The sequence below is a fragment of the Lissotriton vulgaris genome, unplaced genomic scaffold (assembly GCF_964263255.1).
Source record: "Lissotriton vulgaris unplaced genomic scaffold, aLisVul1.2 SCAFFOLD_236, whole genome shotgun sequence".
NCBI lineage: Eukaryota > Metazoa > Chordata > Amphibia > Caudata > Salamandridae > Lissotriton > Lissotriton vulgaris.
The window spans coordinates 1,261,201-1,333,289 of NW_028246389.1; positions in this window are offsets into that span (position 1 = coordinate 1,261,201).

Below are 72,089 nucleotides of genomic sequence, written 5' to 3' on the forward strand. Positions count from 1 at the left end.
ATATAATATCAATATTTGATTTATGGTCTCATTTTAAAAAACATTTCAAATGCAAGCAGTCTAACATTCAGTACTCTGCAATATCAAATAAATACACGAAGCGTGCGATTGCCCCAGTCCATAACTTCGATTAAAACTGTTAATTTAGTTGACCCTTCACCCGCCTAAACAATCTGCTTTGTCACCCCTAGTGAATTCACTTTACCAGGCATTGAGAAAAAGTTTAACCAGCATTACATCAAAAAACAAGTCTAACTAATGCGGTTTTACTCAAAAGGTGCTATTTCCCTTGTTATGCATTTCACCCTCTAAACAGAACTATGATATGTTAACCTTCCTTTTACACAAACTTTCATGTCATCTTTACACGGTTATACAACAAAATAGAGCCCCGTTCTCGTGCTTAACATACCTGCTCATTCTTTCACTTCTTTCAACCCGCGTTACGCGCTGCAAGTAATTACGTCTCACACGTGTGCAAACCTGGGATTTAACCACTTCCTACTCCACCCACTACACTACGTTCCCCACAGTGCATCACAATATATATGCCGAATTAGTATAAGCTTCGGCATATATATTGTGATGCACTGTGGGGAACGTAGTGTAGTTGCACAAAATGGCATGAGTGAGGCTTGGGGAGGAAGTGGGTGGAGTAGGAAGTGGTTAAATCCCAGGTTTGCACACGTGTGAGACGTAATTACTTGCAGCGCGTAACGCGGGTTGAAAGAAGTGAAAGAATGAGCAGGTATGTTAAGCACGAGAACGGGGCTCTATTTTGTTGTATAACCGTGTAAAGATGACATGAAAGTTTGTGTAAAAGGAAGGTTAAGATATCATAGTTCTGTTTAGAGGGTGAAATGCATAACAAGGGAAATAGCACCTTTTGAGTAAAACCGCATTAGTTAGACTTGTTTTTTGATGTAATGCTGGTTAAACTTTTTCTCAATGCCTGGTAAAGTGAATTCACTAGGGGTGACAAAGCAGATTGTTTAGGCGGGTGAAGGGTCAACTAAATTAACAGTTTTAATCGAAGTTATGGACTGGGGCAATCGCACGCTTCGTGTATTTATTTGATATTGCCGAGTACTGAATGTTAGACTGCTTGCATTTGAAATGTTTTTTTAAATGAGACCATAAATCAAATATTGATATTATATGTAATTGTCCGTTTACAGTTACCCCTGACGAAGGGCTGGATTTTAGCCCGAAATGCATTGGGTTTGAAAAGAAATAAAAGAATGCTGCTCTGAATCAATCAGTGTATTAGGATCTTATTTCCAAAAGAAGTCTGGATGGACGCATGGAAGTATGAGAAGTTTCCGAAATGCAGAACGATAAATATGTGGATTTGATGAATATGATGATAACAGCATGACGAACATTAATGAAGAATTTGCATAAAATTGTGAAGAGGTCGAATGGTTTAAAATTGAGTTGGATATGGCATCCTCATAAGCAGTGCACCTGGGAGTGGAGCGTGTCACCACGCGCTCCCCATATGTCTTTACTTAGTATTGGTGCATTTGGGCTTGCACAACCCAGGGACGCACGCAACTGGTTAAAAATGTTTTCAGATTAAATAAAAGGTAAATAATAGGAGAAATGGAGTGCAGACCACCTACACAATGTTCATAAAGACAAGAGAGCACAAAAGCCAGTCCCTAGTGATCTTTGTGCCCTTCTTTTGAATAGACCATTTGCCAGACAAACAATGCCAAGCCTGGATCTGCAGCTCTTCACAAAGACCTAAGAAAGGTTAATGGTTAATCTTACAGAGATGCTTCCCCTATACTTTTGCAACAAGGGGTGGTGAGGGACAGAGTCTCTGAATTAAGCAGAAAGCTCTCACCCAGTCAAGAGATCAGGGCTAGATCCATCACCATTTTTTAGCTCACTGCACCATCCCAGTTTCAGAACCTGGCTGTATGCAAATTAGTCTGTTCCTGTCCCAGTGCATGATGGGAACAGGGCAAACCAAACTACAAAAGCCAATTCTTACACTGGGAAGGAAACAAGCTCCCGGGGACCGGTTTCTGGCATTACAGCCGTCTTCGGCCCGGTTTGCTTGAATCCTGATGGTGCAATGAGCAAGGGTCTCACATCTGAGAATACCCTTCCACGCTTAGGGTGGACAAAAATATTTACAACAAGGGGTGGTGAGGGACAGGGTATACTCAGACATGAGTCCCTTTCTCACTGCTCCATCAGGATTCAAGCAAGCCGGGCCGAAGAAGGCTGAAATGCCAGAAACCGGTCCCCGGTAGCTTGTCTCCTTTCTGGTGAAGAATTGGCTTGGTAGTTTAGTCTGCCCTGTTCCCATGATGCACTGGGCCAGGGACAGACTGATTTGCATATAGCCAGGTTCTGAGCTGGGATGGGGCAGTGAGATAAATAACGGTGATGGATCAAGCCCTGATCTTTGGACTGGGTAAGAGTGGTCTGTTTAACTCAGACACTCTGTTCATCACCACCCCCTTTTCTAAATCATCCCCTATACTTTTGAGTATGAATTAAAGAGTTTTTATGTCCAGCAGTCCTGGATTCAGACAGTGATTAGGATGCAAGCTCTCCCACTCTGATTAGTCAAGCTCCTGCTGAATCTTTCATTATTTGTGCGCACGGCTTCTATCCTAGTGTAATGGCCTTTAACCTGCATCCGAGAGATACTCTGAATTGATATCAAACTTGGTCACTGCTATTGATCCTACAGGGGATGAATTCTCTTGTTCATCTTCTAATCCTCCGTCAGCCATCATAGCCTTTACCTTGCACTTACCTTGTGACCAACAAGAATGCCTTTCTGAGCACAACAAAGGTCTCTCTAGCAGTTGTGGCTGGTGCAGGTAAGAGCGGTGGGGAGGGGTGGATGCGGGCGGGAAGTCGCCAGATGATGGAATAGGGAAAATAAAATAAAGAAATAAAACCACATACCTTGCGCTCGCCGCATAACCGAGTTGGCGATCTGGTGAGCGCAAGGTAAGTGTTTTTTAAAAATGTTATTTTCCCTATTCTATCATCTGTCGACTTCCCCCCTAATCCACCCCACCCATGCCTGGCACTACCGCTCTTACCTCCACCGGCCATAACTCATCTCTAGTTAACATCCTAACAAATAACGCTCCCTCCAAACTCCAAAATACATCGACTCAGGGACCAATGGGAGGGATGGATGGCCCCCTGGAGGAGGAAGACTGGAGGAACACACAGATGACACCCAAGACATTCACCACCTATGTAAGGCTCCATCTAATTCAAATATATTATCTCCATGCCGCCTACCTCACGCCGAAGCACCTTCACTGCGCGGGGCTAAGATCATACACATCGTGCCCCCATTGCAACCAGCAACAAGCTGATTACTCCCACATGGTATGGCTCTGCCCCGTCATTACATGATTTTGGGACTCCAGAGAAAGGGAACTCCTGGAAGGCCTGGGCTGGGACGTCCCGCATAGATCATTGAATGTGCTCCTGGGGGTTGCCAAGGGATTGGACGGGTCCAAAGCGGACAAACTCTTCCTGTACACTGCCATGATGGTGGCCAAGAGAGACATTGTGGTTAACTGGTTGAGCCCAGCGGCACCCACCATGGCACGGTGGCGTAGGGGAGTGGACTGGTGCGCAGCACAAGAGAAACCCATGTATAAAACCAGGGGATGTCCAGTGAAGTATCGCAAAGTCTAGGGAAAATGGATGGGGGTAATAGATGATTAGCATTCCATTTATACATCTGTAGACTCAATGTAAGAACTTACTATTTCCTCCTTTTTCCTCCATGCCTTTCCGAGGAGAGGTCTATGATATGACAATGATGCCATACATTTTCTGCATATGTCTTTGCTTACTGCTGGTCTTAGGTTTATTCCTGTTTTAAAAAAACAATATAAACTGATTATCAAAAAAAAGTTTCACAGTTAATAGCATATAAGGCCAGATGTACCACCATCTGGTCACAAAATACTGGTCACAAACTTCAGCAGCATTTTTTACGAAGAGTAAAGATTTTAGTACATGTATTGGTTAATAAAAAAATCTGAATCTTAGTGGATCGGGGTCTTACATACCTCGTCCCTATTAATGAGGTTGGCTGTACATTTTGACTCATTACGATTGGAGGACATCACAGGGATGGTGGCCTGCTGGGGTCAGCAGACCACCATGCCTGTGATTGCTTTTAATAAAGTAAACTTTTTTTGAAAAATGCAGCCCGTTTTCTTAAATGAAACAGGGCTGCGTTTGAAAGAAAAAAGTTTACTTTTTTTTGATTTTATAAGAGGAAGTAATGGTCTGTACATTCATAATGGGGAAAAGGTCCAATTGTGAATTTGTTACCACATCCTCTGAGGTGTCTGTAAAATATCAATATTGTGTGACCAGATTGTGGTAAAAAACAATAATTCAATAGATACTGATTAAGTATCTGGAAAGGACACCAGCACAACGAACCTTCCACATACCAAATCAGTATCCATAGGGAATCCAATGTTTTGAGTCAGAAAATCTTTTCTGGCTCTTAAAATGGGATTAGTAAATAGGAAAAAGCATTTTCTTGACGCAAAAGCCAAATCATACTGTTTACGTCTGTTCAAATGCTTAGTACATCTGGTCCATAGTCCCCACATTTAAGCAGGAACAGATACCCACATGCAGACGTTGTATCTCTGTACTCATAAAGGCTCCAAAGGCCTTTAATTTGCGGGTCCCTAATTATTTGTCCTAATATGAGCAAAAATAGTTGCAATTAACAAAAACAGTAATGGGGAGGAGATAGGGGCCAGTTGTAAAAGCTGATAACTTCAGAACTGGAGAACCATGTTAATGTTCTGGCCTTGCCTCAACATCCTGTTATTCTGGGCAAATACTTGAGCTCTTTGGGCCCGATTCACAAAAGTATTCTGAGACAAAATTCTAACTTTACGACTTTAGGTATTCACAAGAGGCATTTAGGTGTAATATAGTTAGGAATCCCAACTTCACTACTCCTAAATGCCTTTTGTGAATACAGAAAGTCATAAAGTTAGGATTTTGTCTCTGATTAGGAGTAGTAAAGTTAGGAATCTTCACTTTACTACTCCTAAATGCCTTTTGTCAATACCGAAAGTCGTAAAGTTAGGATTTTGTCTCAGTTTAGGAGTAGTAAAGTAAGGATTCCTAACTTTACTATTCCTAATCTGAGACAAAATCCTGACTTTCAGTATTCACAAAAGGCATTTAGGAGTACTAAAGTTAGGATTCCTAACTTTACTACTCCTAAATGCCCTTTGTGAATACCAAAAGTCGTAAAGCTAGGATTTTGTCTCAGTTTAGGAGTAGTAAAGAATGGAATCCTAAGTTTACTACTCATAAATGCCTTTTGTAAATACCGAAAGTCGTAAAGTTTAGATTTTGTCTTAGATTACTTTTGTGAATCGGGTCCACAGTGCCTACAAGAAAAAGAAAAATGTGTAATGTAATCTGCTTTTCTCGTGAAACACTCTGCTCCACTTAAGCCAAGTTTGGGGCACACAAACTTGCAAAACAAAACAAGCATTGGCATAGCCAATAGGTCTCACTTTTGGGACCTTCTAAATATTTAGTTATGCAGCACAATATGCTTGGTGTAACAACATCAACTGTTGCGTGGCTAAACACTTATAAGGTACCAAAGATGCGACCTGTTGGGTATGCCAATGCTTGTTATATTTTGTTCTTGGGGGAAACCGGGCTAGTGCCAGGAGGGTGAAAGGTGAGAGGCGGGGAGGTGAGGAGTGAATGCCAGGAGGGACACGGGTGACTGTCAGGCCATGGGGGTGAAGGGTGAGTGCCAGAGAGGTGAGGAGTGAGAGCCAGGGAGATGAGACGTAAGAGTCAGGAGGGTCAAGGGTGAGTGCCAGGGAGGGGAAGGATGAGTTCTGAGAAGGGGAAGTATGAGTGCCAGGGGTGAGGGGTAGCTGCCAGGCCAGGGGGGTGAAGGGCTAGTGCCAGGGAGGTGAAGCTTGAGGACCATGTCAGGGGGATGAAGGGTGAATGCCAGGAAGATGAAGGTTGAGTGCCGTGAAGGTGAGCCGAAAGATTCAGGAGGGTCAAGGGTGAGTGCCAGGGAGGGGAAGGGTTAGTGCAATGGGTGAAGGGTAGCTGCCATGCCAGGGGGGTGACGGGCTAGTGCCATGGAGGTGAAGGGTGAGTGCCAGGGGGGCGAGTAGTGAATGCCAGGAGGGACATGGGTGAGTGTCAGGGAGGTGAAGGATATGTGCCAGGGAGGGGAAGTATGAGTACCAGGAGGGTCCAGGGTGAGTGTCAGGGAGACAGAATCCTAACTTAAGTCTGTATTAAGTCTGTCTTCAGTTTCTCTTAAGACAAACATAAGACAAAATCCTAACTTCTGTGAATACCAAAAGTTGTACGTTAATTCTGTGAATGCCAAAAGTATTAAGTGCATTCTGTGAATACCAAAATAGTAGTAAGTTTAGGATTGAGTCTTAAGTTCATTCTGTGAATCGGGCCCAGAGCCATTATAATCCTTGTGTCCCAAAAATATAAGATTTTATAGTTAAAGGTGAGGTGAAAAGTCCCCAGCATGGTGAAGTGTGATCTTTATATAAATGTGTGCATTATAGTATTTTTATGATTAAACGCCTTAGGGTGTGCTACAAGAAAGTTTAGAAAATTAATGAGTAATGCTGCCTACGCAATATACAGCTTCGCGAAGTAGAGGCAGTGCACTGCTGGAGTGCGTGAAACTATGTACGTTTTTAGAATTTAGGAAAAGAGGATATTAAATTGAGGAGCCAGTCTTAGCATTACATTATTGTTCCAGACTACGGTGAAATTGTAAGATGAATTAAGTCCTGAAACAGTCATGTATCGAGGGATATTTTAGTATGAGCATATAGTCAGTCTATAAGGTGCCCATTGTGAATTAAAATAAGATAGGCAGAATGAATGAAGTGTTTTTTTCCTGTATGTAAAGAGTAAAGGCGATAATCACTCAGTAATTTAAAACAGACTCTGTATGAATGATAGCTTCAGCATACGACAATAGTGATAATTAACTCAGTTACTTGATATCTGAAGTAATGTGTAATTCACCACTATTGTGTGGGTCCATTAAGCATTAGTGTCAAAAGGTAAGACAAGATAATGTCAAAAGGCGATTTTAAAAGTTATTATCTAACTATCTGCAACTATACGGGTATACTAAGTGTCGGACATTGGGTCTAAATGGGGCATGACAAAATACGCCTAGGGATGCTGAAACAGATCATTATCATTCAGTATAGGTGTTAGTACTAGGGCAATATTGGCATCGATGAAATAAGAAAGGCTCAGCACGGTAAGTCACACACAAATTGGGATGTAGAATCATTATTGTTGAGAAGTGAGTTACAGCATTAATAGGTACCCTTTTTGTTGTCCGGTAGATTCAAGCAGTAGACATAAAATAAGAATGAGACTGTAATCTTGTACATTGAAATAATCTCAGTTGTTTAGTGAATAAGTAACACTATCATTCTGATCTTGGGAAAGTTGCATGTATTAAGTATCGGTGTATTACAGTACGAATTCATTTTTTAGGTAGCTCGTCTATTTAGTATAAAGTCATCGTTTTTAGGGCTCGCCTGCTAATGCGCTTGCGCATTGCTGGCGAGAGATATTGGGGTTAACCAGAGCTTAACTATCGGGCGATTTCATGCAGTGCCCGTGAAAAGCGTGTGCACATCAAAGCCATCTGCTTCCCTCCCACAGCTTCCCCCAGCGTGTGCTCTGCCCTCAGGCATTTCTCCTCCCCTAATTATACATGGCCGGCCAGCCGTACTTTCACTTTTACGGCCGCCAGGCCGTGTTTTGTTCTTTCACGGATTCCATACACATCCTTCAAGATTACAGCGAACTTTTCCCAGAGCCCTAAACAGAACGAATCGAGACTGCCACTTTTTCACAACTTTGAGGTATGTGCTAATGTTGCTGGCATAGCTGACATAATCACACTTATAGTGCCATTACGACCTTCCTTCGTGTAGTCTTCTATTTCCCTTCAGCTCCGGATTAATTATGCAGACCATGTCAGTGACTACACCAGAATCTATTCTGCTTTCATATACTAAATATATCGGTATATAGAATGATGTTAAATCTACAGATTGAAAAAATGCATAAATATTTCTCTGTGCTAAAGCATTCCGTTACGTTGAAATTGTTCTCTTTCTGCAAAATTCTCACTCTATCTTTCTGGTCTATCTCTGTCTCTGCTCTCCTCCCCCTGTTCGCCTCCCTGTCCTCTGTCCTCTGTCTCTGCATCTCCCGCTCTCTCTCTGCTGCCCTCTGTCTTTGCAATCCTCCATCCCTCTCACTGCCCCTGCTGCTGTTTCCCTTTCTCTGCATCTCGCCTGCTCTCTGGCTGTCTCCAGTGACGTGACCCGGTCTCTCTCTCTCTGCCACACTTAGGCTGCTCTCTGACTGTCTTTAGTGACCTCTCTCTGTCGCTGCTCGCGCCTCTCTCAGCCGCCCTCTGTCTGTTTAGGCTGTTCTCTGACTGTCTCCAGTGGCCTCTGTCTGTCTCTGGTCACCCCTCCTCACCATCACACACCCTCACATCCACTCACCCTCACACACTCACCCACCCTCACATGCTCACCCACCCTCAAACCCCCTCACCCTCACACCACCTCACCCTTGCACCCTCACTCACCCTCACCCCCTCATCCTCACACCCCCTCACTCACCCTAACCCCCTCACCCCCCCTCGCAACCCTCTGACCCTCACTCACCCTCACACCCCTTCACCCTCACCCCCCTCACCCTCACACACTCTTACCCTCACCCCCTCACCCTGACACACCCTGTCAACCTCACGCCCTCACCCTCACACCCCCTCATCCTCACCCCCCCTCACCCCCTCACCCTCACACCCCCTCACTCACCCTCACACACCCTCACTCACCCTCACCCTCACACCCCTCACCCACCCTCACACACCTTCACACCCCCTCACACACCCACTCACCCTCACAAACCCCTACCCTCACCCCCTCACCCTCACACACCCTCAGTCACTCTCACACTCACACTTCCTCACCCTCACCCTCACCCACCCTCACACCCCCTCACCCTCACACCCTCACTCATCCTCACCCCCTCATCCTCACACACCCTCACTCACCCTCACACCCTCACACACCCTGACCCCCACACACCCTCACCCTCACACTCCCTCACCCTCACCCCCCTCACCCCCTTAGCCTCATCCCCTCACCCTCACACACCCTCAGTCACCCTCACACTCACACCCCCTAACCCTCACCCCTCACCCCCTCACACCCCCTCACTCACCCTCACACACCCTCACAAACCCTTACCCTCACACACCCTCACCCTCACACCCACTCACTCACCCTCACCCTCACAACCCCTCACACACCCACTCACCCTCACACCCCCTCACCCTCACACCTCTCACCCTCACACCCCTCACACCCCTCACCCTCACACCCCCTCACCCTCACACCCTCATTCACCCTCACCCCCTCATCCTCACACACCCTCACTCACCCTCACACCCTCACCCCCCTTACAACCCTCTCACCCTCACCCACCCTCACTCTCACACCCCCTCACCCTCACACCCCCTCACCCTCACCCCCCTCACCCACACACACCCTTACCCTCACCCCTCACCCTCAGTCACCCTCACACCCTCACCCTCACACCCCCCACCCTCACACCCCTCACCCTCTCCCCCTCACCCTCACACACCCTCACTCACCCTCACACACCCTCACTCACCCTCACACCCCCTCACTCACCCTCACACCCCCCACTCCCCCTCACCCATTCTCACACACCTTCACATCCCCTCACACACCCACTCACCCTCACACCCCCTCACCCTCACCCCCCGCACCCTCACACCCTCACCCTCACACCCCCCACCCTCACACCCCTCACCCTCTCCCCCTCACCCTCACACACCCTCACTCACCCTCACACACCCTCACTCACCCTCACACCCCCTCACTCACCCTCACACCCCCCACTCCCCCTCACCCATTCTCACACACCTTCACATCCCCTCACACACCCACTCACCCTCACACACCCTCACCCTCACCCCCCGCACCCTCACACCCCCCTCCCTCACACCCTTCACCCTCACACCCTTCACCCTCACACCCCTCACCCTCACACCTCCTCACCCTCACACCCTCACCCACCCTCACTAACCCTCATGACTTTAAAAGTTATTATCTAACTATCTGCAAGTATACAGGTATACTAAGTGTCTGACATTGGGTCTAATTGGGGCATGACAAAATACGCCTAGGGATGCTGAAACAGATCATTATCATTCAGTATAGGTGTTAGTACTAGGGCAATATTGGCATTGATGAAATAAGAAAGGCTCAGCAGGGTAAGTCATACACAAATTGGGAAGTAGAATCATTATTGTTGAGAAGTGAGTTACAGCATTAATAGGTACCCTTTCTGTTGTCCTGGTAGATTCAAGCAGTAGACATAAAATAAGAATGAGACTGTAATCTTGTACATTAAAATAATCTCAGTTGTTTGGTGAATAAGTAACACTATCATTCTGATCTTGGGAAAGTTGCATGTATTAAGTATTGGTGCATTACAGTACTAATTCATTTTTTAGGTAGCTCGTCTATTTAGTATAAAGTAATCGTTTTTAGGGCTCGCCTGCTAATGCGCTTGCGCATTGCTGGCGAGAGATATTGGGGCTTAACCAGAGCTTAACTAGCTGGCTATTTCATGCAGTGGCCTTTAAAAGCACGTGCACATCAAAGCCATCTGCTTCCCTCCCACAGCTTCCCCCAGCATGTGCTCTGCCCTCAGGCATTTCTCCTCCCCTAATTATTCACGGCCGGCCGTACTTTCACTTTTACGGCTGCCAGGCCGTGTCTCGTTCTTTCACGGATTCCATACACATCCTTCAAGATTACAGCGAACGTTTCCCAGAGCCCTAAACAGAATGAATCGAGACTGCCACTTCTTCACAACTTTGAGGTATGTGCTAATGTTGCTGGCATAGCTGACATAATCACACTTATAGTGCCATTGCGCCCTTCCTTCGTGTAGTCTTCTATTTCCCTTCAGCTCCGGATTAATTATGCAGACCATGTCAGTGACTACACCAGAATCTATTCTGCTTTCATATACTAAATATATCGGTATATAGAATGATGTTAAATCTACAGATTGAAAAAATGCATTAATATTTCTCTGTGCTAAAGCATCCTGTTACGTTGAAATTGTTCTCTTTCTGCAAAATTCTCACTCTATCTTTCTGGTCTATCTCTGTCTCTGCTCTCCTCCCCCTGTTCGCCTCCCTGTCGTCTGTCCTCTGTCTCTGCATCTCCCGCTCTCTCTCTGCTGCCCTCTGTCCTTGCAATCCTCCATCCCTCTCCTGCCCCGGCTGCTGTTTCCCTTTCTCTGCATCTTGCCTGCTCTCTGGCTGTCTCAAGTGACGTGACCCGGTCTCTCTCTCTCTGCCACACTAAGGCTGCTCTCTGACTGTCTTCAATGACCTCTCTCTGTCACTGCTCGCCCCTCTCTCAGGCGCCCTCTGTCTGTCTAGGCTGCTCTCTTACTGTCTCCAGTGGCCTCTGTCTGTCTCTGGTCACCCCTCCTTATCATCACACACCCTCACATCCACTTACCCTCACACCCTCACCCTCACCCACCCTCACACCCCCTCACCCTCACTCACCCCCTCACACCCCTATCCTCACACACCCTCACAACCTCACCCTCACCCCCTCACCCCCCCTCACAACCCTCTCACCCTCACTCACCCTCACACCCCTTCACCCTCACCGCCTCACCCTCACACACCCTTACCCTCACCCCCTCACCCTTACACACCCTGTCACCCTCACAACCTCACCCTCACACCCCCTCACCCTCACCCCCCCTCACCCTCACCCCCTCATCTTCACACCCCCTCACTCACCCTTCCACACCCTCACTCACCCTCACCCTCACACCCCTCACACACCTTCACACCCCTCACAAACCCACTCACCCTCACACTTCCTCACCCTCACCCACCCTCACACCCCCTCACCCTCACACCGTCATTCATCCCTACCCCCTCATCCTCACACACCTCACTCACCCTCACACCCTCACCCCTCCACAACCCTCTCACCCTCACTCACCCTCACACACCCTCACCCTCACCCTCACACACCCTCACCCTCACCCTCACACACCCTCAGTCACCCTCACACCCTCACCCTCACACCCCCTAACCCTCACCCCACCCCCTCACACCCCCTCACATACCCTCACTCATCCTCACACACCCACACTCACCCTTACCCTCACACCCCCTCACACACCCTCACCCTCACACCCCCTCACTCACCCTCACCCTCACAACCCCTCACATCCCCTCACACACCCACTCACCCTCACACCCCGTCACCCTCACACCCCTCACCCTCACACCCCTCCCCCTAACACCCCCTCACCCTCACCCACCCTCACACCTCCTCACCATCATATACCCTCACATCTTCTCACCCTCACACACCCTCACTCACCCTCACCCACCCTCACACCCCCTCACCCTCACACCCCCTCACCCTCACACCCCCTCACCCTCACACCCTCACTCACCCTCACCCCTCATCCTCACACACCCTCACTCACCCTCACACCCTCACCCCCCTCACAACCCTCTCACCCTCACCCACCCTCACCCTCACTCCCCTCACCCTCACACACCCTTACCCTCACCCCCTCACCATCAGTCATCCTCACACCCTCACCCTCACACCCCCTCACCCTCACCCCCCTCACCCTCACCAATAGCAAAACATAGCATAACAAAACAAAGCATAGGATAGCAAAACAAAACCTAGCATAACAAAACAAGAAATAGCATAGAAAAACACAACAAAGCATAGCATAGCATAACAAAACACAACAAAACATAGCAAAACAAAACATAACAAAGCATAGCAAAACATAGCATAACAATACACAACAAAACATATCATAAAATAAAACATAGCATAACAAAACAAAGCATTGCATAACAAAACATAGCAAAACACAAAGCATAGTATAACAAAACACAGCATACATAACAAAACATAGCATAACAAAGCATATCAAAACATAACATAACTTAGCATAACAAAACACAACAAAACAAAGCATAGCATAACAAAACACAACATAGCATAGCATAACAAAACAAAGCTTAGCATAGCATAACACAACATAGCATAACATAGCATAGCATAACAAAACATAGCATAACAAAACATAGCATAGCAAAACAAAGCATAGCATAATAAAACACAACAAAACATTGCATAGCATAACCAAACATAGCATGGCATAACAAAGTATAGCATAGCAAAACACAACAAAACATAGCATAACAAAACATAGCATAGCATAACAAAACAAAGCATAGGATAGCGAAACTAAACATAGCATAGCATTAACAACAAAGCATAGGATAGCAAAACAAACCATAGCATAGCATAACATAACATAACATAACAAAATATAGCATAACAATACACAACAACACATAGCATAACAAAACATAGCAAAACACAACAAAACATAGCATAGCTTAACAAAACACAACATAGCATAGCATAACAATACAAAGCTTAGCATAGCATAACAAAACATAACATAACATAGCATAGCATAACAAAACATAGCATAACAAAACATAGCATGGCAAAACAAAGCATAGCATAATAAAACACAACAAAACATTGCATAGCATAAAAAAACATAGCATAGCATAACAAAGCATAGCATAGCAAAACACAATACCACTCAGTGCCACATAATTATATGCTACATAATTACACTGCACTCAATGCAACATACTCTCCAAATACCACTCAGTGCCACATAATTACACACCACATAATTACACTCTACTGAATGCAACACATTCCACACAATACCACTCAGTGCCACATAATTACATGCCACATATTTACACTGCACTGAATACAACATACACTCCAAATACCACTCAGTGCCACATAATTACACTCTACTGAATGCAAGACACACTCCTCACAATACCACTCAGTGCCACATAATTATGTTACATACTTACACTGCCCTCAATGCAACATACACTCCAAACAATATCACTCAGTGCCACATAATTACATGCCACACAATTACACTCTACTGAATACCTCAAACACTCCGCACAATACCACTCAGTGCCACATAATGATATGCTACATAATTACACTGCACTCAAGGCAACATACTCTCCAAATACCACTCAGTGCCACATAATTACACACCACATAATTACACTCTACTGAATGCAACACACTCCACACAATACCACTCAGTGCCACATAATTAAAAGCCACACAATTACACTCTACTGAATACAACATACACTCCTCATAATACCACTCACTGCCACATAATTACATGTAAAATAACTACACTCTACTCAATGCAACATACACTCCAAATACCACTCAGTGCCACATAGTTACACGCCAAATAATGACACTGCACTTAATGCAATATACACTCCACAAAATACCACTCAGTGCCTCATAATTATACGCTACATAATTACACTGCACTCAACGCAACATACACTCCAAATACCACTCAATGCCACATAATTACAGTGCACTCAATGCAACATGCACTCCAAATACCACTCTGTGCCACATAATTACACGCCACATAATTACACTGCACTCAATGAAACATACAATCCAAATACCATTTAGTGCCGCATAATTACACGCCACATAATTACACTGCACTCAATGCAACATACACTCTAAATACCACTCAGTGCCACATAGTTATATGCCACATAATTACACTGCACTCAATGCAACATGCACTCCAAATACCACTCAGTGCCACATAATTGCACACCACATAATTACACTCGACTGAATGCAGCACACTCCACACAATACCACTCAGTGCCACATAATTACAAGCCACACAATTAAACTCTACTGAATACAACATACACTCCTCATAACACCACTCAATGCCACATAATTACACGCAACATAATTACACTCTACTCAATGCAACATACACTCCAAATACCACTCAGTGCCACATAGTTATATGCTACATAATTACACTGCACTCAATGCAACATACACACCAAATAATACCACTCAGTGCCACATAATTACACGCCACACAATTACACTCTACTGAATACAACATACACTCACACAATTCCAGTCAGTGCCACATTATTATATGCTACATAATTACACTGCACTCAACGCAACATGCACTCTAAATACCACTCAGTGCCACATAATTACACTTCACTCAATGCAACATACACTCCAAATTCCACTCAGTGCCACATAATTAAATGCTACATCTTTACACTGCGCTCAACGCAACATACACTCCAAATACCACTCAGTGCCACACAATTACACACCACATAATTACTCTATCTATCGCCCTCACTGTATCTGTCTATCGCCCTTACTCTATCTATCTATCACCCTCGCTCTGTCTATCACCCTCACTCTATCGCCCCCACTCTATCTAGTGCCCTCTATCTATCTGTCGCCCTCACTCTATCTATCGCCCTCACTCTGTCTATCTATCTATCTATCGCCCTCATTCTATGGCCCTCACTCTCTCTATCTGTCTAACGCCCTCACTCTATCGCCATCATTCTATCTATCTATCGCCCTCCCTCTATCTATCTATCGCCCTCACTCTATCTATCGCCCTCACTCTATCTATCTATCGCCCTCACTCTATCTATTGCACTCACTTTATCTATCTATTGCATCACCACAGCATCACTCAGCACCACCACAGCATCACAAAGGGGCACCACAACATCACTATGCTCTACCACACCATCACTGAACGCAACAGCATCACTCGTCGCCACCACAGCATCAATCTGTGCAACCATTCAACAACTGGTTCAAATATGTTCTCTCAATGTTTCAAGCTTTATTACAAATGTCGCAAAAAGATGTTAATATTTCACTTCTGTTCTTGAATTTTCGTCACAATAAAATACACTGAACATAATCTTCACAAAAGTTCTTTACAAAACTTTAAGCTATTGCCATTATAAATTACAATGACTTTTATTTAAGTATTACTTATTTTTAAAAAATAAAAGCCATTGTTATTTGTAATATCAATACATTTAAGTCACGTAAATACAACACATATTGCATTACAAATGCTATAGGTGTCACATTTGCGAAATTTATAGCTATTGGCATTGTAAATGACAAAGCTATTAATTTCGCTATTTTCAAAACCAACACATAAATAAAAAAATTGTCATTTACAATACCAATAGCTCAAACTTTCCTAATGCAAGACCTATTTCATTGCAAATGCTTGTTTTAGTTGCATATGCTTGCAATATTAAAAAAATATTCCAACTGTTGCACCAGCTTTCCAAGACTTATTGGCTTGGCCAGTAATTGTTTCATTTTGGGTCTTGGCTTGATTATTTGTTTAAAAGCTATTGAGGATCTGCATTATCCCAGCTATTGTTGCAAATGAGGATGTTTCTTTGTTTTGTATTGTATTACAGCATTTATCTAGCGATTACTACCGATATGTGAGAGATTGAAGCACTTGCCTACATAGGCAGTGAGTTACGCTGTGTAGGGTGTGTGGTAAGAAGTGTGTTATCTTTGTTCTTTAATCCTGTTTGGGAAGGGTTTCCATGTCGTGCAAGATGATCACAAAGGTGCAGTTATCATGTTATGGGATACAGTGCTTACCAGTGTGGTGGAGGAAGAGGTGTGAGAGAGAGAGGGGTACACTACAAGTTACTTAAATATGATAAGGGCCTGTGAAGTTCTTCTGAAAATGCTCAAAACTGTTGTTCGGGGAGTAGTTGAAGAACCAAAGGTCTGTGCAGCCCAAGCGTTTTCACAAAGACATGGGTTGCAGCAAGAAGTAGCTGTTAAATGTTTTGCAAAACAGGTGATATGACACTAAGTTGAAAGACAACCTCATATGATCGCTTTCCTAAGTCAATAGTGATTACAGTGCTATTGTGTGTTTGCCTGAACTTTCTGGTGTATGTGCTTATAGAATCCAATCTCAGTCTTTGTCAGATGTCTGACCAAGGTCAATATAAACAGTCTAATCAACATCTCTCTGAAGTGATAGATCATAGCCTTTCTGAGGTGTCTCATCCCGGTATCTCTCATCCGTCTAATCAGTGTCTCTGTTAATTGTCTGTCACACTCTGTCTGAGGAGTATGATCACTGTCTGTCTCTGGTATCTGATCCAGGTATCTTATCTGGCTGTGTTATCACCATATAGAGAGTGAGCGGAAAAAACATTCCACAGCCTCCCTATCAATACTGCATACCACAGCTTAATATGAATGACTATTAGACTATTTATCATACAGAGGTTTCAAAGATTATGATAAGAGAAACTCGTCTACACTTTAGTGACATTCTCCATTATTGGTTTCCTTATCCCATTCCGGTAGAGAAATAGCACTCGACTTCAAGGTTAAGGGAGTTCTGAATAAAAATTAACTGGATAGCTGTGGGGACCCAGACTGATACAAGTACCTTATAGGGTTAAACCCAAGAAGGTATCTCTTTATTAACAAAATACCCTGGGTAAGGTTAAAAGAATTGACAGGTGCTGTCCTTGCATTCAGTGGTTGGTAGATCCACTGTCTAGTGCCAACATGTTTTGGCCATACTGAGTGCATGTAAGGGTCAACGACCTTCATCAGAGCTAAATGTTATTCCTACCTAATCAGCATTCACATTCATTCATGCATGGCCCAACATGGGGAACACTCTCATACTTCTATTGGTTAATAGTAGTACTAGGCATTAACCTAACTTGAGATTACATCCATTTCATGGTCATGAAGAGGGGCCACTCTCTGAAGTCACACTTTCCTTAAGAGAAGAGATCAACATGTTAACCTTCTGTTACCCCATTCTGCTGTAAGAATAGGATTCTCGTGTGTCTGATCCAGGTATCTCTCATCTTTCGGATCACTGTCTATCAAAGGAATCTGACCACTGAGTCTGATCACGGTCCGGGGAGTTTGATCAAACTACCTGTGGTGTCTGGTGGTGTGACTAATATTTCTAATCCCCATGGTGTACAATTACAGCCTCCCTCGGATGCCTCATTTTCAGTCCCCTTGCTGCCTGCTAATAGGCCATGTGGGGACAATGGTGGTGTCTGATCGGGTTAGACTGTGCAGTATTAAGTGGGAGCCTCTCCATAGACTCTGTCTGTGCTACTGCTGATGAAAAGCCATTTAGACAGGGGGCAGGGCCTCTGTATTAGGAGAAGCGGCCGTAAACGGAGGTCTGGTGGCCCGGCGTCCACTCCCTGCCACGCTCTGGGGGTGGCATGGTGTCACCGCTCGTGTCCTGGAGTCCCCCTTGCCCGGACTCTGCCACCACCAGACCCCGAGGGGGATTAGCTGTCTAGGCCCTGGCTGGAAAAAGGTTAACGCTCAGCTATGTTTAGTTAAATTCTCCATCATCCCCCGAGTTCCTGCGTGACATTTTGTAAAATAATTATCCTATGGGGAGGGGGGTCCGGGGAGGCTATCAGGAGTCTGTGATTGAATCAGGGCTGTGCTGGAGACGAGCTGCGCGGCTCGCAGCCTGTCTCTGAGCCGGTCATTAATCACTGTCAGGGGGGTTATTGCATTAGAATCTTCAGCCTGCGCCCTCCGCGTGCGCTGCAGGCCCTGGCACGGCTTCCACCTTCCCCTCCGCCATCTTATTATTCTCTCTTCCTAGCTTACCTTCCTTATATACTTCTCGACGTTCTCAGACTCTTTCTCCTTCTCTCTCTCTGCTCCCTCCTTCCTCCTTATACCCTAGCCCTCCCCTCTCCTCCTCTTCTTCCCCTGCTCACCTTTCCTCTATTCTCCTATTCCTCCTCACCCACTCCCCTTCCTCTCTTGCTTCCTCATTCTCTCCCTCTCCTTCTCCCTTCTGTCTCTCTGAAGGGAGCCCTTCCCTCCCCTCTCCTCTTCTCTACTTCTCCTGCTTACCTTTGCTCTTTTTCCTATTCATCCTCACTCACTCCCTCTTCCTCTCTTTGCTTCCTCATTCTCTCCCTCTCCTTCTCCCTTCTGTCTCTCTGTTCCCTCCTTCCTCCTTAAACCCTAGCCCTCCCCTCTCCTCTCCTCTTCTTCTCCTGCTTACCTTTCCTCTTTTTCCTGTCCCTCCTCACCCACTCTCTCTTCCTCTCTTGCTTCCTCATTCTCCCCCTCTCCTTCTCTCTCTCTGTTCCCTCCTTCCTTCTTATAACCTAGCCCTCCCCTCTCCTCTTCTCTTCTTCTCCTGCTCACCTTTCCTCTTTTTCCTGTCCCTCCTCATTCACTCCCTCTTCCTCTCTTGCTTCCTCTTTCTCTCCCTAGCCCTTTCCCTCATCTTCCTCTCCCTTTTCTTCCTCGTCCTCTCATCCTCTTCCTCTTCTGCTTCCTCTCCTTCTCCTGCTTCCTCTGCTTCCTCGCCCTCTCCTGCTCCCCTCCCCTCCCCCTCTCCTCTCCTCTAATCTTCTTCCCCTGCTCACCTTTCCTCCTTTTCCTGTTCCTCCTCACCCACTCCCTCTTCCTCTCTTGCTTCCTAATTCTCTCCCTCTCCTTCTCCCTTCTGTCTCTCTGTTTCCTCCTTCCTCCTTATACCATAGCCGTCCCCTCCCCTCTCCTCTTCTATCCTCTCCTCCTGCTTATCTTTCCTCATTTTCCTCCTGACCCACTCCCTCTTCCTCTCTTGCTTCCTCATTCTCTCCCTCTCCTTCGCCCTTCTGTCTCTCTGTTCCCTCCTTATACCCTAGCCCTCCCCTCCCCTCCCCTCTCCTATCCTCTCCTCCTGCTTATCTTTCCTCCTTTTCCTCCTCACCCACTCCCTCTTCCTCTCTTGCTTCCTAATTCTCTCCCTCTCCTTCTCCCTTTTGTCTCTCTGTTCTCTCCTTCCTCCTTATACCCTAGCCCTCCCCTCCCCTCTTCTCTCCTATCCTCTCCTCCTGCTTATCTTTCCTCATTTTCCTCCTCACCCACTCCCTCTTCCTCTCTTGCTTCCTCATTCTCTCCCTCTCCTTCACCCTTCTGTCTCTCTGTTCCCTCCTTTCTCCTTATACCCTAGCCCTCCCCTCCCCTCTCCTCTTCTATCCTCTCCTCCTGCTTATCTTTCCTCATTTTCCTCCTGACCCACTCCCTCTTCCTCTCTTGCTTCCTCATTCTCTCCCTCTCCTTCGCCCTTCTGTCTCTCTGTTCCCTCCTTCCTCCTTATACCCTAGCCCTCCCCTCCCCTCTCCTCTCCTATCCTCTCCTCCTGCTTATCTTTCCTCCTTTTCCTCCTCACCCACTCCCTCTTCCTCTCTTGCTTCCTAATTCTCTCCCTCTCCTTCTCCATTTTGTCTCTCTGTTCTCTCCTTCCTCCTTATACCCTAGCCCTCCCCTCCCCTCTTCTCTCCTATCCTCTCCTCCTGCTTATCTTTCCTCATTTTCCTCCTCACCCACTCCCTCTTCCTCTCTTGCTTCCTCATTCTCTCCCTCTCCTTCACCCTTCTGTCTCTCTGTTCCCTCCTTTCTCCTTATACCCTAGCCCTCCCCTCCCCTGCTCACCTTTCCTCCTTTTCCTGTCCCTCCTCATCCACTCCCTCTTCCTCTCTCGCTTCCTCATTCTCTCCCTCTCCCTCTCCCTCTTCTTCTTCGTCTTCTCATCCTCTTCCTCTTCTGCTTCCTCTCCTTCTCCTGCTTCCTCGCCCTTTCCTGCTACCCCCCCCTCCCCATCTCCTCTTTTCTATTCCCCTCTCCCAATAAATTAGATGTTTTAACTTGGTACAAAGTGGAAAATGCCGAAAGTGCAGTTATTGAGCCGACCTTTGCATGGAGGTTTTTTTTTTTAACTCAAGTGAGTTTCTGGTTGCAGCTATGGGGAGAATGTTCTCCAAGAGAGCATCACTGTGCTGACCACGTGGAATTGGCAAAGATTCCACAGATTTTCTCCATAGAAGGCCTCATATCACACTGTATGGCTAAATATGTGCTCATTTATATACTGCAGTGATGTTTTACGTCCATTTTCCTAAGAACAGGCATACTCCACAGGCAAGGGGGTAAACAGTGCACTAACATTTTCTACTGGCTCCAAGTAAGAAACAACGAATCTAAAGAGGAGGTAAATTGATTTTAGTGATATGCGAAGTTGTGCATTATTCCTCTCGTGAACTTACATTCATGTTTGCAAATAGAACCCATGAATACCATTAGTTCACAAACTTCTCTGCCTCTGGGTTTTTATTTTAGAATTGGGACTTATACAGCCCTTTTAAGTTGTTTCAGGATGCAAAGATCACCAACATCTATTTATTTTCAAAAGTTTGTTTCAAATTTAACCCTGAAGAAAACAAGAAATAGTAGGTGCACTGGGCTAACTAGAATTTGTGATGAAAAGTTGCCACTTATCGTGGGATTAGGGGTACTTAGAATGTAAACATAAGAAAAGCAGCAAAGCTGCAAACCCCACAGTCAGGCTTATAATCGACCTTAGTGAAATTTCGCATGTGCAATATAAACTTTGCACGCCCATGGTGAATTTGTGCACTTTTGCCTACTCTAATTCCTACGTTTTTGCTAAAATTTGCAAATTTCACGAAGTTTAAAAAGTGGATGAATGAATCCTCAGAAGGTTATGTTTAGTATGGGAAAAGCTCAGCAACACTTTCCCACAAAATCCAGGAAAAAATGCTAATCGATAACATTTTATTGTAGGTAACTCTCTCCTCTTTACAGCTGGGAAAGTGCACAGATTTGCAACTTTGTGAAGTGCAAAAGTAATGCACTTTACCCAAGACTGCTGGTAGAATTACAACTTTACCCACTTCTTACAAAAACAGGCACACTTCACCTCACTCAGGGACTCAATAACTGCTCCCTTAGATAGCAAAACCTTTTATTTAGATTGTTGCAGACTCATGACTGTGCCATGAAGCATCGTATAAAAAGGCAATTACAATCAGTTTTTTTTCTTGTAGCGTAGCGTCAGGGCTCCTTCCAAGGTGCAGCAAAGCATTTTACATAAAACATGTTTGTTGGAGCAAGACCATCTCATACACGAGGTGGTGTACATAAAGATAACGGTGTGGTCCAGTTGACAACAGATTGCAGAAAGCAGTAATGGAGCACAGGGATGGTAAATGTAATGGTGGAGGCATGCTGTTGAGGCAATGCTAGCATATTGATAGGGGAGACATATTTTATTTATAGTGTGTATTGATTACAACATATATGCATAGATTTCTGGTTCTCATTCTATATACTATACATCAGTCCTTTCCTTTAAAGTCTACTGAACCAACCGGTACCTAGTAGACGTTTGGACAGTACCAGACGCTGACCACTGTTTTTCCATATTCTCACACAAATTTACAATCTGAGGCACAGGGAAAAAGCGATTTGCCACTAAAATACGTTTTTTTTGGTTAAGCGCTAAAGCTTAGATTTGGGCCTGTATCCACAGAGTCCAAGATAGCAATTTTTATTTCAGTTATCCCTTGTAAACCCATTGGACAATCCTGTAGGGTGGTGGGGGGATGGGAAATGAATCATCTAGCTTTGGCCACGGCCAAAGGTGCCTTGACTACCCCATTCAGGGCACCATGAGACCACACAAAAATATAGACCAGTGCCTGCATAAAATACTATAAAAACGACAGACTTGTAGGGCCTTATTATGAGTGGGCTAAAGTTTTGCCACCCCTGTGGAAGCACCTAAATGAGCTGGGGTCAGAATTACTAGTTGTACGCAGTTTGCTGCACCCAACATTCGCCAGGTGCGATAAATTCTGGACGATTTATTAAATTTCGAAAGGCCAAACCTGCATGAATATAACATGTGGAAAAAGTATGGTATTTACCAGACCCTGTGGATTTTGGTGCTCCATCTGCATGTTATTCTCCAGGATCTAGGATAGGGACATTTTTGATGCATCTAATAAAGTGAAAATCCTGGGGATAAATAGCACCTACCCCTCCCGCACCCCTGTAATTCGGGCCTTAATTCTATGTGGCAAAAAAAGCCTGTATTAGATGGCTCTTGTGCATTGATTACAAGTCGGCCTGTATAATCTGATCTTTCACAAACTTCTGTTTCCTCAAGAATAGGAATTCTGAGATTTGCAGAAATTACCTTGCCCCTAAAACTTTTCCCTAACGGCAGTTCAGATCTACCCAAATTTACCAGTCGAAATGTGTGTTAAATCCCGATAAATGCAGAATTTGGTACAGAACTATCAAGTTCAAAAGTATTTTTTTTCTATTTCCGAAGTGCTAGAACGTCATTCCTTGGCTCTGAGCAGAATGCGATTTCTGTGACACAGTGTTATTTAAGGAAAAACATAATTTTTAGATTGTTTTTGGATATTCAGATACTTTCGAGTTGGATACAAAGAGAGGGGGAAGCTGTTCTATTAATTTGGAGCAAGAACTGAAAAGAGCAACATCCCATCCTCTGTGCACGGAGTTTAGGAATGGTCAGAGCATTCAGTTGGAAGCATAAACTGCTATTCAAGGGACATGACTGGATTCTCTTCTTCCATGACTCACAAAAGATGCCAAAGATTTTTAGGTCTCGCCTGTCAATGCGCATGCGCAATGAGCTTGCGGGACTATAGGGGTTTCAACAGAGTTTAACTACACTGGCGATTTGATGCAGTGCATGTGCGCTTTTAGCTCAATGCGCAAGCGCAATGAGTTAAAATGTGCGTGCACAGCATCAAATCGCCAGCCATCTGTTGCCCAGCTTGGTGCCGCCAGCAGCTCTTCCCGCTCCGCCCCCTGCTGCATCAAAGGCTTTCATGGCCCGCCGGCCGTGCTTTTAGTTTCACGGCGGCCAGGCCATGTCTCCTTATTTTTAACTTGATAAAATATGCAGTTCTCCCTATACGGATGTAAAATGCATTTTCTTGTTCATGATTGGCAACATTTCCAGGCCCTGTAGTTCGTTTACAATCGCATTGGCGATACTGGGAATTCGAAGGCGTTCCACTTTAGGTAGGCCTTACTACACCTTATGATTTGTTTAACTCGCTTGCTTTGGCGCGATTGTGTATTCCAGTTCTTATACTTTACACTTTACAGACGTTTACTTTTACTAAACTCTGTGTTTAGGCGAATGAAACTTGGAGACCTGGTTTCTTTTTATGCTTTTCACAGGTATTTACCACGCCCTGTAATTTATTTTACACACTGGCAGTGGCCATGCCTGGTGATTTTTCTTTTTCCTCTAAAGAGATTTTCACTAGGCCATGTGTTCTGATTTACACACTCCGTGGGTGATACAGGAGGGATCTGTTTTCGATACACACACACACCCCACACACACCCCCAAACACCCACCCACTCCCCCACGCATACAATCCCCCCACAACCCCACACACACCCACAGCACCCCACACAACCCCCCACACACAACCCTCACCCCCATCCCACACACACACACAACCACACACAACCCCCCACACACACCCACACCTCCCCACACACACACCCACACACACAACCCCCCACACACACAACCCCACACACACAACCCCACACACACAACCCCTTACACACACAATCCCTCACACACACAACCCCTCACACACACACACAACTTCTCACACACACACAACCCCCCACACACACAATCCCACACACACAATCCCCCACACACACAACCCCACACACACACACAACCCTCAACACACACACAGCCCCTAACACACACAACCCCACTCACCCCCACATACCCACCCCACACACACACCCCACCCCCACACACACCCCACACACACCCCACACACCCACACCCCCCACCCCCATATCCCCACACACACCCTCCCACAACATCACTATGCGCTACCACAGCATCACTGAACGCCACAGCATCACTCGCCACCACAACAACTGGCACTTACTGGGTTGCCGTGTCCTACAGCTAAATTCAAACTGTTCTGAACTAGTCTCGTAATTTTCACAATTTTGCAGTAAAACGATCAAAGAGGTACTAACTTAATATCGACATCATTATTGAAGTGCAGTTTATCTTGTCTTTCTCAGTACTTCGTACATCTCTCTGGAGATGTGGCCTAATGACCAGAGCTGCCATCTAAGTCACGTAAATACAAAACATGTTGCATTACAAATGCTATAGGTGTCACATTTGCCAAAGTTATAACTATTGACATTGTAAATGACAAAGCTTTCAATTTAGCTATTTTAAAAACCTACACATAAATAAAATATTTGTCATTTGCAAGACCAATAGCTCCAACTTTTCTAATGGGAGACCTATTGCATTTCCAATGCTTGTTTAATGATATGTCCATGTGTCTTTAAAACAATAGTAAAGCACAAAAACCTCCTTGCCTCTCTTCTTTTTTTCCGGGTGAGATATCCTTTCTCCCCAGATACCTTGGAGATCAGGGCAAAGGGTCAAAGAATTTCACTTTAGGCAGGGCTTTAAGTGGGCTAAAAATAACTGGTGGCCCCTCAAAGGGGCGTAACCATTGCATTTGCGGATATGGCTTAAAAACATGAAAGTTCAAAATCTGTGCTTAGCATTGTGTGCCACCCAACGGGTATTTTGCTGCTTCTATCATTGTATCCAGATATATAATACAGCAAGTAACATTACACCTACAACGGTGATGGATTAAACCCAGATCTTTTGACTGGGTGTGAGTGTTTGATTGATTCAGATGCTCCGTCCATCACCACCCCCTTTTGCACCGCTTTTGGCCACCATAAGTGTGGCAGGGTATGCTCAGATGTGAGTCCCTTGCTCACTTTGCCACTGGATTCAAGCAAGCCGGGCTGAAGACGGCTGGAATGCCAGAAACCGGTCCTCGGAAGCTTGTTTCCAGACCAGGGAAGACATGGCTTGGCAGTTCGGACTGGACTATTCCCATGAGGCACAGGGTCAGACTAATTTGCATATAGCCATGTCTGAACTGGGGTGGCAGAGTGGGCTAAAGAACGGTGATGGATTAAACCCAGATCTTTTGACTGGATGTGAGTGTTTGATTGATTCAGATGCCCCGTCCATCACCACCCCCTTTTGCACATTACACCTACAAGCCAGGACTATTGGCTTTGTCAGTGGTTGTTAGTTGCACAGGAAGAAAAAGCAACAACTATCGCTTCATTGTATATAATATTGAAAATGCTTCAGTTCTAAAATGATGAGACTGTGAAGGAACTATTACGAGCCTCTTTGAAGTTACATCAAAGGCAGTGGAGGGTGGTACTGCTGCTAAGATTTTTTTTTTCACCTTGAGGGTGAGGGCAAAAATGTAGAGCCTGATAGGGACCTTTCTCAGCAACTGCTTTTTAGGTTTTGCCTAGCGAAAAGATGCGCTCTGCGCATCTTTTTCGCGCAGGCGAAAACCTATTGAGATATATACGGGAGACAGGAACGGCCTCCGTCTTTCATTGGCTAGCTCCATAAATGGAGGCTAGCCATTGGAAGATGGGCCTGTCCGTCAGGGGCATTCCCGAGAATTTTTGGCTTTTGGCTACGTCACGCGACGTCAGCCAAAAGCCGGGAACGCCCCCGAATCTGTTCCGGCATTGAGCCGGCACCCGCCTTCCTGTGCCCCGTTCCCGCCCCCCTACCTGGTAATGAAAGACTAAGCAGTCCGGTGAGTTTTGAAGTTCTCCGTGTCCCTCCTCCCGCTGTCCCCCCTCCCGCTCTCCCCCCTCCCGCTCTCCGTGTGGTCCTGCCTAAATACACTTTTGTTGTGCTTTCCTTCGTGCTCGCATGCTGGCACCCGCCTTCCTGTGCACCGTTCCCGCCCCCCTACCTGGTAATGAAAGCCTAAGCAGTCCGGTGAGTTTTGAAGTTCTCCATGTCCCTCCTCCCGCCGTCCCCCCTCCCGCTCTCCCCCCCTCCCGCTCTCCCTCCTCCCGCTCTCCGTGTGGTCCTGCCTAAATACACTTTTGCTGTGCTTTCCTTCGTGCTCGCATGCCGGCACCCGCCTTCTTGTGCCCCGTTCCCGCCCCCCATACCTGGTAATGAAAGCCTAAGCAGTCCTGTGAGTTTTGAAGTTCTCCGTGTCCCTCCTCCCGCCATCCCCCCTCCCGCTCTTCCCCCTCCCGCTCTCCGTGTAGTCCTGCCTAAATACACTTTTGTTGTGCTTTCCTTCGTGCTCGCATGCTGTTCTTCGGAGAGTTAATACGGACTTATCAATGCTTGGCTTAGCTGATTGTGATTCATTTGGAAATATTTGGCTCAGGGGCGTTTAGGGCAGTGTAATTTATGTGTTATGGTTGAGAGTGCTTTATCGGAGTGTGGTTCAGTTGAGTGTGGTTTTGCTGCGTGGGTTAGATGAGTTTACCTTAGACAGGGTGTAGTTTAGCGGCTGCACATCACCAGATCGTAGTTTAGTTGATTACCTCTAGCTGGGAGTGCTTCAGCTGCCAGTGGTTCAGCCTGGCACGGACCTGCCGAGGGTTGTAGACCTCTCTAAACGGGCACAGGCTCTGCTAAACTGCTCAGTGTAGCTTACATGGGAGCGCGTTGGTGTATTTTGGAAGGTGTGGCTAACCAGAGTCGACTAGCCGAATGTGCTTTAGACGAGCGGGCCACATAAATGCGGTTCGGCTATGAGTCGTATGGCAGAGGTTAGTTTAGTTGACGGTGGTTTAACCAGAGGCGCTTGTCAGGGGGTGGGGCGTATTTAACCTGAATGTGGTTTAAAAGAAAGTGGTCCGACTGAGTACTGGAGAACTGAGAGTGACTTGTTATGACATGGTTTCGCCGACTGTGGGGTTGTGTGTGTGAGAGTGCTCCAGTTAGTTCTGGGTTAGCTGAGAGGGCTTTGGCTGAGTTGTTCAACTGAGCTGGGTTTATGGGATAGCGGTCTGTTTAGTGTGCCTCGACATGTAGCCTGAAAGTCGTTTAGCTGAGTACAGGTTGGCTAAAATAATTTGTGTGAGTGTGGTTCAGCTGAGCTTGGCTGAGCTGACATTGGCTTATCCGAAACTCGTTTAGTAAGTGCTGTTTCACTAGCAAGGTTTAGCAGCCCTTGGATTACCTGAGAACGGTTTAGATGAGAATGGTTTGGTTGAAGGAGGTTTAGGTTACTATGATTTACCTGAAAGCGGGTTAGATTCGTATGGGTTAGCTAAACGTGATTTGCTTGAGCACAGGTCAACTCAGGGGGCTTGGCTGAGGACTATCCAAGGGGGCTTTATGGGCAGTAATTTAGATTGGTGCAGTTTGGATTAGACGAGTGCCTGGTCTGCGGCTGAATTGAAAGTATCTCAAATGAGAGGGGTATGGATGACAGGGGTATGGCTGAGAATGTAGCAGCGATTCAAAGGAGATGTTTGTAATTTAATTAAGTGCTGGTTACAGTAGAAGGATAAATGCGATTGTGGTTTAGCTGAGAGTGCTTTACATGAGTGTGACTTGGCCAAGAGTGGCTTCGATGAGTGCGGTTTGGGTTAGATGAGCAGTGGTTCGGAGGAACGGGATTGAGGTGTGACTGAGAGTTGTTTGCATGAGTGCTGTTTAGTTAATGGCGAGTAACTAAGGGTGGTTTACATGACAGAGGTATGGCTGAGAGCGGGTTCAATGAGAGTGCTTTAAACGAGATTATTGAGGTTCAGCTGGGAGTGGTTTACAGGAGAGGTGGCTGTGGTTTGACCAAGGGTGGTTTACAAGAGAGGGCTTTAGGTGATTTTTGTTTAGCTGAGAATTGTTTACATTATTAAAGTTTAGGTATTAGAGTGTGGCTGAGAATGTTTTCATTGAGAGCGATTTAAAGGAGATGGTTATGGTTTAACTGAAGGGGGTTTATAGGAGAGATGGTTTTGTGGTTTAATTGAGGGTGGTATAGCGGAGAGGGGTTTGGGTGCTTGTGGGGTAGTGTGTTGTGCCAGTCTGTGAGGGGTGTGACTGCTACTCTCGGAGGGCTGTTAGCGCTGCTGGTAGTGTGTGGTGCTAGTCTGTGAGGGGTGTGAGTGCTTGTGATAGTGTGACTGCTACTCTCGGAGGGCTGTTAGTGCTGCTGGTAGTGTGTGGTGCTAGTCTGTGAGGGGTGTGAGTGCTTGTGATAGTGTGACTGCTACTCTCGAAGGGTGGTTTGCGCTTCTGGTAGTGTGTGGTGCTAGTCTGTGAGGGGTGTGAGTGCTTGTGATAGTGTGACTGCTACTCTCGGAGGGTTAGCGCTGCTGGTACTGTGTGGTGCTAGTCTGTGAGGGGTGTGAGTGCTTGTGATAGTGTGACTGCTACTCTCGGAGGGTTATTAGCGCTGCTGGTAGTGTGTGGTGCTAGTCTGTGAGGGTTGTGACTGCTACTCTCGGAGGGTTGTTAGCGCTGCTGGTAGTGTGTGGTGCTTGTCTGTGAGTGCTTGTGATATTGTGACTGCTACTCTGTTAGACTTTTAGTAGAGTAGGGTTGCTGGTCTTTGAGAGGTGGGAAAGTGCTATTGGCAGAGTAGAGAGAGTGCAGAGTAGAGAGAGTGCAGAGTAGAGAGAGTGCAGAGTAGAGAGAGTGACTAGGGAGTGCTAGGGACTGCAGAGTGACTAGGGAGTGCTAGGGAGTGCAGAGTGACTGCAAAGTGACTGCTAGATATTAAGCTAATGGCAATGTAAATGACAATGACATTTATTTATCTGTTTTCAAAACCAACACATAAATACAAATTTTGTCATTTACAATGCCAATAGCTCTAACTTTTCCAAAGGCGAAACCATTGCATTGTAAATGCTTGTTAGAACTGCCATTGCTGAGCACCGGCAGGACCCGGCCCACTTAAAGCCCTGACTTTAGGACAGGCTTTGCCAATGTGGAAATGCCTGTACCGGGTGCCTAAGTAAAACAAAAAGTGGGGATTTGACTCTAACTGTGGGAGATGGGGGAAGGATGTGTGTGCATTTGTGTGCTCATGTGTGAGTGTGTGTGCAGGCATGTCTGCCCTCAAAATATAAGAGCCAGGCTTAAGTACCAATCTCACGTTTCTGCCTGCATCTTGCCTTGATGGGGATGGGAGTTTGTCTCCAGTCCTCAAGATAGACATCCAACTGCTACAGTCATCTGTTCCAACATAAATCATGGAGTGAGGGAGGAAGACATCTGAGCTCTGGTCCTTTGAGAGCATCAAATGTGCCACAAAAAGCGACTGTCGTCATTGGGCCTACACTACTTTGTCCTAACAAGAGTAGTCACCATGCCTTGGATCATGCCTAGAACTCCAGCAGTCTACGCGGGATCTGGATGGTGTAAAATTTTGTTAAATGGTGTGTCTTAGCTCTGCGGGGAGTACTGCTCCCATACAAACCTCTTTTACCTCTTAAATCCAACCATCCAGAAAATGAGGGGTTGAACCTAGCTGCCACAGCTCTTCTTTTCTTAAACTCTTACAATAGCTAGACAAGTAACAGCATCGACAGGAAAGACTGGTCCCTATTACTTGAAGTACTCTACATGTGTACATTGTCCTTGTTAGAGCTTGCGTTTTATTACAGGCTTGAACATTTAAAAAAATCTTATATGATACCTCTTGTTACTAACCCGAAACCCCACCCTGAAACATATATGGCGAGTCAGATGCTTCAACTTAATCCCAGAGCTGTGTTGTTAATTTTCTGTTAAGCAGCCTAGATATCACAGTATGGTGACATAGGTTACAATCAGAGGGTTCCTCTGATGTCTGCTTCAAGGTGACAATGCTGGCTATTTGTGTGGCAAGCATTCTACCCTGATATTTAGTTCTCTTGCCACAGCCACCAGAATGACTCCGAACAAAATGTTAAAGCCAACCAGCAGTTGTTACCGGAGAAAACAGTATCACAGACATAGACCAGAAAGTCAACAGACAAATTGCACTGAATAAACAAGTGCAGATACAGAAGACAAACAAGCATTTGCAATGCAATAGTTCTCACATTTATGAGAGTTTAAGCTATAGGCATTGTAAATAACAATGCCTTTTATTTATGTGTTGTTTTTAAAACAGATAAATAAAAGGCCTTGTCATTTACAATACCAATAGCTTCAACTCTTGAAATGCGAGACCTATTGCATTGCAAATGCATGCTATAAATGTTTTTTTTAAGTGTTAGGAGAGAGCGAGTGCTGCAATGACAAAGCTATTTGTGAAAATAGTGCTCAGAGGCTGTAAATAAAGCCTACCAAGCAGCAACACACATAATAGGGGGTATTGCCATTGGAGGTTACAAAATGAGACAAGGCGGTACTAAGGAGGGACTACTAAGCCTTTTGACCAATGAACAGCCACAGTTTACAGTGGCCAATGACACAAGCCAATGAAAAACGTTGGCGGAGCTTCAAGTACCTGCCTCAATACGGTATGCCTCACAGAGCAGTGCATGCGCTGCCTAGGCTCGACCTAAAAAGGCAGGAACTCACACATTGATTCAGTCTTTCACTACAAAGGAATCACGGCCACCCCTCTATCTTGTGAAGTGGGGAAGTGAGTATGGGAAGTCTCCTAACTTGCAGGTGTTGCCTTTTATTGGAGAGCCACAAGGGATCTTTAAGCAGTGTTCAGTAGTGGCCAAATCATCCCGCGAGCAATAGGCAGAAGAGTGTTTTAATCATCTCATAAAGTACTTATCAAAAAGTTTGTAGCTGGTTTGGGGCAAAGTCACGCATGGGCATGTGGTGCCAAATTGGCCACCAGAAATGATTTAATCGAGTTGGTTGTACCAGTTTGTTAAATTGATAGGTGGACTATACGCAAAATAAAAAGTGTATGCTCCCAAAACACTGAAGGACTGAACGTTGACATTTTGAAGTTTCTTGGTCGCTTTTCCTTGAAAAGGTAGAACCAAGGACTATGTCCTCTGCACGGTCCATTCGGCGACTGGTGCAGAGCGGTCGGCTCTCTGAGTGCTTTAGTGACTACACTGCACAAAGATTTTCTGGCCTGACCTAAAAGGGTGCCATGGCGAAGGTACGTCTCAGTCATGCGGCGTAGAAGTCATCAGGCTTTGCCCACAGCACGAGCATTAGTAGAACAGCCAAGTAACAGGTTTAAATAAATCACAATTTGATTATGGCAGTGGCTCCATGAGTATTTTGTCTGAGTGGGCACAAAAAAGGAGGGAAAAGGTGCGGATGTCATAGGGTTCTAAAAAAAATAGGGAGAATGTTTTCTCTTCTATTGTTATTTCTGAAGGTGGCATTTGAGTGAAATGGCTTTTTCTGAGAGCTCTCCAATTATTAGTTGGGTTAGAAAACCCCCTACCAGGGGAGGCTTTATCCTGGTATGAGGATACAATAAGTCAAATGGTGGAATGCCTTAGGATAAAAATCAAACAGGGAAAGTATGAGAAAAAAAGCAGAGTTAGGGCTCCCCCAATTAATAACCCTTGGTTTGATGATGAATGTCGGTATTTAAAGGCTGCTATCAGGAAACACGAAAGAGGCCTTAGGGGTAATAATTATGATATTTCATCATCAGAACTAAAAAACCTAAGATTAAAATATAAGACGACCATTAGAGATAAAAAAAGGTTATTTAAGGAAAAATGTTGGATGAGCTTACTCGAGACTATTGAAGAAAAAAATGTTAAAGGATTCTGGAAGCTGATTAAGGAATGCACGGGTGAGGTGGCGGGATCCATGCTGTGCTCCGTCCCAGAGGCCAAGTGGGTAGCCTATCTAGGGGAAATATATGGTAAGTGGCCGAGCAAAGGGGAAATAATCTCATCAAGCTGGCCAGAAGTGAGGGATGACATACTAGTGCATTTCACCTCAGGAAATATTAGGAATGTAATAGCTGGCTTAAACCTAACCCGAGCGGCCGGACCAGACAATTTACCAGCAATTATCATAAAAACTAACTCAGAATGGTGGGCTGAGTTTTTTTCAAATATGTTTCAGGGGATATTAAAGACTGGTATCATGCCAGAAAGTTGGAAAGGGGCAATCATTAGACCGGTTCATAAAAAAGGTGATGTAAATTCCCCAAAAAATTACCGCCTAATAAATCTCCTCGATATTGGGGAAAAGGTATTCTCCAAGGTAATCCTAGGCCTGCTAAAGGATTGGGCAGAGGATAACCAGTTAGTACCCCCAGAACAGGGTGGGTTCAAAGAAGGGCATTCGACGGTGGACCACTGCTTTGCTCTCTGGGCCATCGCGCGGAAGTCGATAGAACAGAGGGGTAATTTATTCTGCTGTTTTGTGGACTTCCGCGCGGCTTTCGATCTTGTGGGTAGGGAGCAGTTATGGGCAACCTTGGAAGGATATAATCTACACGGAGACCTTTTGGCCATTATAAAAGCCTTACACACAGAAAACTGGGCCCAGATAATCTTGGACGAGGAGGGTGGATTGTCTGGGAAGATCCAGATTGGAAATGGCTTGAGGCAGGGTTGCGTACTCGCCCCACTGCTTTTTTCTCTGTTTTTGGCCGACCTACCAGCAAAACTAAGTGAGGTTACAGGGGCGAGTCCAAAATTGGGAGGAAATCATGTTTCGTGCCTACTATACGCGGACGATTTAGTGATTATGGACCTGACACAGATAGGCCTCCAGAGGAAATTAAACATGTTCAATGAATACTGCCGGAATAAAAAGTTAACAGTGAACATGGATAAAACTAAAATTTTATGCTTCGGTAGGAATAAAACTAGCTTCCTGTGGTACCTGGATACAAAGCCACTCGAAAGGGTGAACGAATACAGATACCTGGGAATCTGGTTTAAGAGTGACCTTAAATGGTATACCCATCTGGAGGCTCTCAAAATGAGGGCATCTGCCTCTGTGAAGGGGCTAAAAAGATTTAATAGTGTGTACGGGGAAAATTCAGATAGGCCTGTCATAAAAGCCTACCTAGCAATGGTCCCCCCCCAATTCCTGTACGGGGCAGAAGTGCTCTATTTAAGTGGGAAAAAAGGGTGGGATAAAGAGGAGGGAAATATTTTAAAAAACCTGTTCTCTTTGCCTAAATCTTCTATGGTACATGCTGCAAGACTGGAGCTGGGAATTACCTCCTGGGCAGTAACTGCCTGTATGGCACTAATCCGCTTTTGGCAGCGCCTAGGGTCTGGAGAGCACTTAAAAATTTCACAGTGGTGTAAAAGTGAAATTGTCGCTAGCGAACTGACCTGGGCGAAAGAAACAAGAGCCGCACTAAGTGAAGCCTATGGTGTGTTGGGTTTGAAACTATGCCCGGAACTGAGTCATCCACATATAGCTAGGAAGGAATTGAGGTCATTGGGAGCCGAGACGTCCCGCACATATGATAGAGAGTATCTCTCGCAGAAAGTTTCGGTGTCATATATGACCCTGGCCTGGGAACTTAACCAACAGTACCCCTATTTAGACAGATTGCCCAGCTACCGCCTAAGACGTGAGGTCCTAAAAGTGCGAATGGGGATAAACCCCTGCTATGGGAACAAGGAAGCCAAAAATTTTATGTTAAATAATAATGGAACCTGTACTTGCGGGTTGGGTACCCACTGCGATATTGTACACATTTTACTAGATTGTATGATGTTTTTAGATTTACGAAAAGAAATTTTATGTCCGATTTTTTAAAAATACAGGATCAGAAATAGGATGCAAGCTGCTAGCCTTATAGCTGAAATGAGGTATCTAGATATTGCTTGTGCTATGGGGAAATTTTTGTGTAAAGTCAAGTTGTTTCTAAAGTGTTCAGAGTAAATACCTTAGGCGGCGCTCATGGGGGGAGGATGAGCCTGTACATGTAAAGGTTAACGTTGTGATTTGGATCCTTTGGAATTGATTTGATGCTGATGGAAATTACCTGACTTAATTACCCCTAGGGGTATTTTTGTATTTAGTACGAAGGAATGTACTATTTTACGGGAAGTACAAATGCCATGTTTTTAATATGATCTTGTTCAAGTTTTAACAGTAATTTTATGTATAGGGTATACTTTTAAGGTTGTAATTAACCAAATAAAGTTTTCTTACTGACTGACTGGCTTTTTCCTGCCCGGGACTCTGCCTGCTGAAAAGCCTTCCAGTTCCCATTGTAGGTGCGGAGATGAGTGCAGTTTTCAGACAAGAACTACACTTTAGCGTTCGAGACTGAAGTGAAAAAGCCAGTAGAATCACTAGATTTATTTTTTTAACCGAGTGTTACATATATAAATTTTAATAGAGATGTGAGTAAATTTCCCCGCCTCTTAATGTGATGGGTCCCTGCTATTTGCAAATATTTCCCCTGTAACCTTTATCTAGTGCCAGGTGGCACCTCATACTCCTAGATGAAGGGCCCAACAAATTCCTACCTCACTTCCCTGACGGCACATTAATTCGGTTATCTCACCATAAACGCCTGGATTATGCGCCCCCTTTCTGCCCTTTTATTTCTCCTGACCACCGCTTTCCCAATAACACCCCTCTCATCCCTCCCCCACCCTTCCTCGCCTCATCCTCCCAACATGGCCACCTCTCGAGTTAAGTCTGGAGCCAATTGCTACAAAATCATTTATCCTCCCGATCAGTCTAAGGCTACAATAAAACGACTGAAGCATAACACTATTGAACGTTTCCCGGACTCCCTTTTTGTTGATCAATTTTACAATGGTTGTCTTGGGAGGCTCAAAAACGATTTCATTTTCTACACTCGCGACACCCCCTCTTGGTCCAACAGCTTTTACAATTCCCTCAACGTCACCTCCTCCTCCTCTATCCCTTATGGGAAACAACTAAAAATCTCCCCCTCTCAGTGCTTCAATGGCTACCTCACTATCTCACTCTATAATAACGGTACTGTCATGATCCAAGGCAAAGACTCCTGCCTCTTGCTTTTTGACCAACTCTTCCCCTCCTTACTCCCCTCCTCTGCAACCGGATTTCCCCCTGTCTCTCCTTCCAGCTCCACCCATTACTCCCTTTCTCCCCCGCCGACCCCACCCCACTCCAATCGGCTGCACTCTCGAGAAGCACAGGTCGGTCCCCTTCCCTCCCCGCCCCAACTTACCTCTTCACCTATTCCTCCCCCCTCACAGTATGTCCCCTCCCACATTACTTCAGCCTTACCACTAGCTAATACGCTCCTCGTCCCATCTGTACTATCGCGATACTCAAATCTCTTCTCCTCCCCCATACTTCTCCCTTTCACCCCCCTTCTTAGTCCACCTCTCCTCCAACCCTCTCCCCCGATTAACGTTCCCTATGCTCCCCTTATCCCTCCTTTCATCCCTCCTCTCCACCCCTGCATCCCCTCGCCATTCATCCCGTTGTCGCCACACTCCCACTGCATCTCTCTCCTCCCTCCTACTCCTCCAGTACTGCTGCACTACCCCCTTTCCCCTCCTAGTAACCCATCCCATCTCCAACCCTCGAGCCCAGCAGGACCACTTCCCTTCCACAACTTCCCTCTCTCTCAACCCCCCTCACTCTGCCAGATGACCGTTCCCTCACTTCCACCTCTCCTAACTGACAGGACCTCCACAACCACTGCACCTCGCTTCCTCCCAAACCTCCGACATTCCCATGACGCCACTCAGGCATCTCCCCTCCTACTTCCCTACCGCCGTGTTCCGCACCTTTCTCCCTCTAAATTTGTCCTTAACTCCTCTCCCGCCTGCAACACCAACATTGACAACTCTCCCTTAACGCCCAATTCACTAGCTCCTCCTGTGAACCCCTCACCCCAACTTACCTCCTGTCCCCCCACCTCTCCCCAACTTACCACCTCTCCCTGCCTTCCACCACCAATACCACCACCCCTTGTCTCAATCGAGCCACCCAACCTTCCATGCTCTGCCTCATTCTCACTGGAAAATTCGCTAGGCTCTCTGATCACCTCCATCTCCCAGCTTACAGCTGCCATTTCACTTCTATGCTCTAAGATCTCCACTCATCCATGCACCTCTACTCCCTCCCAACCTCCCATGAGAAGTACCTCGCTCCTTCACCCCAATACAGCCAAGCCCAACCTCTTGTCTGCTAACGTCTTTAACTCACACAAGCCCTTGAACGCCACCCTGCTTCAACAGACATACCCTAGCAACCCCACTATCTACACTATTCAGACCATCACCTCTGTCAGAACAAAGCATCCACCTAAACCTTCCCGAGCACCCCCACATAAGTACAATATCCCGATCACCCTTCAGAGCCCAAGTGCCCCCGTCACCAAAACAGTCTTGACAGAGCTGCGCTGTATGCTTCACAACTGCAGATCTGCAGTAAAACACAAACTTGAAATCTCCGATACCATCACCCTTCACAAACTTGACATGCTCTTCCTCACAGAGACCTGGTTCAAAGATACCTCTCACTCTATTTTTGACCTCCTATTCCCCACAGGTTACTCCATATTTAGGAATGACAGAACTGACAACACCGGGGGAGGTGTTGCAGTCATCTTTAGAAACGCCCTCCAACTTAAGGCTTCTCCAATCGGTTCCTCCCTCACCTTTGAATGCCTTTCTCTTGAGCTTCAATTGAAACATCGTCCACCGCTCAGATTCCATATCATTTATCGCCCGCCTCGTAGTGGCCCTTCGTTTATAGAAGATCTCACTGACTTCATCAGCGACCAATACACACAAAGTGACAATCAGACCTTCGTGGGTGACTTTAATCTCCACTGGGGCGTACTGCAAGACTCCTCTGCGAACTCTCTGGCCACCTTCCTCTCTACAAACGATCTTATCCAACACTGCATTGAACCAACCCACTCTAAGGGCGCAATCCTGGACCTTGTTATTTCTAAAGCAGGCATGCTTTCTACCTCTACCCCAATCCATGTAGATTGGTCTGACCATCACCACATCCCATTCTCTCTTCAACTCTCACACTCGATAACTCTTGGCCAACCCAAGAGGGCCATCTCCTGGTTCCGTGATGCCAAAAATATTGATGTCGGCCCCCTCTGTGAATCAGCTTTGCTTTCACTTCCAAGGCTAGACCCAAACATAGCTGTTGACGATCTCACCTCCCAATGCCTCACAGTGCTTGCAGCTGAAATTAATGACGTCGCTCCACTCAAAAGCAAAAGGATAAGGCCCACTCCCTCAGCACCTTGGTTCAACAAATCCCTTTATGAGGAAAGGAAGCAGCTAAGATTTCTGGAGAAGCAATGGAGACAAGTGCCCTCCACAGACAATTTAGCCATACTTCGCACAGCAACATCCAAGTACCACAAGCATATCTTCCTTGAGAAAGCGGCGCAGTTCAAAACCCTCCTTGACTCCGCCAAAAATAGACCCAAAAAACTATTCGATCTCATCAAGATTCCGAGCTGCTCTCCCCCATTCTCCGAGGTGGAGGATTCTACTAAAAGAGCAGCGGACTTCGCTATTTTCTTCGATGAAAAAGTGAAATCACTTGTGGATCAGGTCGCTCATCCTACACCTCCAGAGGAGCGCAAATCCTTAGCCATTTGGCAGAGCTTTGACCCCATCTCTGAAGATGCCCTTCTCAAGTGCATACGCGAAACAAAGCCCTCCAACCATTCTCTTGACCCTATCCCTAGTGCCATTGCCTTGGACTTCTATACCCATTCCCTTTCCTATTGGACCACTCTGATCAACCTCTCCCTCTGGCAAGGCTCCCTTCCTGTCTCCTTCAAAACTGGGCAGGTCACCCCTCTGCTTAAAAAGCCCACTGCTGATGCGAAGGACCTCAACAACTTCCGCCCAATCACTAACCTTCCCTTCCTTGCGAAGATCACAGAAAGATGTGTAGCAAAACAACTCTCTCGTCATATCAAGGACAATTATCTTCTTGACAATTGCCAGTCTGGCTTCATCCAAAACTGCAGCACTGAAACAGCCCTACTGCAAGTGGTTGATGACGCACTGAGGATACTCGATTCGGGGGGGTCCTGTCTTCTAATTCTCCTTGACCTCTCCGCAGCCTTTGACACTGTCAATCACAAAACCCTCCTCAATATCCTTCAACAGAGAATGGGCATGGAGGGCACTGTGCTTAAATGGTTTGCATCCTTCCTCTCTGACAGATCCCAAATGATCAAAATAGCGAACAGTCTTTCTTCTCCTGTGGCGGTAGGTCAGGGTGTTCCTCAAGGTTCTATACTTGCACCCACATTGTTCAATCTCTACTTAGAACCACTGGGAAACCTCCTAAGCAAATACGGGATTCACTATCATCTCTATGCAGACGATACTCAACTCTACCTCAAGGTTGCCTCCACTCATGATCTCTCCTTCCTAAGCCCTACTCTGGACTCCATCCAAAACTGGATGTCAACTCATCAACTGATTCTGAATCCCTCCAAAACTGAATTCCTCCTCTTCTCCTCCTCACTCTCTCCTCCCCCGGTCCAATCATGGATGGATCAGATGAATCTACTAAACAATAAACCCAGCATTGTCGACAGCGCCAAATCCCTTGGAGTCATTTTAGACAAAAAACTCAACCTAACTCCCCACATCAATTCTATTGCTAAATCTGCTCGTTACCAACTGCGCCTTCTTTGGGGAATCCGACGCTTCTTCCCGGAGCAGGACCTCATCACCCTGGTGCAATCGCTGGTCCTCTCCAGACTTGACTACTGCAATTCTCTTCTTACTGGCCTCCCCAAATCTGACCTGTCCCCACTTAAGTCTGTTTTCCATTCTGCAGCTCGCTTCATTTATGGGGCCAAAAGAAGCGATCACATCACACCAATGTTATCCACCCTCCGCTGGCTTCCCTTCGAGGCTAGAGCTATCTACAAGACCGCTTGTATCACCCACAAAGCCTTGCACTCCTCCTCTCCTCGCTACCTGGCGAATAAACTGAAACTCTCTGGAGGCTCTAGACCTTCACGCAATGCGGAGAATCTACTACTTGAACCTCCCACTTTCAAGAAGGAGAGAACAATGGCCCAATCCTTTTCAGGCAACGCAGTGAGAATCTGGAACTCCCTTCCGCCTCAGCTCCGGACCACCGCCTCCTCCCAGGCCTTCAAAAGGGACCTCAAAGTTCTCCTCCTCCAGAGACACCTCCAAAAGTAATTCACGTCCTCTTGTTATTTAGAGGAAGGCTTCCCACTACTGATAATTTCCACAACCATGGAAGTGCCTTCCCAGTGTATCCCTGGGGTTGGAGTGTCTGCCTCTTTGGAGTATTTTCCATGTACCTGTGTTTTGTGCCCTTTTGTAACATGCACACACCACTTTGCCCTTGTAACACACGATTTGCGACCTTTCACATGTTTTTACCTTTGATACTGGCACAAGTGCCACCTCTGCCTACATAACACTTGTTCTTGTGCCGGAGTGTCTAGCACCTTTTGCAGTATTATACCCCAAATGATACTTTGTCTTCTCTTGTAACTGCACACTTGTCACTTTTTCCTCCTGTGCACTTTTTACTACCTCATGTATTTTTGGATGCGCACAATTTTTACTACCTCATGTATTTTGTTTGCTCACAATTGTCACTATTACCTTTACTACCTCATGTATTTTTGACTGCTCACAATTTTTACTACCTCATGTATTTTGTTTGCTCACAATTGTCACTATTACCTTTACTACCTCATGTATTTTTGACTGCTCACAATTTTTACTACCTCATGTATTTTGTTTGCTCACAAATGTCACTATTACCTTATGTACTGTAACGTATGCGTTTGAAATCTGTTCTTTTGTAATGTTTCTCATTATGTTTCATTTCTGTTCCTTATGTGAAGCGCTCTGACACCTTCGGGTAAAGTCTGCGCTATATATAAATGCATAAATAAATAAATAAATTAGCGCAAGTAAAGGTGTACGAATAAAAAGTTACATTTAATTGGGACAGGTCCAGGAGTAGTAGCACAGGGAAAGTAGTTCAAACAGTACCGTTTATGTGTGTTGAAGGAAAGCAAGGAACTGGGCTGGTGCCTTGGGCATGACAGTTCTGATCATCTGTCTCTAGTCCTTTAGCTACATTAATGCAAGCCGCCATTTTATTTGCTGCCTCAGACAGGCTTGGTCCTTCAACATTTTGCTGTGCAGTGTACAGGTAATAAAGTAAAGTTGATTTTTATTGGGGATTTACATGTGTTAGCGATTAACTGCAGAGAGGCAAGGGTGTGGGACACAAAAATGCATTTTCGGGCATGTTTTACTTTGTTATCCATGTTTCCCGGATGGGCCATTTTGGTAGAACCTGGAGCTTGCATTAAGATGCATATCTTGATAGTGAGCCGCGAGGTTCTTACCTTCACTGCGAATGATTTTAAGACCCGCAACACCATATCCATCACCCCCTCAGTCAGAGGGGTTAGTCCCTCACTCCCTCGACCCACCTAGCATACCTCACATTCCAGACCGCTCGGCTCAGAAGGAACCAAGAAGCGCGGTGTCTGCCCAGGCAAGCGGGCCCTCCAGATGTCCGGGGGAGGCTTCCGTAGTGCAGCTCGGAGAGCGATCCGTCAGGGCGGAGGGCTGGAAGAGGTTATATCTGGAGGGCGAACCCAGGGGCAAGGGAGGGGTGCGCACCGTGCGCTAGATATGGGGTCACTCTTATCGCAGACGGAGATCTCAGGGGAAGATTAGCGCTGGCAGGAGTTTCCTGCTAACCCTGGGGTAACCCTGACCTGCTGGTGGGGGCAGCATTGATCAATGGGATAGGTTGAGCCGAAAAAAACAGGGACAGGGCAGGAAAGGTCCTTGTGTACCAAATTAAGCCCAATATCAGCTACCACAGGACCAAAACCAATACTAATACTATAAAATAATGCTTTTGGGTTCACAGGTGTTTCAAAGTGTTTAAGTATCTCATTTTCCTTTCAATTTAACCAATACGAACTATTACTAAACTAGACTTTTTTCAAAGCTCTGCTAACGAAACAGCCAAATAATCACACAGAAACGGTAGAAGGAAATCCCAGAGATGTTTGAAAAAAAACATGCAAGCACGCACTACACCGCACTATTAATAGTAAAAGGCAGTGCTTTAAGTGGGATGGAAAAGGTGGTGGATTAAAAGGGTCGTGGACAAGGAATCCTTTCCAAGGCGTGCCCTTTGTAAATAAGAAATTTGAGTTCCTCGCTGTAAGTTTTGTATTATTACGTCTAGACATGTCACACAGCAACCAACCCATATACCTAAAATAAGCCAGATCTATTGGCTTTGCCGATGTTTATTAGCTGCAGTAGATAAATGAATAAAAACAGTGATTTCGTTGTGAATAATTATAATGGAAAATGTTTCAATTTTGAAAATATGAGACTGTGAATTGAACATTACTAAGGACTGTGGAACTGAAGGCCTTTTGAGTATCTGTGCCACTCTTGTTCTCTCCTTCACACAACTTTCTTCTCCAATCTCTCTCTCTCAGTTATACACTTACCCTCTTTTTTCTGGCCACATCTTTCCTAAATCCTCCATCGGCCCATACGCAGTCATCGCTCTGTGCGCTCTACAGCGAGCCAAGGACTGGATGTGCATGTAGTCTGGATACCTTTATGACCCACTGCACTGTGAGAAGCTCCCACTGACTTCTGCCACAAATTCAGAGCTTTCGACTATGCTCAGTCTTAAACACTCACAGACTGAACTTACTCAAAAACCTGGAGGCAGCACTGTTTAAAATATGCTCTATAAAAGAGTGATATGTTGCATTAAAAAAAATACTGAAACGTATCTTGAAAAATACAAATATTCTAAGGGAATGCAAGATGAAGTAAAACATGTGAAATGCATGTGAAATGTAAATAGGGATTGCATCACTGATATGGAATACCTTAAGGGTTTTCATAGTCATTTTTGAGAAATCAATCCCTTTTTTTGCCGTTAAAGTTATGGACAAAAATTTGGAGCCTGACAGGGACTAGTTTTCAAGTCATTTCTTCTAAAATTAATTTAATTGATTAAGGACTCACCCAACTTAAAGCCTTGGTAGAAGTTGTTATTGAAATGCACATAACACAATATAGCATAACATAGCTTAGCAAAGCATAGCATAGCCTAACATAGCATAACATAACATAGCATAGCATACTGGTTTGTATCTTTCGCCCACATGCATCAAGCATTTTTGGAGTCGCAAACGGCGAGATTCCTTAAAATCGGCCGTTTGCGATTCCAAAAGTGCTGTTTGGGATGCATCATGCTATTTTAGAAATCGCAACTTTTTTGCGATTTCTAAAATTGCGATAGCATATAAGAAATCGCAATTTTGCGATTTCTTAAATGCTATGCATCATTTCCAAAAAATGTGAGATTTTTCAAATTGGAAGTGCAAATTACCACGAAGTTCAACCTCGTGGTAATTTGCGAAATTGTTTAAAAATGCACAAAAATGCATTTTTTAAACTGTTAAGTTACAGACACACATGTCCTTAGGACATGTGTGTATGTAACTTCTACTGAAAAGTACATTTCATGGGTGCAGGGGGGGTCATTTAGACACCCCTCTCCACCCTTTAAATGGATTGATGAATTGCGATTTCAAATTGCGAATTCGCAATTCCCATTCATTCCTATGGGCACTTTGGCCCATAGGAATGAATGGGAATTGCGAATTCGCAATTTGAAATTCGCATTTTTTATGCGATTCGGTAAAAATAGCGATTTTTACCGAATTGCATAAACAATGAAAAATTAATCATGCATAGGCTTTTGCGATTTCTAAATTGCGAATCGCTATTTTTCGCAATTTAGAAATCGCAAAAGCCGATATTGATGCATGTGGGCCTTTATGTTTTGGATACTTCGCTGCCACATTCATTTATTGTGTTTCTTGGTATCTCATGTTTCTGTTGGTAGTGTGTGTCTCGTCCTATAATATGTAGAGAGATTCTTAATTATCGTAGTTGAAAAGCATTCGTCTTCGTCCTGAGGCAGTCAGTGGTGAATGGGTAATATCTGGCGCAGGTACTACTGTTTAACACTTGTGTGCAATGTCCTCAGGTATTATTCCAATCCAGCTGGATAAAAAAGTTGCTCCTTTCACTCTTCTAGGGTAGCTAAGCCAAACATCTACCGCCAGGAAATGGTAATAGGATTGTCAATCAGATAGTAAGAAAGAGTAATCACATTAAACAAGTCAATTTTCCGTCAAAGTTATGCGCAGTTCAAACATAGCCCAGATACACCTCAATATGGTAAATGTTCTTGATAGATCTAGCACCGGGTAGGTGTATTAGGGGCTTGTATCTCATAAACTGCTGGTGGTGCTGGCATTTTCAAGTTGCAGGTTATCCATGGGTACCCATTAGCAAGCAGAGAACAATATTTCATGTCTAGGGTTCTTCTGCACTTTTAAGTCAAGATATTTCTCGGAGCCATCAGGAGTAGACAATGGTTCAAATAATTACCTGAATGAAAATTTGCCTAGCCATCGGCGCTAGTAAGTTTCAATTCTATTAAGGACTCGGTGGCGTGGATTATGCCTTCTTCCTTCGCTCTTTATTTTTTACAGCAGCAAGAAAACAAACAACAAACTACATTTCCCATGAACAGTTGGGAAAAAACAACAATCTGCTCATAGTCCTTTGTCGGTCTCCGCACTCTTGCTGGCTCCCATCATGCTCCATAGCCGCTTCCTCTTGCTCTTCCTCTTCCTCTTTCTACGCGCGAAGCATCTAATCCAGTACAATCAAGCATCCGGTTTGGCACCGTCATTACCTGCAAAAGGTTGCGGGGTCAGAACAGAACCACCGCCAGCACTAGACAATTGCATATAGGCAACAGTGCAATACATCCACAGTCCAAACAAGCATAAGCCAATGCATGAAAAGGTTTACTTACAGACAGTACGAGGAAGGGTCCACTTCTTGGAAGTCATTGGGAGGGATAATCCTCGCCTCCGAGTCCTTAATAGAATTGAAACTTACTAGCACCGATGGCTAGGCAAATTTTCATTCTATGGCAGGACCGGAGGCTTCGGATAATGTAGGTTCAAAGCTTGTCGACAACTAAACGTGCCACATCCAGCACCGGTTTGAAATAAAACCGTTTAAAAGTGTAATCTGAGGACCAATCAGCCGCCTGCATCAGATCCTCCAATCGGGCCCCAAAGGCAAAAGCTTTAGAGGCCATAGCACCTCTCGCTGAATGAGCACCAAATTGCTTAGTATCAATCCCCGCCTCCTGCATCACCCAACGCACCCATCGAGCGATAGTTGGGGATGAAACAGCCTTGTACGGTTTACGTAGGGCAATGAGAACTTGTCTTTCGCCCGGAGGGTGGGTATCATCCGTCATATCTTCAAATTCACGGAGGCACTGTACCACACACAGTTTAGGGGAATCCGGGAAAGCCGGGTATGAGATAACTCTCGTGTTGGACTTAGTCCGCCTACTCAGCGTGAAAGGTACCCCATCTGGGGAAAAAACTCTGGCCGAGATGTCCAATGCTCATACGTCCGAGACTCGCCTGCAATAGACCAGGCATTGCAGCATGGCTAATTTAGCCGTTAGTTCCTTCCGAGATAGAAATCTATTCGGCTACCACGACAGAAACAAATTCAAAACCCTGTTCACGTCCCAAAGGCCAGAGTAGCGTAGCTCTGGAGGCAACGAGAGACGAATCCCCTTCAGAAGCCTACACACCAAAGGATGCTCCCCAACTGGGGAACCCTTCACCAGCGCATGACCAGCTGATATCGCAGACCGAAAGGTATTAATGAAACAATACGCTAGTACCTCTTCCGCCAAGCCTGCCAGAAAATTGAGCACATGGACTACATCTGTCCCCACGGGATCCACACCCGTCGCACACACCAACGGCGCCATCGATGCCAGGCCGACCGATACCTCTTGGTTGTGCTCTCAGCCCATGCTCTGGCGAGCAAGTCCTCAGCTTTTCCCAAAAGGCCCGGGAGCGCCAAGCGACTCCGGAGATCCTCCATGCCATCAAGCGCAGTGACCCCTCTAGGACCAAACGGTAGGGAACCTTGTCTGGATTGAGCAGAACATGAGGATAATGGGGGAGTAGGATTGGAGCATCCCAAGAAAGTTCCAGAAGAACCGGAAACCAAACTTGAAACCTCCCCCACGGTGTGATCATCACCACCTCCACCAACTGGCCGCGCAGCAGCGCTGACACCCGCATTATCATTGAGAACGGAGGAAACGCATACCCCTGTTCGCCCGACCAATCCTGCAGGAACGCATCTGTCACCTCCGCGAGCGGATCCGAGCGCCAACTGAAGAACCGTGGAAGCTGGCGGTCTAGGCGTGACGCAAACAGGTCCACCGGAATGGCCCTTACTTCTCCGACAGCAAGGAGAACACCTGAGGGTCTAACTTCCACACGCTGGCATCCAGGAGGTGCCGAGAGTGCCAATCGGCCACCTCGTTCTTCAGACCCGGCAAATACTCTGCCGTGACCAACACTTGATGATTCAGGCAAAAGTGCTAGAACTCCCGCACGAGATCCGTTAGCATCTTTAATCTGGAACCTCCCAGATGGTTGATGTACCGGACCGCCGAAACGTTGTCCATCCAACGGAGGACACAGGACTGCACTCTGTCCTTCGTCCAGCACTGGACTGCAAAGGACCCCGCTAGCAACTCCAAGCAGTTGATGTGTAACGACTGCTCGAGCGTGGACCAGGTTCCACCTGTGGAAAACTCCCGGCACCTGGCCCCCCAGCCGGCCCGACTGCCGTCCAACTCGATAATGATGTCCGGTGCTGAGCCAAAAATCGCACGGCCATTCCAAGCCTCCATGTGCGTCAGCCACCACTGCATCTCGTCCCTCACCTCCTCCGACAACAGAATCAGCTGAGAGTACGTCAGACCCTTCCTGCGGTGGAAATCCTTCAAACGTTGCATGGCCCGTTAATGTAAGGGACCGGGGAAAATGGCCTGGATGGACGATGACAGAAGACTCATCAGCCGGGCCAATTGGCGGCGGGATATCTGCCGCCTCGCCAAAGTTTGGCGCAATTCGTGCCGGATCTTCGCCATTTTCCTAGCCGGAAGGCTCAGAGTCGAAGCCACCGAGTCTATGTTGAACACCAAAAAGGTGGCACACTGGACGGGAACCAAAAGAGATTTTTTTCTCGTTGATGACAAATTCCAGCCCTTGAAGGAGGTCAACCGCCACCTGTAACAGGGAGGAAAGCCGCCTTGGACACTGGTCCATGAACAACATGTCGTCGAGGTAAACAATCATATGCATGCCCTGGGTTCTCAAAGCCTCCACCCCCGGGCAAAGCACCTTTGTGAAGCACCACAGAGCCGAGGAGAGTCCGAAAGGAAGCGTGGTGAATTCGTAAACTCGACCGTCTCACCTGAACTGGAGGAAACGTCGACGTGGAGGAAAAACCAGTACTGGGAGATAAGCGTCTTTTAAGTCGAGCCTGACCATCCAATCGGATGGGCGTAACACATCCCTCAGGAGGTGGATCCCCTCCATCTTCAAATGTCGGTACACCAGCCACTCGTTGAACTCCTTCAAGTTGTTGACTGGACACCGCCTACCGTCGACCTTGTCGACCATAAAGAGATTACTGATGAAACCGTCGGGTGCTCGCAAGCGCAACAAACCGCCCCTTTTAACAGGAGTGCGGAAACCTCATCATGCACCAACTCTGCATCGCACTGCAAGAACACAATAGGGCGGGACGATGTAGCTGACGCGGACGGCCATGAAACTCCAGCTGGAAGCCCTGGACCGTCTGCAGCACCCATGCGACGCTTGTAAGGGAAGCCCATGCCTGATAAAACAGCGCCAAGCGCCCCCCCCAACACGCAAACTCGCTGAAGGCAGCACACTCACCTCTTCCAGCACTTTGTTGCTGGCCTCTCTGGCCTCCACGTCCCGGAACTGTTGTCCCCTCGTGGGATAGAAGTTGTTGTAGCGGCCATTGTCTTGGAACTGACCGTGGCGGGAGCCATGCCCCCTGTCGGAGCTGTTGCCACGACCGAAAGAGCGGCCCCTGCCATGTCCGGTCTTCTCAAAAACCCGGGGGCAAAGACCTTTTTGATATTAGATTGCGCCCTATCTAGGGAAGTGAACGAAGCCACGAATTTTCCTAATTCCTTAATTAACGGGTCTCCACACAGACCTCCTTGCACCACCACGCCAGCCTTGGAGGAGGCGAGGTCACCCAGTTTAGGGTCGATCTTAATGAGCAGTGACCTCCTCCTCTCCATTGAGAGGGCGCAGTTAGCATTTCCGAGAAAAACAATGGCCCGCTGGGCCCAGTTGGGGAGGATCTCCGGGGAAATAAGAACTCCCAAAATTTTGGCCTCCTCGGCCATGTCCAGGATCTTAGTCATGGGCCCCACAGCGTCCAACATCTTGTCCTGGCACGTACGCCAGGACCTATCTATACCCTTCCGAGGGTCCTTCACAAATTTTGCCAGAAACGTGCCCATCTTGGGGTCGATGTCGGGAGTCATGGCCACCTTGCCCTCCAAGAAGGGGCGAGGACACTCCGCTCAGAGCTGACTACGGGCGTCCTTGTCCACTGGCTTGCGCAGGCGGTTCGCCACAAAGTGGGCTGCCTTCTCACATGGGAAACCCATTCCGACGACCAGGGGTGGACGATATCGTTCGGGTCCAGCATGTCCGAAGGACCTGCCGAGGAGGAAGGTTGGGATGGAAGCCACGAGCGGGAGGAGCAAGCCTCCTCGTCCGTGTCAGGTGAATCTTCATCATCCTGTGGATCTGGGGACACCGTCCGAGGGGTCGGAGGGGAGACCTCAGCCGGGGTTACCGGGGCAGGTGAGAGTCCCTCGTGCGCCATAAACGCGCTCTTGACCCTCGCAAAAAGCCTCGGGATCCACCCCCTCTGTGCAGGGGTTCCTTAGGGGAGTGGGGGGAAGGGAAAGGTGTGGGGGCCGGGGCAGGCACCAGCGTGGGAATCAGGGACGCCAATTTGGAGTACGCCTCATCCAGCCTAGCTGTAAGGTGTTGTTCTAAGGGGACCATAGCCTGGTCCACCTCCCTATAGATCGAGTCATCGACCGCCTGGTAAAAGTCCTCATCCCAGGTGGCATAACTCAGAGGATCCTCCTCCGCGTACTGGTCCTGCCCGCCCTGCATTGCGAGTTAAATTAGGCTCTGCAGGAGAAGTGCGACAGCACCAGCACCACAACTGGATCCTCACGGGTACAAAATTACAGCTGGGAGTTAGCCCAGGCAGATATGGGGGCGCAAGGCGCACAAATTCAAGGGGCGAGCCCTGGGGACGCTGCAGCCCACTCAATCACTGGGCACCACCCATCCCACAGCACCAAACCAGTGCCAATTACGACCCCACAGGGTGTTCCTTTAGCAAGCCTACTACAGACCCCAAAGGGCGTTCAACAGTGAAACACTGGAAATTTGCGACCCGACACGGTGTCAAGCTGGGTGGCAGGGGCACCGCAAGCTGTCTGCGCCAAACGCACGCAAAAAACGCTTTCAAATAGTGCTCCTCGCTCACCCCAACACAGAGTGAGCGTGCGCCCCCCAGTGGTGAAAGGACGTCACCGCACCTCGCGGGGCCGAATATCGCGTGAGGAGCGCAAAACGCGTTCCGCGATTGCTAGGGGGAATCTGGAAGTCAAAAACAGGCAGCTCTTAATAAATGCCACAAACGCTGTCCCCACAAGCCCCCAAACTCAGGAGAAAGGAGAAAATACATTTAACTTGCTGCTGAGCAGCGAAGAAAGAGGAAGAGGAAGCGGCTGTGGATCATGATGGGAGCCAGCAAGAGTGCGGAGACAGACAAAGGACTATGAGAAGATTGTTGTTTTTTCCCAACTGTTCATGAGAAATGTAGTTTGGTGTTTGTTTTCTTGCTCCTGTAAAAAATAAAGAGCGAAGGAAGAAGGCATAATCCGAAGCTTCCGGTCCTGCCATAGAATTAAGATGACAAGTCTCACACACAGAACCTTACAGAAAAACCTTAAGCACAATGTAAAAACTCTTGTTTTCCTAGTAGAAAGAATAAGGGGTGTTGTGGGCTCCCACAAATTCAGGTAGATGTATATTGGATCAGGGCAATGCTCACTAATCAGACTCATGGTCATGGAATGTATTCTGCTGCTCCTCATTTCACTTGATAAGGAGATATTGTTAGGTTTCTTGACCACCAGTTGGCAGCAGATTGTCATAGTTTCCGCTCAGGCTCAATTCTAAATCCATCCTTTCTGTAGACTCAGATAGTTTGTAACTGCTCTTATCCTTCAGGTTCAGTCACCTTCTTACCTCCAGCGCAGCAGTGCCCCAGATTAAACAGTGGAAGACATCTTCGAAAGACTGTTTCTGGTTAGAAGTCTCTCTCATATGATGCTGCAGAGCTTATTTAGAAGATCAGAATATAAAAACCAAGCACTGGCTCAGAAGTGCCATTTCCTATCTAGTTAATGGAATATAGGTCGGAAGTTAGAAGCAACTTCAAAGGTTTTCTAAGTTTAAATTTCGTAACTGTAAACAATCTGTGCTGGGTACATCTTCCTAGGTATTTTCCTAATGAATGGAAGAGAGCCAGCTGGTCAAAGAAACCTACACTATAGGACTGATTGGTCAGAGATCACTTGCCTGGTCTATCCTTCTACCATACATTCACAAACACAGGACAAAATAGAAGGCCATAGATAGCCATAAGGGTCTAACATGAGAATTATGAGGCACCCTTCGATGTGAGGCTAATCAGTTTTGGCAAATCTAGCGGGGGAGTTGTTGCAGGATGCATCTCTGGAATTGGTCAGTCCTTTGTTCTCCTGAAGACCTCACATGTGACCAGGATGTTTTTGTGGATGCTATTAACCCTCATAAATTAGATACAGAGCTTCTGGGGGAAAGCTACATTCTAAGTGTCATCTTCCAAAGACAACATGGTTGAGAAACTCCATCTCATGCTACATTTGTCATGTCCTTGTTGAGGACATCATCCACATAGAGTAGTGAGCCGTAGAGGACTGGAAGTGGGTCCACTGCAGCTGGCAATACCATCGAGAGAAGAGTTAGGTAATATGTGAGGACACCAGCATCCTACAGTTTTTTTCCTGCATCACATGCAGCGCTCCACACAGGAGGCAGTCTTATTGCAAAACATGACCACGCATGGAAAAAACTAGATTGGTTTCACTTGAATTCTCACAAGACCTTGGGTGGCCATCTTTGTTTTGGTCGATGTGTCTTAGGATTTAATGCATGGGAGCATACTCAGGATCTACCTCAAAGGAATGGCTTGTGCTTGCTTGTGTAGCAAAGTGAAACCTAACCTCAGGGAAAGGTAAAATATACAACTAAACCACCTATATTGTAACTGTTTTTAAGGAAACCACTATGACACCCATCAGGTTTAGTCCACGCTACATACAACTGCCAATAAATATACACATATGCTACAATGAAAGGGGCACAACCACAGTATTTTCCTTTTGCATGTCATCATATAGCCTATCATATGCACACTGGGCAAAGTGAAGTAAGTCAAATAAGGTGCATGTTATGTGATTGGTAAGCTCGTACTTTAAGGCATAGATTTAAAGCGTTTGCAGCAGCACTATAGAATATGCTGCAACCAGTTGTTCAGTCATCCAATAACCTGGCACGGAGACATTACTTTTCTTCTTCTATGGATAGTGTGCCATTGATCCATAAGTCTCCACTGTAGAGACAACAAAAACACAGAGCATCGTCAATAGCTTTTCTGATCCTTTTGATGAAGGGAAATGAACGAAACAACGCAGCTTCAACCATGGTGCCCGTAACCACGCCTGCCTTAACCATGCATAGGCCTTAACCACGCATATGCAGGGTTAAGGCATACGTGTGGTCTAGATGTGCAGAAGGGGTGGGCCAGGAAGAGGAAGGATTAGAAGAGAACGCGGTTAGGTAAGTGGGGTTGGGTCTAGGTCTTGGGGGGTAGTTGTTAAGGGTTGGGGTAGTTCTCAGGGCTGGGGAGGAGTCAATGGTAGTTTTTCGGGGCTGGGACGTTTTTAGGGCTTGGGATTCGGAGATGTTTTAGGGCTGGGGGGGATTGGGGAAGTTTCAAGAGGGAGAGGGTAGTTTTAGGTCTCAGGTTTGGGAGGAAGGAGCAGTATTTTGGCCAGGGGGTATTTTAGGGCTCAGGGCGGGGGGTTGGGGTAGGTTTTTGCCCAGGGGGTGTTTTAGGGCTCAGGGCGGTGGAGGGGCTGGGGTCAGGGTAGATTTTTGTCCTGGGGGGTTTTAGGGCTTGGGCCGAGGGCAGGAGTGGGACCAGGGGGCAGAGGGCTCGGTTCAGAGTAGATTTTTGGCCTGAGGGCATTTTAGAGCTCAAGGCGGGGGGAATGGGTTGGGGTATCTAGGCAAGTTTTAACCACGCATGTCTTTTCCATACATGCGTTAACAACTCATAGTTCATTGTAAAGGCATGTGTGGTAAAGGCATATGCATGCTTAAGACTTGCGTGGTTAAGACCATGTTGAACCGGCAGGCGTGGTAATGGCATTCGTAGTTCCATCACACAAACTTTGATGAAAAACAAAAGGGCAGGCAAAGTCTTTCTGTGGCAGGATGGAACCACTCTCAATGCCATGTGAGGACTTTGACAATACATATGGTAGTTACTATATCATTTTGTTGAATTTGTAGGGGTTTGAAATGAAAATATTTGTTCTTTTTCAGAGCTGTACCTGGATTTTTCCAAACAATTGCAGCCAAATATGGCTAGAATGATATGTCGATCAGATGGCAGTCACAGCAGCACCGGGCACCTGCCAGCCTGAGACAGTGAGAAATCACATACAGAGAAAGGCATCTTCTAAGAACCCCGAGGTGCCACACATAGGCAAGACTAAGCATACTCAATCAGGAGAATGCGGCACACTAGAATACTCGAGACACCTGTTATTCAAACTCGTAGAATATCTAGCCATAGTCAGTAACACAAATCTTAGCATAGGGTGGAGACAGAAACTGACCAGCCCAGATTTAAGCTGATGCCCAAAGTGGTCTGAATCCGTTCACTGCCTTCCCTGGGAGGGGAGACAGTTCTCCTACGCTGCTCCACATACAAAGGCTTTTATGGCAATTATTCCCACACATTTTCTAAGGCAATGGAAGTCAGGGAAAACCGAAAGAGATAAAACTGAACATTCCATGGAAGTACCACAAACACAGTAGAGAGGGGAAAAGTCTGGAATTTCACCAGAAGAAACAGCGTGTAAAATCATGCACAAGATTATAATGTATATGTCACTTTATGTTTTGATGCACATACTCATCCAACAATTGACTCCTTTATTGCATAAAAAAAGTATTTTAGATGGTGCTGTCAGAAAGTGAGAAGCAAGGGCTTTGTTTTCAGACTTGACACTGATGAAGTGTGGGCACTGCTACATGTGACACAATAAGATCACCCCTCTGGTCATCAGGCATGACAATGAAACACTTCGTACACGTCACACTATAGTCCTCCACTCTTCGTACCAAGAAAATCTTAGGAGAAGTGGTCTGCCAAACATTCCACTATTGAATAAAATGTCACAGGGATACACCGTATTTACCAAAATGTTTTGCATCCCTGCATTTCCCCTAGCGCTCTTGTTTAAAAAGCTGCCTTGCGCCAGCGCAAGCACCCTTACACCATGTTGCAAGGGTGCCTGCGCTGCAGCAATCTTTAAAGGTGATTTGTTTTTTCTATGTCTGCTTCCCTAGCACACAAAGAAAAAGAAAAATTAAAGGAGAAATTTCCTTTCACCTCATATCGCCAGTCTAAGACCAGGTATTGCCTGGTTTTAGTTTTTGGCGCTGCCCCAGCCTTGTAAATATGGGGGAGCGTCAAAAAACAATGGGCGTGCAGTGGAGAGCACAATACAATACACATTGCATGTCCCTTTCACACTAAGTGAAGCGTGAAAAAGGGCCATATTTACATGGGGGCGTTAAGCCACGTTAAGTGGCTTAACGCCGTTTTGTAAATATGGAAAGGGATATTGCCGCAAGAACATTGCTAAAAGTGACTTTCTGGTGGCGATATCCCCTTGTAAATATGCCCCAATGTTCTTACCCATATTGTATAAATAGAATATAGTCACTAATCAATAGAGTAAAATCATTTCGTAGTACTGGCTGATGTGGCGTGACTGTGAACGACCCATGTCGATTGCCCTTTAGAAGCATCGAAATAAAAATTGTATTAGACAGCTCACTAGTGCATATATTGTTAATGCCAGAGTGTTCTGAATGGTAAAACGGCAAAACCCTTAAAGCATCACGGCGAGTGAACCCAGTAATCATGATGGGGCCGGTAGAGGAGTTACCAGGCTGATCAGCATTGCAAGATACAGGCCTTCAGCATGATTGCCCTGGTAATTCTAATGGGATGGCAATCGTGTTTAACGGCCTTGTTGAAACTACAAGATCCGTGAAAACAAAGCAAATCTGCTTCGTTTCTCTCTCGAGATCGTGGCTTCTGATAGCAGCTGATACGTCTGAGCGAAACTCAAGTTAAAACAAGAAATTACCGGTAGTATCGAAACCTGGAATTACTGATGCACAGTGATACCACTTTGCACTCTTTTTGGCACATTTGCACAATATTACTTTTGCCCTGCCTTTACAAAACATTTTGGGGTTCACAACCTAGACACCCATCTACTTCTACCAGGTAGCACTTGCCCCAAAAGAATTAGAGCTTCAGAGCGGGAAGGCTATTTAAAATTAGGTATAGGACATGCTAGGGGTCTGCTTGAACGTGTATAGGCTTATAATGCAATACCAGTGTTCAGACAAAATTTCGCTCAGTATGTATTTATGATTCACAATAGTGTTTTAATAGAAGTATAGTTATATATCATATAATCCATATCACAGATTCATTGAAATGTAAATTAACATTTATATATACAGCTCATTATCATTTGGAACGAAGCCTATTCTTACACTTTCATTTCATAGTTCCTTAGGAACGACAACTCCCTATATATGTAACCAGCAATGGGTATGGTTCACAACTTGATTCCCTTGTGAAGGGTGGCTGATGTAACATTGAGGCGATGGGGAAGAAAAACAGCCAACACGTGCTTTGTCCACGGGACCTTCTCATGCATTCAATTTCGGCCGTAGATTAGCATGTGGTCTGGACGGAAATCAAGTGACAACTTTGTTGAATTCTGGGTGTGTGACTTTACAGATCAGCACTTATCCTACTGATAATATGGGATATTTAAAAGAACTAAGGCTCAGCTCAGCTGCAGCAAGTGCAGGGCCGGGTCGGGGAGGAGGGGGAATTTCGACAGATGACCACAAGGGAAAATTAATCTTTTAATTTCCCCTCGTGGTCGTATGTTGAATCCCCCCCAACCCGGCCTCATCGCTCTTATTTGCACGGGCCACGGCTGGCTTAGGTGTGGTAGTGAGGGTACATCTTCACAATGATGAGGGAGTATCCGCTCCACCAAACTCAAGTCTGATTCATTTGGAGTCAGATGGACAGGGGCGGGGTAGCCCCATTGCTCTCAGAGCAGGAAATATAAAATAATATTAACCTTATTATTAGCATTTCATTTTTCACTAGGGGGCTAGGTTAGGGCAGGACTGGGGTCACAGGAGTAGGAGTGGTGGACCCATCTTGGGCCGGCCAAACAGTCATGCGCACTTTGCATGTTCCCCACTGGGCTGTAATGCCTTCCTGGTGGGGAACATGCACTGTCTCCCAGTCCCCATCTGAGAACAGAACCACGGCGCTCAGACCTGATTGGCTTACAAGAGCCTGTGTGTTTCCAGAACTGAAGAGGAGGAGAAGGCGGCCGTGAGAAGGGGGCGAAGCTGAGAAGAGACGGCAGCCGTGAAAAGGTAAGTGTTTTTTTTTTTTTGCCCCGCCATGCCCGTTCGCTGCTAGCTGATACAGCAGGTGTAACATAAGTATGTCAGCGATGAAGACTACAGGATCTATCATTGATTTGCACCTGTCAACTTTGGTTCCTTTATAAAGCTCGACTGCTTTAAAAAAAAAAATTATAATTATTGACAGGGATGGTGCTCAGCTGTCACTCGCAAGTCACCATGAGTGTGATTGAAGCCAAACAGCCTGACAAGCAGTCATAGTTCGGGCCCTTGAACTACGTACCTCGGACCGCCTGACCTGTTTGAAGCAGGTGGTCCAACGTACGTTTTTTCCCTATCCGGGCTTACAGAAAAAAAGCCTGGTGGCCCTACACAGAAAAGAAAATCAAAATGACCCCTACACCCAGGGCCGGACTGAGAACCACAACCGGCCCTGGCAAAGTGCTCGGCCGGCCACCCCTCCCCACTGGGGGGGTGGGGGGGGGGGGTTGGAGGTGCCGCCGAACTCTATGCCTGGGCCCATTTTCGGCCGTTTTTTAGTAGAGGGACGATTTTGCAGCTATGCTGCAAAAACGGCCCAGTAACAAAAAGGGCCCCGAGGGGCCAAAAAACCGGACCCCACCCGTGCAGCGCACCAGGGGATTGCCCGGTGCCCGCTATGGCCAGTCCGGCCCTGCCTACACCCTGAGGAAAACTCTCACGTGTCAGCGCAATTAGAGGTTTGATTTACAAAACCAAATTCCCTCTATCCTGAGTTTGTTTTTGTAAAACAAAAGAGTTGGGATAACAGCTCCAAAACGATGACTGTATGTTTTATGTTGTATGTAATGTCATTTGGAAACAAGCATTTGCAATGCAATAGGTCTCACATTAGGAACGTTTGAGCTATTGGTCTTGTAAATGAAAAATATTTTATTTATGTGTTGGTTTTGAAAATAGCGAAATTAATAGCTTTGTCATTTACAATGCCAATACTTTTAACTTTTGCAAATGTGACACCTATAACATTTGTAATGCACATGTTTTGTATTTACGTGACTTAGATGTATTGATATTACAAATAACAATGCCTTTTAATTTTTTTAAATGATTAATATTTCAATAAAAGCTATTGTAATTTATAATGGCCATAGGTTAAACTTTTGTAAATAACTTTTGTGAAGATTATGTTCAGTGTATTTTATTGTGACGAAAATCCAAGAACAGAAGTGAAATATTAACATCTTTTTGTGACATTTGTAATAAAGCTTGAAACATTGAGAGAACATATTTGAAGCAGTTGTTGTTGAATGGTTGCACAGATTGATGCTGTGGTGGTGCTGAGTGATGCTGTGGCGTTCAGTGATGCTGTGGTAGTGCATAGTGATGTTGTGGTGCCCCTGAGTGATGCTGTGGTGGTGCTGAGTGCTGCTGTGGTGATGCAATAGAGTAAGTGTGATAGATAGAGTGAGTGCAATAGATAGAGTGAGTGCAATAGATAGAGTGAGGGCGATAGAGAGAGGGAGGGAGGGCAATAGATAGATAGAAGGAGGGCGATAGATAGATAGATAGATAGATAGATAGATAGATAGATAGATAGATAGATAGATAGATAGATAGATAGATAGATAGATAGATAGATAGATAGATAGATAGATAGATAGATAGATAGATAGATAGATAGATAGATAGATAGATAGATAGAGGTCAAGTCAAGTCAAGTTTGAATTTGTATAGTGCACTACTCACCCAGAGAGTCTCAAGGTGCTTGAGGGAGGGGGAGAGCTTTACTTATCAAATATCCAAGTTTTTAGTTGTTTTCTGAAGGAGAAGTGGTTTTGTGTCAGGCAGAGGTGGGTGGGGAGAGAATTCCAGGTCTTGGCCGCTAAGTAGGAGAAGGATTTCCCCCCATGGTGGATCTTTGGATGCGTGGAATTGCGGCGAGGGCTTGATTGGACGATCGAAGTTGGCGGGTGGGGGTGTAAAAGGACAGGCGTGTGTTGAGGTATTCGGGTCCTAGGTCGTAGAGGGCTTTGTGTGCATGGGTGAGAAGGCGGAACGTTATCCTCTTGTTGACGGGAGCCAGTGGAGGTCTTTCAGGTGACCTGAGATGTGAGCTTGGCGGGGAATGTCAAGGATGAGTCTGGCTGAGGCGTTTTGGATGCGTTGGAGTTTTTTCTGTAGTTTGGCTGTGGTTCCGGCGTAAAGGGTGTTTCCGTAGTCTAGTCGTCTTGTGACCAGTGCATGGGTGACTGTTTTTCTTGTTTCGGTGGGGATCCAACGGAAGATTTTCTTGAGCATGCGTAGGATGTTGAAGCATGATGATGAGACGGCGTTGACTTGTCTGGTCATCGTGAGGGAGGAGTCCAGAATGAAGCCAAGGTTACGAGCGTGGTCCGTTGGTATGGGTGCAGTTCCCAGGGCCGGTGGCCACCATGAGTCGTCCCAGGCGGAGGGGGATGATCCTAAGATGAGGACTTTCATTGTGTCCGAGTTCAGTTTTAGACGGCTGTTCTTCATCCACTCGGCTACTTCTTTCATCCCTTCATGTAGCTTGGTTTTGGCGGTTTTTGGGTCTTTGGTGAGGGAGAGGATCAGCTGGGTGTCGTCTGCGTAGGAGATAATGTTGAGGTTGTGTTGGCGCGCAATGGATGCGTGGGGACTCATGTATAAATTGAAGAAGGTGGGACTGAGTGAAGATCCTTGGGGTACGCCGCAGATGACTTCGGCGGCCTCTGATCTGAAAGGGGGGAGGCGGACTCTCTGGGTTCTTCCGGCGAGGAGCGAGATGATCCAGTCCAATGCTTTTCCTTGTATTCCGACGTTGCTGAGGCGTTGTATAAGGGTGCTATGACAGACTGTGTCGAAGGCTGCGGAGAGGTCAAGTAGGATGAGGGCAGCTGTTTCTCCGTTGTCCAGTAGGGTTCGAATGTCGTCTGTTGCTGCGATGAGGGCGGTCTCGGTGCTGTGTTTGGCTCGGAAGCCGGACTGTGAAGAGTCGAGGGATTTGTTGGATCCGAGGAAGGCGGCGAGTTGGCCGTTGACGGCTTTCTCAATGACTTTGGCAGGGAATGGGAGGAGCGAAATGGGGCGGTAGTTCTTAAGTTCAGTGGGGTCTGCTGTAGGTTTCTTCAAGAGGGCGCTGAGTTCAGCATGTTTCCAGCTTTCCGGGAAGGTAGCAGAGTTGAGGGAGCAGTTGATGACGTCTCGGAGATGGGGTGCGATAATGGAGTCTGTTTTGTTGAAAATGTGGTGGGGACATGGGTCGGTTGGTGATCCTGAGTGAATGGTGTTCATCAGGTGGATGGTGTCTTCAGGGGTGATTGGGTTCCAGGCGCAAAGGTTGTTGGATGGGAGTTCAAGTTCAGAGGTGGGTGGGGTGGACTGGTCTCCAAAGCTGTTATGTATGTCAGCGATTTTGTTGTGGAAAAACAAGGCTAGAGAGTCGCAGAGGTCTTGGGAGGGAGTGATGTCGTTGGTGCCGGCGGTGGGGTTGGTAAACTCTTTGACGATGTTGAATAGTTCTTTGCTGTTGTGGGCGTTATTGTCGAGTCGATCCTTGAATGATGATTTCTTGGTGGATCGGATCAGTTGGTGGTGTTTGCGGGTGGCGTTCTTGAAGGTGGCCAGGTTGTCAGTGGTTGGGTTTTTTCGCCAGGCTTTCTCGAGGGTGCGGCAGATCTTCTTGGATTTCTTAAGGTCATCATTAAACTAGGGGGCTTTTTTGCTGCCTTGCTTGATTTGATGGTTTTTCAAAGGTGCTATTTCATCGGCGCTGTGGGTGATCCATTGTGTGAGGTTGGTGGCTGCTTGGTTTTGGTCCGATGATTTTGCGGGGAGGTTTTGGTGAAGCGTGGAATTGGTTGTGGGTGGTTGTGGGGCGTAGTCTTTTTGAAGTTGAAGTGAACGCAACTGTGGTCTGTCCAATTGAGAGCTGTGGTGTGATTAAAGGAGATGTGCTTGCTGGAGATGAAGATTGGGTCGAGCGTGTGCCCGGCATAGTGGGTGGGGGTGTCAACAAGTTGTTTGAGTCGGAGATTGGCGAGGTTGTCCAAGAGGGTGGTGGTGTTGCTGTTGTTGTTCTTTTCCAGGTGGAAGTTGAGGTCTCCCAGTAGAATATAGTCCTCAGAAGAGAGGGCGTGAGGGCTGATGAAGTCAGTGATGTCTTCGCTGAATTGTGTGCGGGGTCCGGTTGGTCTATAGATGAGGGTGCCTCTGAGAGTGGTCTTAGGGTCGGTGTGGATCTGGAAGTGAAGGTGTTTGGGGGTTGTGAGGATGTCATCGGTGCTGGTTGTGATGTGGATGGTGTTCTTGTGAACGATGGCGATTCCTCCTCCTATTTGCTTGATGCAGTCCTTTCGGATGATTTTGTAGCCGTCCGGGATGGCTATGGCGATGTCGGGCGTTGATGAGGTGTTCATCCAGGTTTCTGTAAGAAAGGCGACGTCCGGCGATGTGGTGTCGAGTAGGTTCCAAAGTTCAATGGCGTGTCTGTGGACCAAGCGGGTGTTGAGCAGGATGCATTTCAAGTGGTTAGTGTTGGAGCTCTGTTTGGAGTATATGGATTTGCTGTGGGTCTTAATGCAGTCGAACTTGCAGGAGTGGCAGATGAAAGATCCATGGGTATGTCCTGGAGCGGCTTGGTAGCAGTTGGGGAGTTGGCCGGGGTTAAGTGCAGAGAGGGTGGCGGCGTTGTACGTTATGCGGGCGGAGTGGAGTTTGCGGGGGGTATGGCGCTGGGCGCGGTCCTGGCGCGGACGTGCGTAGATGGGCTTACCTTTGGCGCAACTTCGGCGCGCATGGGGCGCAACGGCTGCGCGTGAACGCTGCGTGCAAAAGCAACTGTCATAAGTGGATAGTGGAGGGGGGGTGGGGCGAGGGAGGAGCAGCTGGGAGGTGGGAGCGGGGTGGAGAGCTGGGCGGCACAACAACAAACAACAAACAACAAAATGGCAGCAAGCCAAAAGCGAAACAGGACAAGATTGGGGCACGACCTTAATTAAGCGCTATGAACTGGGCAGCACAGTCAGGCAACAATTATCAGAGCAGGCAAAGCGAGTGGCACAGTAAATACCAATGGCACAGTAAATAACAAAGCGCGGTCTAATAGTAAAGCGCTACGATAACTTAATATTCAGCAGTGCGAGCAAGTCTGGCAATAAGCGCTACGATGACAAAAAATTCTAGCAGTGTGAGCAATGCATGCAATGCGTGGCAATCAGAGCGCTACGATACCAGGTGGATGAGCAGGGAGCAGCAAGGGGAGCGACCGCTTCTGAGAACTGCTTTACTGTGGCTCAGTGGGAATAAATAAATATCAGATGTATTTGGTTCTTTGAAAGTGAGAAGAGTCAACGGTGTCATGTGTAACATCCTTGTTTTCTCCAGTGCTCCCGTGTGTCCACTGCGCCCTGGGCTCTCTAATTTTCTTTGAGAAAAGAAGCTTACCCATAAGACTACCCTCGTTGCTTTTTGCAAATGTGGAGAAACATTTTTAAACAAAATAGGTAAACTGAACGCTAAAGGAAAGAAAAACTAGAAGGAAAGAAAAACTAGTGGTAAACTTTGTTAGCAGCAGGCAGTTTAACCCTGTGCGCTGCCTTAGGATGAGTCAAACTTTCCACTACAGAAACCTCCGGACTGTTTCCAGGAAGCGGATTAATGACGGGGCTTCTCTTGACATATTCATTGATGTTTGTAAGTTGCTGGAGGGCTGGAACGAAACTGAAAGTACGGTGGGTGCTCACAGATGCTGTGAGCGTGCGCATCGCCTGTATCGGAGTAAGCTGAGGATCACCAGAGAAGAAACGCTGTCTATCCGAGCTGAGGCTCCGAGTCGGAGGCCGAACTGTCCTTGAGCAGCTGCCTGGGTAGAGATGTACACCGAGCACCCCGTGAGCTCTGAGGACAAGCTGCAGGGCATCGTGCTGAAGTATGGCGTAACGGTAAGGAATGCAGGAGTAGCTGTATGGAGGGGGCGTCAGGGGCTTAAAGGTTCTGGTGCAATATCCTCGTGCTGGCGATGGAAGGAAACGTAGTCTGTAGTCGTGGAAGAATATGGTGGGGGTCGGCAGATGGCGCAGCGCTGACTGACACTGGAGGTGGTGCAGGGACAGTTGGGGATTGGAGAGGAGCGACCTGGTGAGATACGCAGGAGGGTATGTGGCAGTAAGAGGAAGTGCTCGCCCAGGCAGGTACGACTCACAGCGAGTACACTGTGCTCTACCGGGGACGCTGCGCTCCTTGCACTGTCTGCCACTGCGTGTGCTCCTCTGCTGCTGCTGTCTGATCTGAGCGCTGAGAATGTGTGTATGATGCGAGCAGGATACACCGGAGATGTGTATGTTCTATAGAAAAAAAGTAGGAGAGCGCGTGCACTTGAAATGTGGTTTCAATTCCAGTAACTTTCCTGTATGTGTATAAGGAAGAAAGCAGGAGATGTTTGATGTAGCTGGTATATGTATGGCTTCTATTGTTTGTTGCAGTGTTGGGCCCATATGTGCAGTTGTTTTGAGGTGTTGGGTAAGGAAGCCGGAAATGCAGGATAAATTACGCTGTAAAATACCAAAATACCCATTACAAGGCAAGTATATGTTTGCAAAATAATGGGTAAGAGACACCAGAGACACAGCAAGTGCGGCATGTGATCAAGCCATGCAGCAAAAGTATGGATCTGTTATTTAAAAAAAAATATCACAGAGCGCGCGCACTTGTGCTGGATAACGTCCCTGTATGGGTATAAGGAAGGAAGCAGGAGGCATGTCAGCAGTGTAAACTGACTGGTGCATATGTTGTGTTTTTGTTCAGCAAGGAAGAGTACGCCGCGGTAAAGCGTCGTATGCTGTTGCTTGCACATGTAAAATGGGCTCAGTTGTTTAACAAAGAAGCAAAAGGCTTGTTGACACTGCGGCAGCGGTAGGCATGACTATTTCCTGTCCTGCAAAGCGTTCAGCAAATTACCATGTAATGTACCAAAACCACTATTACAGGACAAGTTTTGGAAAATAATGGTTAATGGACGCTAGGGACACAGCGAGCAGGGCATGTCATTGGGCTTGTTTTAAAACAAGTCAGGTATTGAAAAACTCACAGCCGCAGCCCGGCTTGGACAGGAAGCCAGGCAACCTGTGTTGGGACGGGGGCGGGCCGCAAAAATACAGGAAGCAGATGGGAGCCTATCCCGCGCTCCTGGAGCCAGCCAGAAGATTTGCGTGTGAGCTAGCGGGGCTCCCGTGCTCGTGGAGAGCCTCGCCTGTTGCCGACACTGATCCGCTGGCTGCCGAGGGAGAGAGGGACACGCGGAAAGAGCCTGGTGAGTGTGTGGGGGGGTGGGGGGGATGTGTGCGTGTGTGTGTGTGTGTGTGCGCGCGTGTGTGCGAGTGTGTCTGTGTATGCGTGTGTCTGTCTGTGTTTGTGTGTGTGTGCGCGTGTGTCTGTCTGTGCGTGTGTCTGTCTGTGTGTGTGTGTGAGCGTGTATGTGTGTTTGTGTGTGTACGCACGCTTGTGTGTCTGTCTGTATGTGTTATCCACTTCCTGGCAATGTGGGACAGGAGATGTGCACGGCGTGTGGGTGAACGTGCGTGCTCACAAGGGAGAATCCCCTGCGCCTGCCCATCCCCTGTCTCACTTTCTCAGGAAGTGGATGACAAACGATGCTTCGCTGGACGCAGTTGCTTCGCACTGCTTACACAAGCTCGACATAAAGACAATAGAATCTGTTGAAATAAAAAAAAAGATTCCTTCAGGAGAGCTGCAGCAGTGGCATCTAGTCTGAATTTTTAGAGGTTTCCTCCAGGCAAATGGAGAGCTCAAGTATGGCAGGCAGTACCCTGCCAGGGCAGTTGAATGTATTAGCTCTATACCTTTGGTGGATGGTAGGCCGCTTGCCAGTCTAAATGAGGCCCAAATTATCGCCCACGAAAATAGAGGTTGCTGTAGAAAATATCTTCAACAAAGTATTTAAAAATGTCAAAGAAAAACTCTGTCACTGGGACTCGAAAATGAAAACGTTTGAACAGAGCTTAATTTGAAATAAAATTTTCGGGGGGGGGGCTGATTCTTCCCGCAATATGCAGAGTGGAGATGCAGGGGCTCTAAAAAGGGGTTAAAACACAAAAAAAGCCTTCCTAGCAAGTAATTGGTCTTTTAAAGACCTGTGAAGTACTCGGGTGTGGCTGTGTGTGTGCTCGAGAAGCTGTCTCAGCCCGGGCTGACCCACACGACAGGGGGGGGGGGGGCCTGAAGTCCTTTGAGCCCAATGGGTGTTGGGTACCTGGCTTGCACCACACATGGCCGCTGCCAGTGCTGCCAATATTAGTACCAACATAACTACTAACCATCACACTCCTATAAGTGTGAAAATTCATATTATTCCACTCCTCCAAAGCTATACGGACCACTTAGGCAGCAGGTAATAGTCATTATCAATCTATATTGAATTAATAAAAAACTGTTGTTGTCTTCATCTCTAAATTAGAAAGAAAGTGCCACCCTGTTACAAGCGCCCATGTTGAGAATTAAGTGCTGGTACTGAGCACCGGAAACCACCAGCTCAAATTAATCACTGCATTTAAAACAATAACAGAAAGATGCACGTTGTTCCTAATTGACAGCTACAGGCTGATCTTAGACTGTATTGCCTTGGAGAACATGCACAAATCTAAATGGTTAGAGTATGTGAAAAAATTTCTAACGGATCTAGGGTTAGAAAAATACTATCATAATCCCCAGACAGCTCAAGAGGTATCCAGAAAGGCTTTTAAAGGCCATTGCCTTAACCATCTTGAAGAATTAAGACTTTCACACGAGGCCATGAAACCGTCAGTTAGGCATTCTATGGTTATACAAACAACATTTGGAATCCAGCCTTACCTAACATATAACATCACTACATATGAGCGCTTTCTTTTGGTCAGGTTAAGGTTAAACTTTTTTCACAGACTGGTCGTTTTTCCAAAGAGAAATAATTGGGCAAATGACTTACCTCCTTGCCCCTGTGATGATACATCACCACAGACAACGATACACGCCATCCGCTTTTGCAAGTTTTATAATGAACGCCGAAGGAAACGGCTTATCCCGCTGCTAAAGTTAATGGGGTTCAGAACCTGCCGTCCCGCTTTTCTTTTCTTACAGCTATTGGAAGAGGAATGGTTGGTAAAGATTATCGCAAACTTTTTGAAATGTATTGTTCACCATAGAATTAATTTGGAATGATCAGATGAATATGAAAGTTAAAAGCAGGACAATTAGGAGAAAGCAGTAGTAAAAAGATCCAAAGTGGGTGTCCAGGTAGCAAATTAAGTTATCGATGCTGAGATAACTGCATTGCGCCTCTAGATAACAACTAATGGCAGATAAATTGGCCAACAGGCTACTAGGTGATACAAGCAGATTAACTGATTGCTTTCCTTAGGTAACATGGATTTCTGATAAGTGTACATTTCACGTAGGTGTAGTGTTGTCCTTGGCTCTCTTGTGACACTGTAGGACATATCCATGTAAACGTCTGCACAGATGGTTATTGTCCATGGAAAAGTCTCCTCTCTGACACCCTCCATCATCTCCAGTGTTTTCTATAATGAGAATTACTTCCGATCAATAAAAATAACCTAAGTTCCGATCAATAAAAACAACCCAAGCTACTAATGTATTTGACCATCAGTGCTGTAATGACCACATCAAATACTATCACAACAGTGATCAGTTATTGCACGATTACCAGTAATGATCGCCCATATGAAAGTCACAATATCGAGTGATAAAATGTTGTCATGTCAAAATGTAATAACTAGAATATTTACTAATATAATATCAATAAACTGTATGTATATAGGTAAGTGCAGGCTGGCTATTCTTGACTTCACCTCTTTGTACATTGAAAATACACATATCTTCAAGTTTGATAAATATAGAGTTAAGAATGCCAAAATAATAAAGTAAAATTTAATCAGGAAAAGACAGAACTCTAATAAGGGGAACTGAGATATGAATTTTTAAGTTTTAAGCAGGAATAGTGCCAACAAGCACTAGACACAAATGGAAAATTATAGTCACGATAGTCCAGGACCTAGGCTCAATTTCAGGCTGACTTCAATGGAGCACCGGTCAGATATGCAAACAGGATTCATCCTGGTAATAGAGTTTACCTTATGACAGCTTTTAGGTTCCAATCCACCACAGCAGTACACTTCTAAAGCCCTCCAGGACCTCTGGGGAGGCACTCACATGATGTCAGGCAGAAGCTATCAGGTGGGTCCAGTCCAGTTTTAGTTGCCAGTGTTCAGATGGGTATTTCTAGGAAAAGTCCTCTTTCAACTTGTTTTCTCCCTGTAGCCGCACGGGAGGTCAGCCAGCCAATACTTGGAGTCAACTTGTTTGTCCTGGGTATAAGAGGGAGCTGACCCAGTCCGTCATGGCTTCTCTTTAGTTACAGACAGGAGGTCCAATCCTCTACTGATCTTCCACATGTCCAGAAAGTGTGGGTGCCTGGGTATGCCACATTTATGCCTGGAACTAGCTAGTAGGTGTGGAGACTCCTGGCCCTTCTCTAACCAGTGGGGTAAAACTTTCCATGCCCTGACCTACCTACTTTTGCAGTAGTTTCTCTTTGCTTTACTGCGAACAGGCACAAAATGCAATATGTCTGGGCAAATGCAAGATGTTGAAGGTGTTCAGCCACTCTAAACTTGGGCTGAGTCTGGGGGAGTGCGTGGGGACTGTACCATTGTAATTCTAGTGTCCTCACACATTAATCACTAAAATCCAGTCTGAGGCAGGTATTGTATCCACAACAAACCCAGAGACAGAAGTCTAGTAGGACAAAAGTAGGGTAATTCAGCAACCAGACAGGCAATCCACAAGGATTGGCTTGGCATCGTGTTTGCTCCCTTTCTAGTGCACCTCAAGGATTAGGAATTTAGCCCTGTAGAATTTTCTGTGTACTTTATAGTAGCGACAAAACACGTGTTGGCTAGGCTAAGACACTGTACCAAGGAACGCACAACAAGGAAAATAAATCCTGGAACCACACAGAGCAGTGGATGAACAGTGTTTCTTTATTTCCTACACTCATAACTGTACTAACTTAAATCTATGTACCACTAGCGTGTGCAGGGGACCTTGGAGTTCTACAAAGGCATCATAATGAGAAATTTTGTTCCACCTGCCCCAGTATTTCTATCACATGCCAGAAATGCCCAACATATCACCAAAGATGCCTACATTATGTCAAGTGTGCCCACTATTATGTCAGTGCTACATTTGTCCTATGGCTGCCGAGCGTAATGCTAAGAACCATCACATTATGTCAGTCATGGACATCATTATTCCAAGGATGACCACAATTATTTCATAGACAGTCACAACTAGGCTCCGCATGCTCACAATATGGCTGCAATTTATGAAATGTAGGCCCAAAGTATGTCAAGATTTGCCATCATTATACCAGGACCAATATTATGACAGGGATAGCCACAGTTGTGTCAGAGATGGGGGATCATAAACACTGAGTGTTCCCTGACACAAGGAATGGCAGAGACAACGTATTTCAAGAAAGAACACAATGCGCATATGGCATATATGCCCAGAGTATCTTCTACCTGTCTTCATTGTACATCCAGCCTCTGGTCTCTTTTGCTAGAGGTCTGCTAAAGCAGTTTTATCACATACTTTCACTCTGTGTCTCACTTTAGTGACTCCACTCTGGCTATTAGTAGCACTTTTTCCCTGACCCAAGTACTATTATCAATTGAATGGGGTTTGAAAGGTGACCAATCTCTATGAGGCTTCGCTAAATTGACACTGTAGACAGGTGGTAATGTTGCACGCTCCACTAGGTGTCACAGTGTTTGATTGGTTGTAAGTGTGTGGACCTTACATTGGTTTGGTTGGCAGCCACTACAAGAATATGGAGATGTGTACTGCTGTCATCTTCAAAATGGCTAATCCCTCTGAATTAAGTACTGTGCATGGCTGCACTTCGGAGAGCTACTTCAATGGCACTGGACAGCTACCGGTACCTACCGAGCTACCTGGTGGAGGACCCCTCGCTATGGCATTAGTATTAAAATACACATTTATCAGTGAATGAGGTCCACATAGTAAGTGATGGTAGGTCTGATTGAAATGTGCAATCTGAAGGCAACCTTCTCAGCTTCAAACTGACAGCATCTGCACGAGCCCCGCCCACCTTGCGAATTGTGACCACCTGATAAGGCTGGGTCAAAGCTCACGGATGCACACAATGGGAAGATATGCACTTTTAATGAGTTTGAGGAGACACCCTTACAGTTGTAGGTTCAATTCAAAGCAAACTGGAAGTCTCTGCTTTGATATAGAAGGCCATGTTGTCAGTTGTGGGTTTTGATTCTCTCCAGTGCCTTGCAGTATCATTTGAAAGTTTGTAGGTTGCTTTTGTTTTACTTCAGGTGTGTGAGCTGCAGCATTTGAGGAGGTGTACCCTGTTCACAGCCTGGGTTATCCCATTCTTTGGAGCACTCAGGGGCATATTACCAAGCCCGCGATAAATGCGTTAGCGACTTTTTAAAGTCGCTAACACATTTTTTTTATCGCACTATTCCCAATACATCTCTAACCTGAGTTAGAGATGTATTCTTGACGTCATCTATTGCCCCGCGCTGGGGGCAATAGATAACGCTAATGGGATGCAGGGTGGGCGTTCCCACGTCCAACCACATCTAAAATGTGGTTGGAGGTGTTAACACCCTATTATCAAGGCAGGCGTTGGGAGAAGGAGACCTGTGATAAACTTGTTTATTGCAGTTCTCCCAACGCCTGCTTTGATCAGGTGTTAGGCATTGATAACATGGGGGTGTGGATCATAAAGATGAATCCATCCTACCATATAATCAAGGCACACATTAGCGCGTGAAAACAACGCTTGTTTTCATGCGTTAATGTTCCCTATTGCCGACTATCGCCGGATTTAATTTCGCCCACGTGTTGCGCATTGATAATTACGCGCTATCACGGCGATTAAATTCGGCGATAGCCGGCGATATGGAAATGTGCGATGTGCTTTTATTAACGCACATCTTGTTAATATGCCCCTCAGTTTTTTCACAGTTGTGCATTTTAGAGTATATTGATCTGGAAGGCTTAGGTGATTGTTCTCATAAGTCTATTATTGAAATCCTTAAGACAGAAAGGGGCTTCTGCCGGACTATTGCTGTGAGGCAAGTTATATACTGCAACGGATGAATTAAAGATCGCCAATGAATGCTTCGAGTATGAAATATTTATATTGGAATTTCTATTATTCATTAAAGTGGGTTTCAGAGTGTGACCTAATACAAAGCTGTTGAAGCCTTGTAAAATGTACTAAGATAACACTGAAAACAACAACAAGGTGAAAACAAAGAAAGCCACAGCAAACGAGCCGTCCTTCTTTCAACACAGAGTTCTTGAATATGTATGCCCTTAGCACCTTGCTTAAGATAAAACATTGAAGGTGAGATCCTGGAAGCAGATTTCACAGTTTCAGCAATGACGGGCATAAAGTTGGTTTGAAGTTTTGAGTGTTTGCGGTTATTGTAATTCCAGGTATCACACTCGATTTACTATTTGTGGGAAACTCATAGAGAACAGCAGGTCGAGGTTGTTGCTGCTTCAGTCTGTGGGTTTCAAATCACGTTGGCCAAGGCAAGCCATTGCTACAACTACCCCATGTGCAGGGCTTTAAGTGGGTCGGGTGAGGGTCCCTCCGGGTCTCAGACACGGAAGTGAATACAAAGGCGCTTTGAAACGGGTCCTTATCAGACACTATATACATGTACTTAATTTCACTGGAAAAAATACAGATCAATTTCTGCACCCTGATTGTAAGAAATGTTACGGTAAGCCGTGTCAGCGATTTAGTTCATGTTTATATTTAGCACCTTTTAATTAATTTTGCATTCCCTAAGAGTGTTCACTCTTTCCAGGATGTGTTTCTATATTTTTTTTCGTGTAGCATGTTACTCTTGTTTTTTAACTAAGTCTCCTCCAGGTGTTAATAATGGGCCATGATTGAGAGATGTGACATTGAGGCAGAATGCATGGGTGAGTTTCTCACAGTGCCTGTCAGTGGGTCGAAGAAGGTGTTCAGAATATATAGTCATCCAAGCTTTGGCCCCTCTCTCTGCAGAGCACCCAGAGCAAATGGTCACGAATTCCAGTTGCAATTGTGATTCTGTGCAAATGTGTGTGAAGGAGGTGCACACAGATGTCAAAATATTGACAGTGGCAAACGAAAAATCAGTGAGCGGGTGTTTTGTGTGTTTTTGGTTGATGACGTGAAGGAGATGTGAGGAAGTGATTAGCAAACGGGTGCCACACTAAGGGAATCACAGAAATTTAGTTTACGTGTTTAAGCCACTGCCTTCATTACAAAGGCTATATCGTTTTTATAGCTCCTCCCACTTTTTTCTTCAAAACTTAAATCCCTGCCCTTATGGGTAGGGGCAGTAGAGGTAATCTTCTCAAATGTTCAGTTGTCCTAGAGGGCAGAAAAAGATAAAAGTAGGTACTTAACTATCTTGTTAAACTAAGAATTTTTAATTGGCTAGAAAAATGAGGGTTGGATGTGACGGTCACCACAAAGAGGGTGTTGTTGGGTCTGGTGGTGCACTTGACCGCTGCTCAAAAGAGGCATAACTAGACACATAGCCTCCTTGCAGAAAATGACACTGGAGAAAAACAGTGCTGTCCCTACTAGTACTTCTGCATATACTTAGGATACTGGCCCTGCATGGCAATGAAGCGGAGGGCCACCTTTGCGGTTGAGAAGCGGGTCTCCCGATGACCACAAGGGCCAGAAATGGGCCATGATAATACCCCAGGGATATGTTGGTTATCTTTTTGGCTGCTGATATAGACCTTAGCCGTGTCTGCAAGATAGTGACATTAATATTAGAGGCCCATTTTGAGGTAATTATGCTGACAGTTTAGTGGTAGTGGTTATGTTCATTGCCCAACTAGTGGTGGGAGGTAAAAAGCATGCGAGTCAGGCGCACATCGCCCATAGGGCTAAAAAGGCTTTAGCCCCTCCACCACCCCATCTCGTGTGTCTCATCCAGGGCTGCTGCTGCTCGACTTGCTGAGGACTGGGCAGTGTCTGGAGTCTTATCTCCGCCACACCCGAGTTTTTCACAGGTCTTTGAAAGACCATTTACATCACGTTGGAACTGGCTAAGGAGGCTGGGGATCCGAGAGAGCGATACATGCTGGAATTGTGACAGTGGAAGGGGGGACTTGGAGCATCTCCTACTCAGCTGTCCTCAGATCAAGGATTTCTGGGAAAGAACGGGGAAGCTTATCAATGACATCACTGGAGTAGCCTTACACATAGATTTCCCAAGTCTAGTCCTGGGCTTTGCATCCCCGTCCATCACAACAACAGAAGACCGTGACCTCATTGACCTACTGTTGACGGCTGCAGTCAAAATAATCCTAAGCAACTGGAAAGACACCACAAAAGCTACACCACAGGCGTGGCTCAACTGGGTCACTTTCCTAAGAGGGGCGGATAACATTACAGCGAAACACTCACCGAAAACACACAGGCAGTCAAACATATGGAGGCCCCTAGACCTCTACCTTTCATCACACAAACCCCCCTAGGCGCAGACACTAGACACTAGACAGACACTAGACGGCCATCAAGGGACACACTATAGGGACCCAAACTCCAACAAAAGAAACCTGCGAGGAAGAACACTCTCCTATCTCCATTCCTACCTCTATCCCTCACTATCCTCTCTATCGTCCGGGGCGTTACACCCACCAGGCAGCGCAAAGGGGGGAAAGAAGACAACGCCAAGCAAGACTCGGAAAATGGACTTCTTCTTTTTTTTGGTCTAGTCGAACTATCCGACCCCACGCACCATGGCAAGGAACGAACTATTGCTGGACAATATTGCTGTATCCCCCCCCCCCCCGGCGCCTTCTTTTCCTTTTTTTCTTTTCCTCCTCTTTCTTTCCGCTACTCATGTATGCTCCATGTAAATATATATTTTTTTATATACAATAAAAAATTACAGAAATTAAAAAAAAAAAAAAAGGAGGCTTTGTTTGTTTTGTTCACTGGTTCCATTACCCCCTGGGTCCCCACTCTGCCTATTCACTATTCCTTACATTTGTATTATGTATTTGTATTACCATATTGGCTCCAACTTTTCGTATTTTATAGTCTTTAATGTTTCTGCAACTTGTTAATTTGCAACTTACCTTATTTGTAACTTACCCTATTTGCGCCACCTTTTTGTATTTTATAATATTGAATGTATCTGTAAATGATGTTGTAAATTTCACTACGAGTACCTATAAGTAGTTGTACCTACTTCCATGCTACTCTCATTCCTTAAGTAATTTACTTTGCTCTATTGTAAAGTGCTCTGACACCTCTGGGTAAAGTTTGCGCTATATAAAAATGCATAAATAAATAAAT